At 40.8% G+C, this 72,089-nt stretch overlaps 1 protein-coding gene and 1 pseudogene across 3 annotated transcripts; one reads left to right on the forward strand and one right to left on the reverse strand.

Annotated features, from left to right (window-relative positions):
- The first annotated feature begins 3,918 nt into the window (after positions 1 to 3,918).
- Positions 3,919 to 34,307, forward strand: LOC118674048 (zinc finger protein 527-like). Of its 3 annotated transcripts, XM_036345226.1 has the most exons (6): positions 3,919 to 4,164; positions 6,640 to 6,712; positions 7,240 to 7,308; positions 12,241 to 12,367; positions 13,186 to 13,281; positions 32,651 to 34,307. In XM_036345226.1, exons 3-6 carry the CDS (start codon positions 7,282 to 7,284, stop codon positions 34,138 to 34,140), a joined length of 1,740 nt encoding a protein of 579 aa, XP_036201119.1. In that variant the 5' UTR covers positions 3,919 to 4,164; positions 6,640 to 6,712; positions 7,240 to 7,281; the 3' UTR covers positions 34,141 to 34,307. The 3 variants fall into 3 exon arrangements, with proteins under 3 accessions (XP_036201119.1, XP_036201121.1, XP_036201120.1); XM_036345228.1 differs by lacking the exon at positions 6,640 to 6,712 and having other exon boundaries at positions 3,919 to 4,122; XM_036345227.1 differs by lacking the exon at positions 6,640 to 6,712 and having other exon boundaries at positions 3,919 to 4,087.
- A 3,186-nt stretch (positions 34,308 to 37,493) lies between these two features.
- LOC118674731 lies at positions 37,494 to 53,989 on the reverse strand (annotated as a pseudogene).
- Positions 53,990 to 72,089: the final 18,100 nt, after the last annotated feature.

Consider the following 72,089-nt stretch of genomic DNA (forward strand, 5'->3'; position numbering starts at 1 on the left):
TAACGGATGACAATAATGAAGGCTCTCCGGAACCAGAGACAAATCTGTCCAGCCCTTCCCCTGGGGGTGCAAGGAGAGCACCTCGTAAAAATCCACCCAAAAGGTTGTCAGATGATATGAAGCAGCATGAACCTATGTGTATTCCAGTGAGTGGAAAGAAAAAATTTCCTACAATAGCCTGCAGAGTTTGTGCCGCCCATGGAAAAAGGAGCGAATCTAGATACTTATGTAAATTTTGTTTGGTCCCTCTTCATAGAGGAAAATGTTTTATGCAGTACCATACGTTAAAAAAGTACTAGGAACTTTAATTGTTTAATTGTTTTTGTAAATAAAAATGTTATAATTATTGAAAAACAACACCTTAAGTGCATTATGATCTGTAGTTATGTTGATTTAAATAATGTGCAGTTTGCCCAAAAACGTGCAGTCCCTGGTGTATGTCTTAGAGATTTCTATGCGGTACGCAATGTGATACCATCCTATATAACAAAAGCCTAATATGTGAATCGACCGAACTGCAGAATGACAGGAGATATGATCAGTCACTATGATGTGCACTGACCACCAGGGGGCAGACACTCAACGCAGGAGCTGCCCCCAGCCCGCAGACCCCAGGCCAGCCAAGGGGGTTGCCAGCGGGGGCCCCAATCGCCCCACTGGTCATCCTGCAGATTGGCCCTGATAGATGGCCAGGCCTAGAGACCTTACCCATGCATGAATTTCGTGCACCGGGCCTCTCGTTACTAAATATGAACCATTTTTTTTAAATCTAACATAGTGGTTCTCAACCTTCCTAATCCCGCGACCCTTTAATACAGTTCCTCATATTGTGGTGACCCCCAATTTCATTGTTACAAATTGAACATAATTAAAGCATAGTGATTAATCACAAAAACAATATGTAATTATATATGTGTTTTCTGATGGTCTCAGGCGACCCCTGTGAAAGGTTCATTCGACCCCCCAAAGGGGCCGTGACCCACAGGTTGAGAACCACTGATCTAATAGGATTATAATAACAAGTAACATTATTAAGAAAAGATTTGGGGAAGAAAAAACTTGGAAAAGTAGATGAATTAATTTACTTTCCAGCTAATTTAAAAAGGATTGTGTGCTGATTACTTCTCTGTCATTGTTTCAGCTCCAAGCATGCCTTTCTCTATTCTGTGATGCTGGAGCTGGGACTCTGATAAAGATATTTCCCAGTCTCTCTTGCTAATTGGCTTCCTGTTTTAGTATGCCCATGGAGACATTAAAGGGAAATTGGAAAGCAGAAAGGGAGGAGGAACTCACTTCCTATATTCCAGTTTCTCAGTATCCCTATAGCAGCAGAGGAGGGCTATACCTGGCCTGTAGATTCTTTCTGCTTTCGTTGCACTAGACTACCAAACTCAGTTAATGCCAGGCTGAGACCCCTCTTCAAAGACCTTAGGTTCTGGTAAATTCATCTCTTCCCCCTTTGGTACCCAAACCCTAGGGCATTAGTTGCTTCTTGAAGTTAAAATTCTATCCCCTCTTGTCTCTTTCAGTCCTTCAACCTTGTGTAAATAACTTTTTGTAATTAATCTCCTGTTTGAAATTCCCAGTGCAGTTTTGCTTTCGTGACTAGACTCTGATGGACAGGGTCCTATGACTATTTTTTTAAACAGTGTAACCACTTACTTAGTTGGCATACTTCAAGGACCACTGCCCTACTCTATTGGAGATGAATGGGGCCAGCCAGTGTTGGACTTGGAGGTTTGCAGTAAGAAAATAAAGGACAAAAAGTTTTCCTATGATCAATTACTGACATATGAAGAGATGGTCATACATACACAAAGTTTCTCTAAAGGTATACCTTTCCAGTCAAGAATGGAGTATCTTAAATTTCTAGCACTTTAGTATGAAATGTCCAAGATGATCTCTAACCTGCATGGTAATCAAGTCCAGGGAAGAGCTATTTGATGTACTTGCTAGTACCAAATCACAATTACCCAAAGAATACTTAACTAGTAAATTTCCTCATTAAAGCAACCAAACTCTTAAATATTTATAGAGCCTTTAAAAAGAACAATTGCTTGCTTTTTTTTTCTGAAAGTAACAATGCTCAATTTCATAAACAGCAAATCACTGCAGCCCTAGCAGTCAGAGTCCCTTTTTCCATGACTCTGGCCTTAGCCAGAGGGCTCTTTGTGGGGAGGGGATTAGAGAGATTATTCTCGAAGGATGGGTTCTCAAGAATTTACCCTTGCTTTCACATATCTCTACTTATCAGGATCTTGACTTAGGTGCACCTTCCAGATTGTCCAGGGCCTAGTGATAGGGCAGAATGTGGCTTTTTTTTTTTTTTAACTTTCACTGACAAAGACTCTCTCCTTGATCAGGCTCCTCTGAACACTCTTCTTCTCTTTTTTAAAAAATATGTTTTTATTGCTCTCAGAGAGGAAGGGCGAGGGAGAGATAGAAACATCAATGATGAGAGAGAATCATTGATTGGCTGCCTCCTGCATGGCCCCCATGGGGGATGCAACCCGTGCATTTGCCCTTAACTGGAATTGAACCCGGGACCCTCCAGTCCACAGGCCGACACTCTATCCACTGAGCTAAACCAGTTAGGGCTGAACACTCTTCTTACCCTGACTTCAATCTTTTCACTTCAGTTTGCCTTTGCACCACTCAGCTTTAGCAAGAATTCTGTCAGGTCGGTTTAGCCAGAGTTCTTGATATGTGATCACAATATCTAATTAAGTTCCTTATCCACCCAGGTGATAATTGATCACCCTGGCTTCCTCTCAGCAAGAATCTTTTTGGTCATTCTAGCAAGAATTCCTCCCTATCCTAAGTCTTCTCTCCGTAGTTTTCCATACACTGACCCCGCCCCCTTCCCCAACTTGCTCCTTGCCTATAAATCCCCACTTGTTCTTGCTGTATTTGAAACTGAGCTCAGTTTTATACTGGTCTCTATTCCTCTATTGAAATAGTTCCTGAATTTTTTTCTCCTCCCCCCCCCCCCCCCAAACTTCAACTACTGTTCAACTCTGTTTTTAACATCACTTCAGGGGCTCGAGTTTGTCCTCCTGACTGGGGGCACTTTCTTCTTTTGCGTGCGCGTGAAGGGGGGGGGGGCAGTTTCTTAAAGTTGGACACTAAAGTTGTAAAATGAAAAGGTGGAAGCAGTAACAGGAGAAACTCCAGAGCTACTGGCTACAACATAAATGGCTTTGGTGCAAATGAGCATCTTCCTACAAATGGAATCTACTTACTCTCTGTGCCCACATCACATCAGGTGCAAGTAGAAAAGGAATATAAAAATGCAGATAACAGTGACCCCGCCTATGGCTGGGGGTGAGGGATGGGGATGGAAGAACAGTTAGGTAGATCTGTAAACAGTTACACACTGAGACACATAAGGACTTCTTCCTGGGACTCAACCTTAAAGGCGAGACTAGAAACAAAGTTCCACCCCCTGTCGCGGGTAAACTGCGACCTCTAGAATAACAACACAGTTACAAAACCGGTCAACCCAAAGGCAGCCACAGTACTCTCACACAACCACAATTACTTACATTCTCCGCGCGACAGACCCGCAGTCTGTCACACAACGACTCCCAATCACAGGACGTGATTTAAAATTCAGAAGCTCTCAGCACCAACAGAACCCGTCGCCCCTGTGCGCAAGCACAAATTGTGCAGCGACAGACACATAAAACAACGGCCACACCTAAGCTTACAATCACACACACTCGCAGCATCACCGTTTCCTCACACGCAGTCGCTCAGCGTCGTTTGAGTGCCCAGTGTCGCCCTGAGAGGCACTCAGCTCTCCGGTACCGCATAGCGCGAAGTAGAGGCGGGCCTTGAGCCCTCTGGGAAATGTAGTTTAGCAAAGAACGTTGCTGCGCAAAGCCTTCTGGGGCTGGTGGTTCGCTGAGTGTCAAGGAAAAGCTGAGACAGTCTAAGCCCGTGCAGCTGCATGTTTCCCCAGCCGATTTCTGGGGTCCAGCGTGCCTCAGCCTCCGGCCCTTCTCCCCGCCGCTGGGGATTCTAGGAGACGACGTCGCGGGTCTCGGGTGGCTCGTCACGTTTCCAGAACCCGCGGTGCTGGGAGGTGAGCTGGGCCTGGCTTTGCGCGGGGAGCAAGAGGTGAGCTGGGGTGGACCGCCTGGGAGACGGGACGACGACCAGGTGGGTGTCATAGGGTGACCGTGTGACAGGCTACAGGTGTGATAGAATGTGATTTCTAAAAAAATATATTTTATTGCCCTAACCGGTTTGGCTCAGTGGATAGAGCATCGGCCTGTGGACTCAAGGGTCCCGGGTTCGATTCCGGTCAAGGGCATGTACCTTGGTTGCGGGCACATCCCCAGTGGGGAGTATGCCGGAGGCGGCTGATCGATGTTTCCCTCTCATTGATGTTTCTAACTCTCTATCCCTCTCCCTTCCTCTCTGTAAAAAAATCAATAAAATATATATTGATTTATGTATTTTATATACCGGTCAGGGCTAGAATGTGATTTTGTGTCACTGTGTGTGTGTGTATGTGTGTGTGTATGTGTGTGTGTGTGTGTGTCAGAGTAATTGTGTTATCACCATCTCTAACTTTGTGTTAATGTGACTATGTTTGTGTATGACATTATGGGTGTGACTAGATGAGAATTGGTGTGCATGTGTGATTCAGCTTGTGACTGTGAGTTACAGGAAGATTAAAATCACTTGCCCAGGTTCACACAGTTAATAATTGGCAAAACTGGGATTAGCTCTAGAGCAGGGGTGGGCCACCTTTTTGTGAGTGCGTGCCAAAACCAGCAAAATCTCTAACTCAAAATTCTTCTGCATGCCAACCCTAATTTTTTGAGAACATGTTACGCCTACTTGGTATCTCTTAAGGTGTACGTATGTGAAGAACCTTGAAAAAATAATAAAATTCATTCGAGCGACAAACACACAGTATATGATGATGAAAAATACATTTATTTTTTAATGTATATATGTACACTGATAGTCCGATAGAAAACTCTATGACTCCGTTTGATATTATCAGTGGGACTTCTGCTGCTGCATCACTAATGACAGATTTTACATCAGGTTTATATTTTTGTGACCTTCAGAGCGACAACTTTCATCTGTCAGGCTACTCCTATTACGAGACTTAACAAAATTCATCACTGAGAACAAAGATTCACCACTGTAAATGGAAGATTATAAGAGAGGGGTTTGCGTGCCAGCAAAAGTTACTGGCATACCATGTTTGGAACGAGTGCCAGGGGTTGCCCATCCCTGCTCTAGTCTTTGCTTTTAATCACTAAAGTAAAAAATAGAGGCCCTGGGTTCTAAGGGTATTAGAGAGTATTGTCGGTGGTCTTGGATTAGGAACCTCTGGAACATAAGAACTAAATCTGGTTCTCTTCCTTCAGTCCCTTTGTGAATCACAGAACCCAGTCTGAGGACCTTGTAGTGAGACCATCCTCAAACTGGCTGCCTGTGCAATGGGAAATCGAAACCTGAAAGCTCAGTCTTCCTCTCCTTTGGCCATGGAATTGGAGATTTTAACATTTTCCTCATCATACTCTTTCATGTTTGGCACTGAGAGAGGTTGATCCACAGCTCTTTTTCTGATGTACTAAGTGAGCTAAATTTTTGGTTCTGACTTTCTCAGTTAATAAATAAAAATATTCTCGTTTCCTTTCCAAATGTGTATGAGAATCTAAGTGGAAACAAGGATCACTTCTGTATGCCAAGAGTTGGGCTCATGCAATCTTGACAGTAAGGAAAAAAAGTTTCTGAGAAGTGGATTAAATTGTCCAAGGTCATATAGACAATGAGTGAAGGAGTAGAGAGTCTGGGAGCAGGTTGTGGGCTATATAATGCTCAAGTCTTTAATACAGCTTTTTTTTAGATGGCTCATCTCAAACTTGGAAAATATTACCCAAAGGATACACAGCTTTTTTGCAAATAAAAATTTAAAATACATTTCTTTTATGCAGATACTACTTAGGGCTCTCAGATGCTGAGAAGACTTTGATTTTCCTCTCAGATTACAAAGGCTTTTATGGACAATTTCAAGCTGCATTGCACTAAGGAAGTAACTTTGTTAGAGACTGAGTTGGCTAGTGCAGAGTAGCCCAGAATTAGGGTGTCATGTATCCTAAATTTTAGGTCAAGCATAACTATTCTCGTTTTCAGAATAGAGAAATGATGGCTCTGAGAGTACAAGGAACATATTTGAGGCTATGGAGTTTGTTATTGGTTTAGTGTTAAAATTTGGCAATGATTGCCTCAGGCTTCATTTCTGTAGAATAATAGAGGTAACATATACCATCCCGAAAGCTGCTTCTCTAAGAAATATATGGCATTGATTTCTCAGTTTATATTGAATATTTTCCATTCAAGCACTGTGGTCTCTTAAAAGAGAACCAGTGCTTGAGTCACACTATAGTCTGACTCTTATGACTTCAAGTTAGTTATTTAAGCTTTTTTGAACCTCAATTTCACTTGTTGGTAAAATGGTGATAATAACAACTATCTTTGCAGTTTTGTGAAGATTACATAAGTTAATGATAAATACAACATATTACATATTACAGGAGTCACAGTAAGATTTATTTATTCACTTACCAAATATTTTTTGAGAACTTAATAATGATTTTTGCATTATTGTAGCACTAGAGATATACCAGTGGACCCAACAAATCCTCGCTCTCTTAGATCTACACCATTGATTGGAAAGACAACTGTAAGTAGGGAAAAAATAAGTACTATGTTAGAGCGTGTTAAATGCTAAGAAGAAAAATAAATCAAAATAAGGAAAAAGTGACTGGAAGTCCCTCTGATATGGTGACAACTGAGCACAGAAATGAAGAGAGGGAGTGAGGCATGTCCAGGCAATAGGAAAAGCAAAAGCAACAGCAGCCTTGAAGAAAGACTGCACACAGTGTTTGAGGAACTGTAAGGAAACCTGTGTGCCTAGAGTGGAGTGAACAAGGGGACAATGAGGTCTAAGGGCCAACCATGACCAGATCATACTTCCTTGTTAGCCATAGGATGGATTTTAGATTTTGGTGAATTCAGGCTATATATTCTTCTTATTAGTCATAACTTCAGGGATTAATATCAGTTTTGGCCTTTTTCTCAGATCTTGAAAGTGAGTAGGGCTGAGGCTGTGGGGATCACAACATGGGCAATAGCTCTATCTTTGTAAGTCTAAGATCAGCAACATAGGGATGGTCTGCCATTTTTTCTTTCTTAACTGTCCCTTCTCAGGACTTTGTTCTCCAAAAGAGAAAATTGAAGAAGGAAGGAAGAATGGCTGTTGGACTGTGTGAATCCCAGGTAAGTTGAGGTTTTCACTTTGTTTCCAGAAATGCTACCTCATTTTTTAGGACTTTGGACTACAGAGAGAGTCACAGATAGCCCAGTGAGTCCTCTCTCCACTTCTCTTTCTCCACCATTTTCTATAATAATAAAAGCGTAATATGCTAATTAGACCAGATGTCCTTCTGGATGAAGCCGGGGCTGCAGGGGAAGCCTGGGTCCCGGGTGCCAGAGGGAAGCTGGTGCCGGCAGCTGGGAGAAGGAAGGCCTACTCTTGCACGGATTTCCTGCATCAGGCCTCTAGTTTGTTCATATAATCCTTCCATGAGACAGTTGGTATCTCTTTTACTCAGTGTTATGCTCAAGCATGTGATGAAACTTTTACATGAATGCTTATAGCAGTTTTATTCATATTTTTCCAAACTGGAAACAACCCAAATGTCCATCATGGTGAGTGGATAAACAGACTGGTTTATCTGTTCATTGGAATACTACTCAGCAAAAAGGAGTGACTACTGACTGATACATGCAACAATGTGGATGAATCATGCAGACATTACGGTGAAGGAAAGAAGACAGGAGGCATATACTATATTTGTCAGGTCCAATCAGGAGCCTGAAACCCACACAGTAGTTTGAAGAGAGAAGGCTAAATATACATTATGCATTATAGCAGGGGATTGGAGTAAGAGGGATTGGCTACTAAGAAATAAAGAGACTGCTGAAGAATATATAAACAGCAGATAGGAGGAGCAGTTGCTAACCCTAAGATCTAAGATAGAGAACTCGATGACATCCCAGGGACCCTGATCTCATGGGAAAACCCTTGGCCTTGACTCACTAAAGGGCAAAGGAGTCTCTATGGTGCTGCACTTGTGGAACCTGCTGGAATCCACCCTCTGGAACTTACCAGAAGTCAGTTCTCCAGGGTGCTAGAAAAAACAGTTTACAAAGAAGTGTCTCACCAGAGGCACTCGGCTAGGAAACTGCCTGAGGTGGGTGCCTGAGGAAGGTGCTGGCTGCCAGCCCCTGGAGAAGCAGGCACACAGTGGGATTGGGCTGGAGAAGCTGCCTGCCCTGGGGAACATGTCTGGAAGTTAGAAGCAAAGCACTTTCCTCTTGCAACATCTCCCTGGCTCCCTCTACTGGAAAAAGTTAACATTACGTCAGTCCGCAAAGGTAAAAAGATTAAAAGGGCCAAACTGCAGTTTTAGCAACTTGCAACTGTGAGGCCATAAATCAATAACTGGCACACCATCTGATTCCATTTATGTGAAATTCTAGAAAAGAAAATCGAATTTATAGTGACAGAAAGCAGATTGGTAGTTGCCTTGGAGTGGGGGTTGGAGTTGACGGTGAAGGGGCAACCCTTTTGGAGTGACAGAAATGTTTCTAGTCACATATGTATAAAGCTGTTAAAACTCAAATTTATACACTTGAAACGTGTGCATCTTACTGGATATAAATTATGCACCAATAATGGTAATTTCTTTTTTTAAGGTACCCATTCTGTAAAAAAAGAAAAAAAAGAATTGAGTTGTATATATTAAGTTTGAGAGACCTATTGGATATCCAAGAGGAATATTGATTATATATCTGGAGTTCAGAACTGGAGATGTGAGCTTGAGAGCCATTAGTGTATTTAAAGCCATACACAGGACAGGATGAGATTACCTTGAGGGTAGGACTGTGGTAAATGTAGTTAGGAAAGAGGTCAAGGACTGAATTTAGGGCATTCATCATTTAGAGGCTGACAACAAAAGGAAGAACCAGCAAAAAAGAGCAGGATTGATGTAGAAGGAGAACCAGAAAAGTATGGGTCCAGGAAGTCAAGAGTAGAAAATTTTCAAGGTGATAATCAACTGAGTTACATTATTCTGAGAGAGATTGAGGAAGATGAAGACTGAGAACTGACTGCTGGATTTAGTAACATGGAAGCTACTGATAGCCTTAAAAGAGCTACTTTATGGAGTGATTTGAATGAAAGCATCATTGCAATAGATTTAAAAGAGAATAGAGGGCTAAAAAAGTGAGGATAGAGACAGATCAAAAGAACTTTGGACACATAAGAAGTATAGGCAGGCTCTGGAAGTAGGCTTGAAGCCATTTGAGTGGGAAATTCTGGAAACTCAAATACCCAGAGCATGTTTATGAGCTCTGGACAGGCATGTCTAATAATGTACCCATTAGCTACATGTGACTACTCCAAATTGAGATGTGCCATATAAGTATAAAATACATACTGGATTTTGAAGATTCAGTAAAAAAGTAATGTAAAGCATTAATATTTTCATATTTATTACAGGTTGAAATAACATTTTAGATATATTGGGTTAAATAAAAATATTACTAAATTACTTATTGCATATACCTTTTTAATGTAGTTACTAAAAAAGTTTAAATTACATTTGTGGCTCATGTTATATTCTGTTGGACATCACTGATCCAAACAAGTCTTTGGAAGACTTATGTTATTTTTTAAATTTTTTATTGATTAAGGTATTACATATGTGTCCTTATCCCCCCATTGCCCCCCACCCCCTCCCACTCATGCCCTCACCCCCCTGATGTCTGTGTCCATTGGTTAGGCTTATATGCATGTATGCATGCATACAAGTCCTTTGGTTGATCTCTCCCCCTTACTCCCACCCTCCCTTCCCTTCCCTCTGAGGTTTGATGGTCTGATCGATGCTTTTCTGTCTCTGGATCTGTTTTTGTTCATCAGTTTATGTTGTTCATTATATTCCACAAATGAGTGAGATTATGTGATATTTATTTTTCTCTGACTGGCTTATTTCACTTAGCATAATGCTCTCCAGTTCCATCCATGCTGTTGCAAATGGTAAGAATTCCTTCTTTTTTTACCACAGCATAGTATTCCATTGTGTATATTACCACAGTTAAGACTTTTGTTATTAAAAAGAGTAGAGAAATGGGACAATAGCCAGAGTGAGATCATGGGAAGAAGTCTGTTTATCTATCTATTTGTAGATGGAAAATATTGCATCAGTTTGTATACTAATAGGAATAATTCAGTAAAGTGAGAAAATACTGGTAATACAAGGGAGGTTCTGATATCTCCATGATGTTTACAAGGAAGAAAGGAGACAATGTCCTTGTTTGTACAAGTGGAGGGATTGGTCTTAGATAGGAAGCCCAGAGTTTTATCTGTAGTAACAGAGGGAAGGCAGAATATATGAGTACAGATACAGGTCAGTAAACATATACGGTGGGCCAGCGGTCGCCAGCCGGTGGTCCGCGGACCAAGTGGTCTGCGAGATCTGAAAGGTTGGTGACCGCTGGGCTAGAGGATGAAGAAGTTCAGAGTGAGAACAGGATAGGACTTGGTGGTGGTTAGAGAGACAGCCAGTATGAAATAGTCGTTGGGGAGTGGAAGAGTGAATTTATTAAGGAAGCATAGTAGAGTTGCCTAGTGGTGTTTTTGTTGAATCTCTGGTCATATACTAGAAGTACATTGGATCAACATGTTAATCAGTCAGGGTTTTGGTAAGAAACTCAAAAGGGGACTATTTACAAGTATATAGAAAAACTACAAAGGATAGTGCTATACCTTGGGGTTTACTGAGTTTAGGCCTGAACCCAAAGAAAGAGATATCTGAGTTGGGGAGGTCCCTTGACAGCCACTGTGGCCTTTGATTGAAGGACAGAGATCACACAGGTGGTGTTATAAGGAGGGAGCCAGGAGAAAAAATGTTGAGCCCTGATCACCTCCCTCCCATATCTTGCGTGTGATTTTAACCCAACTAAAAATGAGGTAGGAAAAAGGAGTCTCTTGATGTCATCAGTATAGGTTAGCCTTCCGCAACGCAGAAGTGTAGAGGTGTACATGAAAGTTATGTAACACTATGTAGTTCTATGTTTTCTTTTCTCTAGCCACCTTTATTCATATCTTACTGTGTAGAATAACCATATTTGATATTTAATTATTTTTAATAAAAAATGAGACCATTCAATGCAAAATGGAACTGTCATTTTGAAGTATTGAGTACTTTTCCTTCATATGGATGTACATAAGGATCTTCACTAAGAAGCAAATATTTCTTGAGTATTTACAATGTGACAGGTTTTATAATAGACACTGGATATACATGAGCTTATAAAGCATGTATCCTTCCCCTCATACAGCTTGTTATATCAGTGGTATAGCTTAAACTCTAATTTTTGGACATGTAAGTTTTTTCCAAATTTTTAAATATAACCTTCCGATCTAAATCTCTTCACATATGCTTCATTATTTCTTCAAGATACACTCATGGAAGTTTCTCCTCACATATAAATTCTAAATTTCAGACCATACACTTTTGTTAAAACCAAATTCTAGACCTTCTTTCACTACTTTGAGCCAGGTGATATCTCAGTTTGGGGAATATAAAAGAATTCTCCCTGTAAGAATGTCTTGATACTTATATAGGTAACATAAAACATAAAACTTTGCCTTTATTCATATACTTTCATGTCATAAATTCATGTTTCATGCTATAAGCTAATATTTTCTGTGTATATTTCCTTTCTCTTTCACAAACATGTATAATTTTCAAGGGGTGAGTCTGTTTTTGATATGTCCCCCTTTTTCTTAAAATATTTGAAAAACCTGGGCATGTATTTGTTCCCCAATAATAATTTTCCTTGGACCAATTAGATCTTTGAACTCTGGCAGAACTCTTTTCTTCTTCCCCTTCCCCTTCCCCTTCCCCTTCCCCTTCCCCTTCCCCTTCCCCTTCCCCTTCCCCTTCCCCTTCCCCTTCCCCTTCCCCTTCCCCTTCCCCTTCCCCTTCCCCTTCCCCTTCCCTTCCCTTCCCCTTCCCCTTCTCCTCCTCCTCCTCCTCCTCCTCCTCCTCCTCCTCCTCCTCCTCCTCCTCCTCCTCCTCCTCCTTTTGGCTATGACTGTATGGGAGCACTTGACAAACAAGATTTTTTTTTTTATTTCAGGGGTTGGTAACCTTTAGGGATGTGGCTCTAGGTTTTTCCCAAGAAGAGTGGGAATGGCTGAGCCCATCTCAGAAGGCTTTATACAGAGATGTCATGTTGGAGAACTACGGGAATTTGGTATGGCTTGGTAAGGATGTCTCTTCCCCATAACTCAAAACCTTCCCTCTGGGGTGTTTTTGCTTCCTCCATTGGGAATATTTAGTGGTTAGCTGAATTTCTACTTCTATTCTCAGGGAATGATTTGAATTATATTTTTAGAGTTAGAAATGAGTAACACCCTTTGCTGTAGAATAATGGTTTGGAATAGCAGTATCAGTGTGCCATGGGAATATGTTAAATTGCAAATTATGGGGTCTCATTCTAGACCAGGGGTGGGCAAACTTTTTGACTCGAGGGCCACAATGGGTTCTTAAACTGGACCGGAGGGCCGGAACAAAAGCATGGATGGAGTGTTTGTGTGAACTAATATAAATTCAAAGTAAACATCATTACATAAAAGGGTATGGTCTTTTTTTTTTTTTTTTTTTTTTTTTTTAGTTTTATTCATTTCAAACGGGCCGAATCCGCCCCGCGGGCCGTAGTTTGCCCACGGCTATTCTAGACTATGGAATCAGAAACTCTGGGAATAGCCCAGTTGTCTGGGTTTTTATGAGCCCTCCAAATGATTCCAATGCCCATGAAAGTTTGAGAACTGTTAGGTTTTCTGATTCAATAAGTCTGGGTTAGGGACTGGGAATATATATTTCTGATGTTACTAGGTGATGGTTCTTTTGCTCTAGCACTTTGAGAACCACTGCTATGGAAGAAGTTTCATATTCTTCATCCTCCATTCTCTAGCCCTTCATCTAATGTCCTTTCTTGCCTAATGACCAAGAGATGTGAGTCCTGGAACAGCTATAGAATATTCTATCTGCCTCTCTCACTTTCATTTTTTTCTGTAAACAGGACTCTCCATTTCCAAGCCCAACATGATCTCCTTATTGGAGCAAGGGAAGGAACCTTGGGTAGTGGAGAGAGAGATGTCAGATGGCCAATATACAGGTGAGTGATGGGGAACTGGGTAGGGCAGGCTGTTGTAAGGTTTCAGTACAAGTGGTCATGAGCAGGCTTCCCTGGTTCCAGAAGAGAACTGAAATCTCTTTAGCATGAACTTCCCTGAAACCTCACCTACACCTTGGGTTTTTTCCTATATCTTTTATTTTTTAAAATATATTTCTTTATTGATTTCAGACAGAAAGAGAGAAGGAGAGAGAGTTAGAAACATCAATGAAGAGAGAGAATCATTGATTTGCTGCACACCCCCCCCCCCCCACTGGGGATCGAGCCGCAACCTAGGCATGTGCCCTTGGCCGGAATCGAACCCGGGACCCCTCAGTCCGCAGGCTGACGCTCTATCCACTGAGCCAAGCTGGCTAGGGCCTTCCTATATCTTTTAAATTATATTCTCTCTAATACTTCTACCTATACCCTGAATTCCAGTCTTTCCCAGCTCTTCTTTCCTATTTATAGTCAAAATTGTATACATTTATAGATTTATTTTAATGAAAGTTACTATCAAAGTTATATATGCACAGTGTTCAAAGTAAAGAGTCAAGTGGTTTTATAAGACTTATTCCTTTAAAAAAGACAGTCTCTTGCCCTGCTTCCCAGTTTCCCTCTCCCTAGAGGGATCTACTTTATTTTATTTTGCAGTTTCTTTTGGTGTTTCCTTCATGTCTCTAACAAATATATTTATGTTGCTATTTTGTAATTGTTTTTTTAAAGTTTAATCCTTATCAATATTTTCTCACCAAGAAAATAACAATTTAGTACTTTTTTTATCCCGAATCCAACACATATGCACATGCAAACACACACACATATCTCCTATGCCCCACTCTCACTCTCACCAAAATCATAATTTTGATTGAAATCAGTGTTTACATTATAATGAATTTTAAATTCTTGTCACGGCAGTGCTGTGCATATAAAGATTACTATTTTTTTGTAAAAAAAAAAATCATTTTTACTAGTTTTTTTGCATGACAGTTGACATACAATAATATATTAGTTTCAGGTGTACATTCCAGTGATTAGACATTATACAACTTACTACGTGTTCATCCCATTAAGTTTCATACCATCTGACAGCATACATAGTTATTAATATATTATTGATTATATTTCCTATGCTATACTTTACAACCCCACGACTATTCTGTAACTACCAATTTGTAGTTCTTAATCCCTTCACCTTTTTCACCCATTTCCCAAACCCCCTTTTATCTGGCAGAGGTTAATATGTTCTCTGTATCTATGAGTCTGTTTTTGTTCTTCTTGATTTTTTTAGATTCAATTATTGATAGATATGTATTTATTGCCATTTTATTGTTAATATTTTAAATCTCCTCTTTTTCTTCTTCTTCTCCTACTCCTTCAAAAAGATGCTCTAATATTTCATATAATACTGATTTGATGGTGATGAACTCTAGCTTTTTCTTGTTTAGAAAGCTCTTTATCTGTCCTTGATTATAAATGATAGTTCTGCTGGGTAATCTTGGTTGTAGGTCCTTGCTTTTCATCACATTGAATATTTCTTGCCAGTCTCTTCTAGCCTGCAAAGTTTTTTTTGAACAATAAGCTGACAGTCTTATGGGAGCTCCCTTATAGGTAACCAGTTGCTTTTGTCTTGCTGCTTTTATGATCCTTTTTGTCTTTAAGTTTTTGCATTTTAATTGAATGGATCTTGGTGAGGGCCTCTTTGGATTCATCTTGTTTTAGACTTTGCACATCCTGGACTTACTTGTATGTCTATTTCCTTTATCAGGTTAGGGAAGTTTTCTGTCATTTTTTCAAATAGGTTTTCAATTTCATGCTCTCTCTCCTTCCAGTGCCCCTATGATGTGAATGTTGGTATACTTGAAGTTATCCCAGAGGCTCCTTAAACTATCCTCATTTTTTTGGATTCTTTTTGCTTTTCTGATTGGGTGCTTTTTGCTTCCTTATATTTCAAATCAATCATTTGATTCCTGGGTTCATCTACTCTACAATTAATTCCCTATAAATTATTCTTAATTTCAGTTAGTGTATCCTTTATTTCTGAGTGTTTTTTTTTTTTATAGTTTCCATGTCCTATTTTATTCTAAATTCCTTCAACATCCTTATAGCCAGTGTTTTAAACTCTGCATCTGGTGGATTGCTTGTCTCTATTTTGTTTAGTTCTTCTTCTGGAGTTTTGTTCTTCAGAAAACATGTTTCTTTATCTCCTCATTTTGGCAGCCTTTCTTTGTTTCTATTTAGTATAGGTAGAGATGCTATATCTCCCAGGCTTGGTAGAGTGGCCTAGTGTAGTAGGTGTCCTGTAGGGTCCAGTGGCACAGCCTTTCCATTCACCTGAGGTGGGCATTCCAGGTACTTCCCCTCCCCTCTGTGTATACCCTCATGTTGTAGTTGAGCCTTGATTGCTTTTGGCATATGAATGGGAGGTATTTATCTGTAGGCCAGTTGGCTACAAGGACTGGCTTTGACTACCATGGAGAATCATCAGCTGTGCTAGGGCACATTCCATGGAGCAGGACTCATGTCAGTGGGACTGTTGTGCCTATTGAGTCCTCCCCTTGAGTGTGTCCCTTGTGGAAGAGATTGCATGGTGCTTCATTGTGGTCTAAACCTGTCCCCTGGGTGAACTGGCTCGGGCTCCCCAGGAGGTGCAGTCTGAGGTCACCTGCTGCCTGTGTTTTGAGCTACAAAGCTATCTTCAGATGGCTGCTACTTGTGCTGGGCTTGGAGATGTCCAGGAGAAGCCAAGCTCTGAACCAACACCAGCTGCCACTAATGCTGGATCTGGGGCCACTTAGTGAGCTGTATGGAGCATGATGAGGCCAGGTGCTGCTTGTTTGAGAGATTTTAGGAATGTCTGAAGCATGAGGCAAGAGAGGCCAGTTGTATGAAAAAGCCACTGGAAACATCTTGGATAGGCCTGCAAGTAGGGAGAGATGGGGTCTCAGGGAATCACCAGGGCAGGGCAAAAAGTGTGAGCCAGGGTGATGGAGATTCAGATATGGTTCAGCCTGTCAGCTCTGTCACAGGGAGGGCTCAGCAAAGGAACACTGGCCTCTCCACCAGCACTCCTGTTTGGGAGAAAGCTTCTCCTCTAGCTCTTGTCCTCATTCCAGACAAGTTAGTTCCTCCCTGAATGTCCCAGGTTCCTTTCAAGCTGCTGCCTCAATGCTGGAGCTCAGAGGGAGGGAGTCTTAAGTCCGGTGCATGGGCCCTTTAAGAGCTCTGCTTGCGCCCTGCTGGCATGGCTCAGTGGTTGAGGGTCGACCTATGAACCAGGAGGTCATGGTTCAACTCCCGGTCAGGGTACATGCCTGGATTATGGGCTCGATCCCCAGTAGGGGGCATGCAGGAGGCAGCTGATTGATGAGGCTGTTGTGAGGCAAGACCCTTCACTCCTCGGGTGAAACCTTCACAGCAAAAATATTCCTCCCAATTTTAAACCACCACACGTGGGTGTGGTACCAACCGGTTCCTCAATTCCACTCCACATCTCTGCCCTCTTACCAATCTTCATGTACTTCTTTAATTCCTTAGTTATAGGACTTCCATTCAGCTAGATTTCAAGTGGCTCTTTATGATGGTTGTTTTATATTTTTAGTTGTAAATTTGATGTGGTTGTGGGAGGCAGCAAGTACTGCATTTACCTATGCTGCTCTCTTGACTGAAAGTCAGACTTTCTCTATCCCATTGTATTATTGTTGCCTTCTTTGTCAGATATTAATTGAACATAATGGCATGGGTTTAATTCTGAGCTTTCTATTCTATTCCATTGATCTATATGTCTGTTTTTATGCCAGTACCATGCTGTTTTGATTGCTCTGGCCTTGTAGATATCGGGTAGCATGATACTTCCAAATCTGTTCTTCTTTCTCAAGATTATTCAGGTTCTTTTGTGGTTCCATGTAAATTTTGTGAGTATTTGTTCTAATTCTGTGAAGTAAGCACTTGGCATTTTGATAAGAGTTGCATTGAATCTGTAGATTGGTTTGGGTGGTATGGATTTTTAATCATGTTAATTCTTCCAATCCATTAGCACAGTATATGCTTCCTTTTATATGTAGCTTCAATTTCTTTTTTCAGTATCTATAATTTTCCAAGTTCAGGTTTTTTACCTCTTTGGTTAATCTTATTCTAAAGTACATTATTTTTTCTTGATGCAATTGTAAGTGGAATTGTTTTTTTAGTTTCTTTTTCTGATAGTTTATTACTGGTATATAAAATTTCAACTGTTTTTTTAATATTTATTTTGTATCCTCCTAATGTACTGAATTAATTTCTTAGTTTCAGTAGTTTTTGGTAGCATTTTTTGGGTTCTCTATGTACAGTATCATGTCATCTGCAAATAATGACAATTTTACTTCTTCCTTTCCAATTTGGATGCCTTTTATTTCTTCTGGTCTTACTGCTGTGGCTAGGACTTCCAGTACTATCCTATATAATAAAGAGGTAATATGCAAATTGACCATCACACCCACACACAAGATGGCCACCACCATGTGGGCACAAGATGGCTGCCAAAAGATGGTTGGCAGGGGAGGGCAGTTGTGGGCGAGCAGGCCAGCAGAGGAGGGCAGTTAGGGGTGACCAGGCCAGCACGGGAGTACAGTTGGGGCAACCAGGCCAGCAGGGGAAGGCAGTTGGGGGTGACCAGGTCAGCAGGGGAGGGCTGTTAGGGTGACTGTGCCAGCAGGAGAGGGCAGTTAGAGGGTACCAGGCTGGCAGGAGAGGGGAGTTGGGGCAACCAGGCCAGCAGGAGAGGGCAGTTGGGGGTGACCAGGCTGGCAGGGGAGGGCAGCTGGGGTGACCAGGCTGGCAGGGGAGGGCAGTTGGGGGTGACTGGGCCAGTAGAGAAGGGCAGTTAGGGGCAACCAGGCCAGCAAGGGAGAGCAGTTGGGGTGACCAGGCTGGCAGGAGTGGGCAGTTAGGGACTACAAGGCTGGCAGGGGAGGGAAGTTAGGGGCAACCAGGCCGGTAGGTGAAGGCAGTTGGGGTTGACTGGGCCAGCAGGGGAGGGCTGTTAGGGGTGACCACGCTGGCAGGGGAGTGCAGTTGGGTGGGGACCAGGCCCGCGGGAGAGGGAAGTTGGGGGTGACCAGGCCAGCAGGGGAGGTCAGTTAGGGGCAACCAGGCCGGCAGAGGAGGGCAGTTGGGGGGGACCAGGCCGTCATCTTGGTTGGGTTAATTTGCATATAGTCACTCTGATTGGCTGGTGGGCGTGGCTTGGGGCATAGCGGAGGTATGGTCAATTTGCATGTTTCTTTTTTATTAGATTAGATCATGTGATTGCTATCCTTCATTTTTTATATTTTTTTAATTAAATCTTTATTGTTCAGATTATTACAGTTGTTCCTCTTTTTCCCCCCATAGGTCCCCTCCACCCAGTTCCCACCTTACCCTCTACCGTCACCCCCGCCACCCACTGTTCTCATCCATAGGTGTAAAATTTTTGTCCAGTCTCTTCCCACACCCCCCACACCCTTTCCCCCCCGAGAATAGTCAGTCCACTCCCTTTCTATGCCCCTGATTCTATTATATTCACCAGTTTATTCTGTTCATCAGATTATTTATTCACTTGATTTTTAGATTCACTTGTTGATAGATGTGTATTTGTTGTTCATAATTTGTATCTTTACCTTTTTCTTCTTCTTCCTCTTCTTAAAGGATACCTTTCAGCATTTCATATAATACTGGTTTGGTGGTGATGAACTCCTTTAGCTTTTTCTTATCTGTGAAGCTCTTTACCTGACCTTCAATTCTGAATGACAGCTTAGCTGGGTAAAGTAATCTTGGTTGTAGGTTCTTGCTATTCATCACTTTCAATATTTCTTGCCACTCCCTTCTGGCCTGCAAAGTTTCTGTTGAGAAATCAGCTGACAGTCATACAGGTACTCCCTTGTAGGTAACTGATTGTTTTTCTCTGGCTGCTTTTAATATTTTCTCTTTGTCTTTTGCTCTTGGCATTTTAATTATGATGTGTCTTGGTGTGGTCCTCTTTGGATTACTTTTGTTTTGGGTTCTCTGCACTTCCTGGACTTGTAAGTCTATTTCTTTCACCATGTAGGTGAAGTTTTCTGTCATTATTTCTTCAAATAGGTTTCCAATATCTTGCACTCTCTCTTCTTCTGGCAACCCCATAATTTGGATATTGGTACACTTGAAGTTGTCCCAGAGGCTCCTTACACTATCTTCATAATTTTGGATTCTTTTTTCTTTTTGTTTTTCCAGTTGGGTGATTTTTGCTTCTTCGTATTTCAAATCTTTGACTTGATTCTTGGGATCCTCTAGTCTGCTGTTGGAACTCTGCATAATATCCTTTATTTCAGTCAGTGTATGCTTAATTTCTAGTTGGTCATTTTTCATAACTTCGAGGGTCTCACTAGATTTCTTGAGGGTCTCACTAAATTTATCGGCGGTTTCTAGAAAATTCTTGAAAAACCTTAAAAGTATGGTTTTGAACTCTATATCCAGTAGTTTGCTTTCCTCCATTTCTGTCATTTGTGACTTGTTTCTTTGTCTCCGCATTTTTTATGCTTCCCTGTGTTGATAGAGTGGCTTTCTGTGTTAGGTATCCTATAGGGCCCAGTGGCTCAGCCTCCCCAATTATCTGAGGTGGACACTCTTGGTGCACCTCTTTGTGAGCTTTGTGCACAGTCTTGTTGCAGTTAAGTCTTGATTATTGTAGGTATCACTGGGAGGAATTGACCTCCAGGCCAATTGGCTGTGAGAATCAGCTGTGTCTGCAGTGGGAGAACTTCTGAGCTGGAGACACTCTTCTGGGGCAAGACTTGCTTCAGTGGGGCTTTGTTACTCAGTGACTCTGCCCCCTGAGTGTGTCCCTTATGGATCTGAGGAGTTATAATCTGGATGGTCCCACTCTGACCACTGGGTACACTGGCTCTTGGATCTCTAAGGAGGTGCTAATTTAGCCTCTGCCTGAGGCTACCCAGCAGGAGCTATGGAGAGATTCCTCTTCTTTGTTTGGGGTTTGGAGGTGCCCAGATGAGACCCAGCTGTGAAGCAATGCAAGCTGCTGTGGGGCCTTGAACCTTCATTTGGAAGTTCTGAGTCTCTCTGATTCAGCTGCAGTGTGTTAGGTAATTTTCAGATTGCAAAGGGCTAGGCCTTTCATATGCAAAAGCCTCTGTGCACAGCTTGGGTGGGGCGGTATCTCAGGGGATCAACAGGGCGGAGCAAGCAGCTATGGCTGCTCCCCAGTCCTACCCTAAGAGGCCCTGTGTCTCAGTGTTTCTGTAATCGCTGCAAGCACCTCTGAGAGAAAGCCACCCTCAAGTTCTGCCTGATGCCAGACAGTCCAGTTTCCCCCCGTATGAGTCTGAGTCTCTAGAGATTCACCTGGAACTGGAGTTCAGAGCAGTCGGGAGCTTGAGACTCCCTCCTGATTGAAAAAGACAACCTCGTCCTCAGCCGCCAGCCCTCTACACGTGTGCCGTGTCCCCAGCTGCCAGCCCATCTGTCAGCCCTTTCCACATGCGCCGTGTCCTCAGCCGCCAGCCTTTTCCATGTGCGCCGCATCCTCAGCTGCCAGCCCTTTCAGCGTGCTCCTCCGTACCTCTGCACTTTACTTCCACACCTCCTCTGAGTCTCAGTGCTTTTCTCTTTCCTTCTAGTTGTAGAATTTCCACTCAGCCAGCCTTCCTGTGGTTCTGGATGATGTCCGTTTTGTCTTTTAGTTGTATTTTTGAAGTGGTTGTGTGAGGCAGCAATTTCCAGTGTTTACCTATGCCGCCATCTTGGTTTTTCCTCTATCTTTCATTTTTTTTTTTAATAATATATTTTATTGATTTTTTACAGAGAGGAAGGGAGAGAGATAGAGAGTTAGAAACATCGATGAGAGAGAAACATCGATCAGCTGCCTCCTGCACATCCCCTACTGGGGATGTGTCCGCAGCCCAGGTACATGCCCTTGACCAGAATCGATCCTGGGACCTTTCAGTCCACAAGCCGACACTCTATCCACTGAGCCAAACCGGTTTCAGCTATCCTTCATTTTTTTATGGAGTGTAATATGTTAAATGATTTGTGGATATTGTACCAATCTTGCATCCCAGGAAGAAATCCCACTTTATCATGGTGTATGATATTTTTAATCTATTGCTCGATCCAGTTTTTCAATATTTTGTTGAGGAGTTTAGCATCTATGTTCATCAGGGATATTGACCTATAATTTTATTGTTGTTATATCTTTATCTGGTTTTGGAATTAGAATAATGTTGGCCTCATGAAATCACCCAGGAGTTTTCCGTCCTAGAGTTTTTTGAAATAATTTAAGGATAGATATTGGTTCTTTTTTTTAATATTAAGTACAATTCACTTGTTAAGACATCCAGTCCAGGACTTTAGTTTGATGGAAAGGTGTGTGTGTTTTTTTTAAATTACTGCTTCAATTTCATTAGTTGTAATTGGTCTGTTCATATTTCCTTCTTTTCTTCTTGATTCCATTTATATTGGAAGATTGTATGTTTCAAGGAATTTATGCATTTCTACCAGGTTGTTCAATTTGTTGGCATATAGTTCATAGTATTTTCTTATTATTCTTTGTATTTCTGTGGTGTAAGTTGTTACTTCCCTTCCATTTCTGCTTTTATTTATTTGGCTCCTCTTTTTTTCTTGATCAGTCTAAAGGTTTACCAATCTTGTTATCTTTTCAAAGAACTAGCTCTTGGTTTCATTGTCTTTTGTATTGTTTGTGTGTGCAGTTTTTTTAGACTCTATTTCATGTAATTTCTCTCTGATCTTTAGTGTTTCCTTCCTTCTATTCACTTTGGCCTTTGCTTGTTGTTCTTTTTCTAATTCCTTTAGGTGTAATGTTAGAGTGTTTATTTGAGATTTTTCTTCATCTTGAGGTAGGCCTGTATTTTTTTGAGTTTCTCTCTTAGGACTGCTTTTGCTGTGTCCCATAGGTTTTGTGTAATTATGTTTTCATTTTCATTTCTTGAAAGGTAACTATTGATTTCTTTCTTGATTTCATTGTTATCCTGTTCATTTTTTAATAACATGTTATTTAGCCTCCATATGTTCTTCAGATTTTTTTCTTGCAATCGATTTCTAGTTTCAAACCATTCTGGTCATAGATGTTGCTTGATATGATTTCAGTCTTCTTGAATTTATTGAGACTTATTTTATGTTCTGACATGTTGTCTATATTAGTGTTTCATGTGCAAATGAAATAATGTATATTCTGTTGCTTTGGGGTGAAATGCTCTGAAAATAATATTTAAATCTCTCTGGTCTTGTGTGTAATTTAAGGTAGCTGTTTCCTTCTTGAATATCTATCTGGAAGATCTATCTGTTGATGTCATTTGGACTTTAAAATCTTCTACTATGATTATATTACTGTCTGTCTCTCCCTTTGTGTCCATCAAGATTTGCTTTATATATTTATTTGATCTTATGTTGGGTGTATAAGAGGTACAAGGTTTATATCCTCTTGTTGAATTGACCCTTTATCGTTATGTAGTGTCCTTCGTTGTCTCTTATAGCTTTGTTTTAAAGTCTCTTTTGTCTGATATAAGTATTACTACCCTGGCTTTTTAAATTTCCATTTGCATGAATTATCATTTTCCATCCGTTTATTTTAAGTCTGCATGTGTCTTTCCTTCTGAGGTGGGTTTCTTGCAGACAGCATATATTTTGGACCTTGTGTGCTTTGATTGGAGCATTTAAGCCATTTATATTTGAAGTGGTTATTTATAGGTACATATTTATTGTCATTTTATTCTTTATAACTTTGTTCCTCTTTTTCTTTTTTTTTTCTTCTTAAAGAAGACCCTTTAACATTTCTTGTAATGCTGGTTAATTGGTGATAAACTCATTTAGCTTCTTCTTGTCTGGTAAATTCTTCATTTCACTTTCAATTTTAAATGATAGCCTTGCTCGGTAGAATAGTTTTGGTTGTAGGCCTTTGCTTTTCATCACTTTCAATATTTTGTGCCAGTTCCTTCTGGCCTGAAGTGTTTCCAATGAGAATTAGCTGACAGTATAATGGAGCTCCTTTGTAGTAACTCTCTTTCTCTTGCTGCCTTTAATATTTTTTCTTTGCCTATCTATCATGTTGTGTCTTGGTGTGGGCCTTTTGGGGTTCATTTTGTTTGGGGCTCTCTGTGCTTCCTGGACATGTGTGTCTTTTTTCTTCAGCAGGTTAGGGAAGTTTTCAGCCATTATTTCTTCAAATAGGTTCTAAATCCCTTGCATTCTCTCTCTTTTCTTTCTAGTACTCCTATGATGCAGATGTTGTCATGCTTGATGTTCCAGAGGTCTCTTAGACTTTCTTCAATTCTTTAAATTATATTTTTATTTTTACTGCTCTACTTGGGTATTTTCTGTTACCTTGTCCTGTGAATGCTATGCAGTCTTCTGCTTTATTTAACCTACTGTTTCATTGTAATGCAGTCTTCATTTCAGATATTGTATTCTTCAGTACAAAACTGGGGTTTTTATGGTTTCTTTTTAAAAAAATATATTTTTATTGATTTCAGAGATGAAGGGAGAAGGAGAGAGGGATAGAAACATCAATGATGAGAGAGAATCATTGATTGGCTGCCTCCTGCATGCCCCCTCCTGGGATTGAACCCACAACACGGGCATGTGTCCTTGACCAGAATCGAACCCGGGACCTTTCAGTCCGCAGACCAACACTCTATTCACTGAGCCAAACTGGTAGGGGTTTTTTTATGGTTTCCATGTCCTCTTTTATGCTTTCTATTTCTTTGTTTAAGTTCTCACTGAGCTCATCCATTCTCCTAAGTTCTTTGAGCATCCTTACAACTACTGTTATGAACTCTGTATTTTGTAGATTGCTTGCCTCTATTTCATTTAGTTCTTTTTCTGGTGACTTCTCCTTTTCATTCAAGGGGCATATTTCTTTGTGTCCTTATTTTGATTGCCTCTCTGTATTTGTTTTTGTGTATTAGATAGATCTGCTATGTCTCCCAGTCTTTGTATGGTAGCCTTATGTAGTTTGTGTTGTGTAGGGCTCATTAGTGCAGTTTCCCTTATCACCCAAGCAAGGTACTCCAGGAATATCCTTTGTGTGGGTAATGTGATCCCTCCTGTTATAGTTGAGTGATTATTGGTCTTGGCCCCTTTGTGAAATGGTTCAACCCTCAGGTTGGCTGACTGTGAGGATAGACCCTGACCATAGTGTATGAGCTGCTGTGTGGGTGCTAAACACACAAAGCACAATTCACTCAAGCACTGTCTGGTGCTGCCAAGATTTCCCTTGGGATATGTCACTAGTGGAACTTATTGGGTTCTACTCTGATGTGGTGTGAAGTCCACTACCAGGTGTGTTGGTTCTGGGGCCTCTTGAGAGGGACTCTGGTGCAGGTCAATGTCAGATGCTGCCTGTAACCAATCCTGGGCTACCTGTCTGGAGTTACCAGGTGATCTGCAATTTGTGACTGTTTCTGCTGGGCCTGGCTTTGGGTTGGCAGGGTCAAGATGTGTACCAAGTTCAGCTTCTATCAGGTCATAGCCTAGGGGCTGGTCCAAAGCCTAAGCAAAAGGCCCACGCCACCCGATATCCGCCTCCACCTGTTGACTACTCTGCCATCACCTGAGGCTTCCTGGACTTCCTCCAGAGCCTTCTGATCAAAGTCTGTAGAGTATGCCCAGGCTGGCCACAGCCTACAGTCTACTCCACAATGTGCAAACTCAGCAGGGTGGAGCAACAGCAGATTCAGAGGATGGGGCTGGTAGATCTCCTCTTTGGGGATGGTACCAGTCAGGCACTTAAGGGCAGGAATAGTGGCCCCTACTCAAGAGCTATACCACTCAATCTCTGTCCTAGTCTGCAGCCTTAACTCTCCAAGAAAGAGTGCTGCACAGGTCCAGGCTGGGTACAGCCAGCAGACTTTTCTGCAGGGCATGAGCCACTGAGATTTGGGATGTTGGGGCTAATGGGTCTCCTGTTGGGGAATGGCACTCATTAGGCACTTGATGGGGGAATGGCCCCTGTTTCAGAGCCACACAATTCAGCATCTGTCCAAATCTCCAACAAGAGCTCTTCAGTAAAAAGTACACAAGTCCTGGCTGGGTGCAGCTAGCAGATGCCTCTGCAGGGCATGAGCTTGGTAGAGCAGGGCAATGAGTAGTTGGAAGGATCCGGGACTAGTGGGCCCCACTGGGATGTGCACCAGTGGCACACAGGGCAGAAAATGTCCCCCACTTTGGAGCCACACAACTCATTGTCTGAATCTCTGACAAGACCTCCACAAGGACAAAAGTGCACCAACGGGCATGAGCTCTGCAGGGTAGGACTATCAGGAATCAGAAGGACAGGGTTAGTGCATTCTCCCATGCTGGTGCTATATGGATATGAGTGCTTGACCCAGGGAAGATGGCATCTCAGTGTGGTGTGGGTTAAGGACTCAGCACACTTGGGGGCTGATACTCCAGATCTCTCTTTGGGGCCATGTAACCCAGTTCTCTGTATGACTCCAGTTTTCTCTGAATCACCTTCCCCAATCAGAGCTTTGGATGGGTGGCTGAGAATGAGATTTTGTGTACTGGCCTTTTAAGAAAGCACCTGGGATTTTAGCAGACTCCCATCTCTGCCTGGTGGGCAGAATCCCCACTGGTTTTCAGTCTGATGTTTAATATGCTCCTCTTCCTGGGTCTAGTGCTCCAGGCTAAGAAACATGGCATGGGGTTGAGACCCCACACTCCTCAGAGGGAAACTGGTATTGAGAGATCCCTTGGGATAATCAACCACCACATGTGGGTGCAGGGCCAGCCCTTTCAGCATTTCAGCCTTTCTTACCAGTCACTGTGTAGCTTCTTCTGTAAATCCTTGATTATAACACTTCTGTTCAGCTAGCCTTCAGTTGGTTATTCAGGTTGATTGATCTATAATTCAGTTGCAAATATGGTTTGGCCCTGGGAGGAGATGAGTATAGCTTCCACCTACACTGCAGTCATCCTGGATTCCCCTGCTTTATACACTTCTTAATTGCTTGACTATTTCATAAGAAATACCATACCTATTTAAAAGAGAAAAGAAAAAATGTTACAGAACTCAGCTGTAGCTCCCACACAGATCCAAATTGATATAAAAATCCTTCTATGTGTTTTTCCCAGTATATTCCCTTCAACCAGCTATGGTCTGGATGGGGGATTCATGCTCCTCTTTGCTGTGTTCTTCTCTGCATCCTATAAGTTTTCTTATTCTTCAAGTAATAGAGAATTTACAAATCACAGTAGTTCAGTTTTTTCACATGGATTTTAATGGGAGGAAAGTCTAAAATGCAAGACTTAGTTCATTTTATTAGTTTATTTTATGCAAGGTCTTAGAAACTTATATTATTTATCTTTTTTCCATGATTCCTTCAACATAATTTTATAAGTTCAGAAATAAAATCTTCATAGACTTCTGATTAAAATTGACTTAATGTAAATGAACTTGGGGTGAACAAGCATCCTATCTAATAAAAGAGAAACATGCAAATTGACCATAACCCCGACACCCTTCCCATTGGCTAATCATCAGGATATGCAAAGTAACTGCCAACCAAGATGGTGGCCGGCAGCCACACAGCTGAAGCGAACAGGAGGCTTGCTTGCTCCAGTGATGGAGGAAGCCAACGTTCACGGCCTGCTGCTGCTGGGCTCTGAGCTTGCACTCTAAGCAACTATGTTGCAATTATAGAAGCTAAACAAGCTCCAGAGACCTGCTTTCAGCCACCTTCGGCCTCAGAGCTTAGAGCTGCTGTGATGGCAACAGAGTTTCAATTATAGAATCTAAACAAACCTAGAAACCTGCTTTCAGCCCTCAGAGCTGGAGCCGGCTCTCAGCTCCAGTGACAGCTATAGAAGGTAAATAAATTCCAGAATAAAAAAAAAAAGAAAGAAAAAAGGAGAGGCTGGGAGCTTAAGTTGCCCTCCAGCCTGAAAATGGCTCTCAGGCCTTCACCCAGACTGGCCAGGCACCCCAGTGGGGACCCCCACCCTGAAGGGAGTGTGACCAGCTGCAAACAGCCTTCAGCCCTTCATCCATGCTGGCCAGGCACCCAAGCGGGACCCCCACCCTGATCCGGGACACTTTCAGGGCAAACCAGCCGGCCCCCACCCATGCACCAGGCCTCTATCCTATACTACAGGCAGGGAGGGACAACACGAGCTGCCATCCGGGCCCCATGTGCAGCCCTGGGCAGCGGGGCATAAGCCCGCCCCCAGCCAGGACCCCTGTGTGCCACCTGAGCTCCCAGCCGGGACCCCCATGCCGCCTAAGCCCCGCACTGCTAAGCCCCACCCCCAGCCGGGACCCTATGACTATTGGAGAGCAAGAAAGTGCCGCTGGGCCCTGGGTTGCTGTGGTGATCCAGCCATCAGTAAGTAGAAAAAGTGCAGCCTGTAGGCAGCCCCCAGCTGTGCCTTCTTCCTGGTCTCCATGAGGATCCGGGAGCAGGAAAGCAAGCCTGGCCTGCAGGCAGCCCCCAGCTGGCCCTGATCTGGGAGCAGGAAAGCAAGCCCAGCCTGTGGGCAGCCCCCAGCTGCGCCTTCTCCCTGGTCGCCATGAGGATCCGGAAGCAGGAAAGCAAGCCTGGCCTGTGGGCAGCCCCAAACTTTCCCTGCTCCCCGGTCGCCATGGTGATCTGGGAGCAGGAAAGCAAGCCTGGCCTGCAGGCAGCCCCAAGCTGGGCCTGGTACGGAGCAGGAAAGTCCAGCCTGCTTCCCGGTCGCCATGGAGACCTGGGAGTGGGAAAGCCCGGCCTGTGGGCAGCCCCCAGCTGGGCCTGCTCCCCGGTCGCCATGGCAATCCAGGAGCAGGAAAGCCCGGGTTGCAAGCAGCATCCCCGTCCTGGCCATAGCTCAAGGGAGAGTATAACATGCAGTGGAAGCCAAGAGCCTGAGAGATCAACACAGAGGGGCTCCTGCTCCAAGCCTCCATGGTGTGCAGGCCCCCAGCAGACACACACACACACACACACACACACACACACACACACACACACACAGTGCCTGCTCTGAGCCTCCAATGTGGCTGGGGACAGACCCTCAGTGGGGACACACACACACGGGATGCCTGCTCCAAGCCTCTGCTGCCAGACTGTGGCCATCAGTAGGATATCCACTGAGGGCTCCCAGACTGTGAGAGGGGCAGGCTGGGCTGAGGGAACCCCATCCCCCAGTGCATGAATTTCATGCACTGAGCCTCTAGTATATTTATATTTTTTCATTTGGTGCAGTTATATCTTATATTTTTATTTAAATCTCCTTTAAAATATTTTTATAGGAGCTTTTAAGAATTTCTATCTACCACATTCCCTCTCTCTTCCAATTAATTATATACCAATTGTAATCTTTATTCATTGTCTTCACTTCAAATTTTCTTCCATTGTCTTGCCACTTGCAATCTGACTTCTATAACCATTTAGTTTGCTAAATCCAGGTGCCTTTCTTCATTTTTATATTACCCAGCTTAATGAAATATATAAAATAGTTCTGCCCATGATTCTTATCCTCTGTCTAAATCTGTATTCGGTTTCTCTTTTCCTTTAAGTGGCTCCTGTTCCTAATTTTCCTGTCTTTTCTTCATTTAACTGTAAGATCTTTGTTATATTAATCTGGTTCTCTATCCAGTGCTGTCTAATAGAACATTCTGTGATGATGGAAGTGTGTTTCCCAACACACACCATGTTTGGCTATTGAACACTTAAAATATGGCTAGGTATGACTGAGAATCTGAATTTAAAATATTTTTAAATTAATTTAAATTGTCATATGTGGTTAGGGACTACCGTATTGGACAGCATAACTTTATCTAGTCTTTTACTGAAGGAGATCCCATCTGTAAGTCTGTGTGCCATTAGTCAGTTTATTCACTGGAACATATTTGGGCATTAGCAGCAAACTCCCTTCTTCTTAAGATTTCCCTATAAGGTACATGTCTCCAGAGTTTGTTTATTAAAATCTTTATTGTTGAAAGTATTACATATGTCCTCTTTTTCCCCCCTTTGACTCCTTATAGCCCACCCCTGTTCCCAACATAAGCCTCCTCCACCCTATTGTCTGTGTCCATGGGTTATGCATATATGCCTACAAGTTCTTTGGTTGATCTCTTCCCTTTCATTCTCCCACTCCCACCTTCCCTCTGAGATTCGACAGTCTGTTCCATGCTTCTATGACCCTGGCTCTATTTCGTTCAATATTTTATTTTGTTCATTAGATTCCACATATGAGTGTGATCATGTGATACTTGTCTTTTTCTGACTGGCTTATTTCACTTAGCATGATACTCTCCAGGTTCTTCCAGACTGACTCAAAGAGTAAGAGACTCTTCTTTTTTACTGCTGTATCACAGCTTTTTTAGTTACTCATCTACTGATGAGTACTTGGGCTGTTTCCAGGTCTTAGCTACTGTAAATTGGGATGCTATGAACATAGGGGTGCATATATTCTTTCTCATTGATGAATTGGGTCTCTTTGGGTAAATTCCTAGAAGTGGGATCACTGGATCAAATGGCAGTTCCATTTTTTTTTTGCAGGAAACTCCATGCTGTTTTTCCATAATGGCTGCACCAGTCTGCATTCCCACCAACAGTGTCCTATTTTCCTGTCTTTTCTTCATTCAACTGTAAGATCTTTGTTATATTAATCTGGTTCTCTATCCAGTGCTGTCTAATAGAAGATTCTGTGATGATGGAAGTGTGTTTCCCAACGCACTAGCCATGTTTGGCTTTTCTCCACATCCTCGCCAGCACTTGTCATTTGTTTTGTTGATGGTAGTCTTTCTAACGGTGTGAGATACCTCATTGTAATTTTAATTTGTATCTCTCTGATGATCAGTGACTTTGAGCATTTTTTCATATGTCTCTTGGCCATCTGTATGTCCGCTTTGGAGAAGTGTCTATTTAGGTCCTTTGCTCATTTTGTAATTGGATTGTTTGTCTTCCTTTTGTTAAGTTGTATGAATTCCTTATATGTTTTGGATATTAAACCTTTATCAGATGTTCCATTGCCAGATATGTTCTCCCATATAGTGGGCTCCCTTTTCATTTTGTTGATGGTTTCTTTTGCTGTGCAGAAGCTTTTTATTTTAATGTAGTCTAACTTGTTTATTTTCTCCTTAGTTTCCTTTGTTCTAGGAGATGCATCTGCAAACATATTGCTGCGAGAAACGTCTGAGATTTTGCTGCCTTTGGTTTATTCTAGGATTTTTATGGTTTCACGCCTTACATTTAAGTATTTTATCCATTTTGAGTTTATTATTGTGTATGTTGTGAATTGATGAACTAGTGTTTTTTGGGGTTTTTTTTTGCATATATCTGTCCAGTTTTCCCAGCACCAGTTATTAAAGGGACTGCCTTGACTCCATTGTATGTTCTTGCCTCCTTTGTCAAATATTAATTGAACATAATGGATTGGGTCAATTTCTGGAGTCTCTGTTCTGTTCCATTGATCTATATGCCAATAGAATCTCCTGGGTTTAAAACTAGATTCACGTCTAATACGACCTTTTCCTCTTCCAACAGTATACATAAGCCTACTTACTATGTAGTTCTGAATGGATTCCAATTTGATCATACCTTGAAATTTTTGCTACAGCATTTTGCTGCCTAAGTCAAGAATACTCTTTTTTTAAGAGGGTGGTTGGAGCTCCAGGAACCTCAGAATCTCCTATACCAGAAATGTCTGTAGTACCCTCCCATCAGGCTTCTTTTACTCAGCATTGTGAGGGAATGACACCTGTTTCAGAGCCACGTAATTCAGTGTTTGCCAAATCTCCAACTAGATATCTTTGGTAAAAAGCACACCACAAGTTTTGGTTGGGTGCAGCTAGCAGGGACTATTAGGTGTTGTATAAAGCTGCTATTTTTCTGGAGTAGAGATTTATTCTTAGTAAGAGGGACTGTAGTGTTCATGAGAGATAGATACAGGAGAAGAAGAGAATGGATGAGGAAACAGAAATAGTTGTACTTCAGTAGAAAGAAAGATCAACAGTGTGGACCTAACAGAGGATAAGTGAACAAAGCCCTCTCAGGCCTGGGTTGAGATAGGAGTCCAAGTAGGATAATATCCATGGCTGTACTTAGGAAGAACTAACTGGTGGCTCTGTTTGAAGAAGAGAGTATAAAGGTACAGATGAACAATATGTTCTTGCGTTCCAATTTTGTACTGACTTAGTATGGAGGCAGCTTTATTTTCAGCAGATGGTAAATAGTTAATGGAAAAGGCTGTATCTAATTAACCCCAAAATACTAACATGTGTAGTTCTAAAATGATCACTAAGTACTTCAAAACATGAAAATGACTCCATCATGGAAATAATTATTATATTTTGGAAACTTGATCAAAGCCTTGAAAATCATTTTGTTGATGGAGCTTGAATATGAAAATCAAGCTCATAATCCCTGGGAATTATGAGCTTTGATAGCTGTTTGCAGACTATACTTAACTAAGATAGAGAGTTTTGATCTCTGATTTTCTGACATGTATACTACTCATAATCAGTATCATTCTAACTAATTCTTTATGTGGCATATTGAATTTTTATGCACAGTATTTTATCTTTCTCAATAGAGTTTTTAAAAAGAAGGACCTGTGTCTCAGACTTTTTTCTCCTCTATTAGGTGCTCTAGTAGTAGATTCTAAATAGGTGAATATATCATTTGATTATTGTGGTGTATCAGTAAAAGGACTTTCTCATTTTACTCTTTTTGAGATCATTTTTTTAAATAATAGTTTTCTTTCTCTTTTATATCAACCAGTATCCTCTCCTGAAAATATCAAATATGTACTCTGAAGCATCATTTTCCCCTCAATATTGATAAATGCTGACTTCTAGATTCCTTCTAGACACTTAGGGGGAAAAAATTTCCCCCTCTGGTTTGATAAAATTTTAGAAGTTGTTGAGCATTTTGTCAGGATTCATAGACATTCATACCTGCCATTGCCCTAGGTACTGGATGCAACAGTAAGGAGAAAAAGAAGTAAACAATCCCTACCCTTGTGGATATTTTCATCTTATGAATAGGACTGGATAGTGCAGGATGGACTGGAGACTTTAAAGACTAGAGGCAGGGAAACTGTGATTATGATCTACACAGTTGTCTCCAAATATTTATCTTTTTGGCATTTAATTTTGTCTACTTCTTGATGTCCTGCATTTAACCTGTTTCCCCAGTCACCTCCTCCTCATTTCCAGCACATATACCTTCCTCTAGCAGCTCTCTTCATTCTTTGTTCTTTCTTTGTATTTTGTTTATATTACATAACCTAATTTGAGAGATGTCAGAACCATGTGCTTTCTTTCCTTATTCCTCCAATTAATTCTTCAATTTCTTCTATAATAGTTTACTTTCTCCTTGCAAAGGATAAAAGATAAATTTTCTTTCTTTATATTTTTCAGACTGGGAGTCTTGGTATGAAATTAAGGAATTATCTCCAAAATGGTACATTGATGATGAAGAGGAAATATCTCAGAGCATAGTAATGGAGAGACTTATAAGTCATGACATTGAATGCTTGGGTTTCAGAAAAACTTGGAAATATAAGTGTGAATTTGAGAAGCGGAATGGAAATCAGGAGAGGCATTTCAGGCAAGTGGCAAGTCTTAAGGAAATCTATGCTATGAAAAGAGACAATGACTATAATAATTCTGAAAGAAGTGTTATCTTGAAGTCAGTACTTTTAACGCAACAGAGGGTTCCCACAGTACAGCCAGTACATCAATTTGATATTTATGATCAAATGATCCCCCCAAATTCAGTCCCAGTGGAGCACAAAAGACGTGCTGAAAAGGAATCTTTAATAGGTAATGAATATGAAAAATTTAACCAGAGTTCATACCTTAGTAAAGCTAGAGGAATTCCTCCTGGGGAAAAACATTATGAAAGTAATGATTTTTCAAATCTCTTAAGTTTCCACTCATTATTTACTCAACGTCAAACAACACATTTTGGAAAATTACCCAATGAATGTGGCGATGCCTTTAGTTGTTACTCATTCTTTACTCAACCTCAGATAATTCACAGTGCAGAGAAACCTCATGCATGCAATGACTGTGGAAAAGCCTTTAACCATGACTTCTTTCTCAGTGAACATCAGAGAACTGATATTGGAGAGAAAACATATGAATGTAAGGAATGTAACAAAGCCTTTAGACAGAGTGCACATCTTGCTCAACATCAGAGAATCCACACTGGAGAAAAACCCTTTACATGCAATGAATGTGGAAAGGCCTTTAGTCGTTTTGCCTTCCTTGTTGAACATCAAAGAATTCACACAGGAGAGAAACCATATGAATGTAAGGAATGTAACAAAGCCTTCAGACAGAGTGCACATCTTAATCAACATCAGAGAATTCACACTGGAGAGAAACCCTATGAATGTAATCAGTGTGGAAAAGCCTTTAGCCGACGCATAGCCCTTACTCTGCATCAAAGAATTCATACAGGAGAGAAACCCTTTAAATGTAATGAATGTGGGAAGACCTTTGGCTATCGCTCACACCTTAATCAACATCATAGAATTCATACTGGAGAGAAGCCCTATGAGTGCATCAAATGTGGGAAGTTTTTTCGAACTGATTCACAACTTAATCGACATCATAGAATTCATACTGGAGAGAGACCTTTTGAATGCAGTAAATGTGGGAAAGCCTTTAGTGATGCTTTAGTTCTAATTCATCATAAGAGAAGTCATGCAGGAGAGAAACCCTATAAATGTAACAAATGTGGGAAGGCCTTCAGTTGTGGCTCATACCTTAATCAACATCAGAGAGTTCATACTGGGGAGAAACCCTATGAATGCAATGAATGTGGGAAAGCTTTCCATCAGATCTTGTCCCTTAGGCTACACCAGAGGATTCATGTTGGAGAAAAACCCTATAACTGTTAATGAATGTAGGAATGATTTTAGCTGTGCCTTAGCCCTTAGACAGCATCAGTAAATTCATAATTAAACTCTCTGATTATAACAAGGACTAGAGGTGTGGTGCATGAATTTGTGCACCAGCGGGTCCCTTGGCCTGGCCTACGGGATTGGGCTGAAACCAGCTCTCCGACACCCGCTGAGGGGTCCCGGATTGTGAGAGGGTTCAGGCCAAGCCAAGGGACCCCACCAGTGCATGATCAGGGCCAGGGAGGGATGCGGGAGTTTGGCCAGCCAGGGAGGGGCCGCGGGAGGGCTCCAGGGCATGTCTGGTCTGTCTCGTTCAGTCCCGATCAGATGGACCCCAGCAGCAAGCTAATCTGTGTGTCAGAGCGTCTGCCCCCTGGTGGTCAGTGAATGTCATAGCAAGTGATAGAGTGGCCTTAGCGTGTCATCAGCATATTATGCTTTGATTGATTGAACGGCCGATCATGGCCAGACATGTACCATATTAGGCTTTTATTATATAGGATAAGAAAGAGAACCTTTAGTCACCACTAAGTCCTTATTAAACAAATATCAGTAACTTATTTGGTTGGTAATTCTATGAATGTAGTACATATGGAAAAGTTTCAGCTCATGAGCATCCTTTATTTGAAATAGCCTGAGTAGTAGATAAGTTACTTTGTGATATATTACTATGCCTTGAGACTTTCCTCTCCATAAATGCATATGATTCTGGTGCCATTATTAATCAGTGAGAGCAGTGTATTGGTCATAGGCTGATCAGTTATTATTTTCCTCAACCTAGCAATTAAGGGATTGGCAAATAGCCCTGTCTAGATCAATACAGCCAGAGGGTAAGTATTATTATGGGTAGTAAAAGAAATTGCAAAGTTTCAAGGATTTAGTAAGGTTACAAACTCATCAGCAGTTTTCTTTGCCATTACATGAGAAAAGCTTTTCCAAGACAAACAACACAGAGGAAAGTGGAGCTGAGAGACAGAAATGTGATGACATTGTTTGATCTCTTGGATCCAGTCATGTCTGAAGTCTATGCCATCTTTCACTTTTTCATTTTTGTGATCCAATACATTTCTTTCCTTTTTTTTTTTTCTTTAGTTAATTTGAATTGGATTTTTGTCTTTTGGAATCAGAGTCCTGATGCATATATTGTATGTTTTCTACTTATGTAAGAAAGCCTTGATTTAAAAAATATATATATCTTTTTATTGATTTCAGAGAGAAAGGGAGAGGGGGAGAGAGAGATAGAAACATCAATGATGAGAGAGATTCATTGATCAGCTGCCTCCTGCACGCCCCCTACTGGGGATCAAGCCTGCAACCTGGGCATGTGCTCTGACTGGGAATCAAACTGTGAACTCCTGGTTCATAGATTGGTGCTCAACCACTGAGTCACACTGGCTGGGTTTGATTTTTTTATATTGCATAATTATTTATCCTAAGGAGAAACTCTGATATAACAAATATATCAAAGTGGAATACAAAGCAGTCATAAAATTGAGAGAATTACTTCATTTTATTAGTTGATAAAAATTAATTTTGTATTATTCTGTTTCACAATAGGGATGAATTTTTTTTTTTTACCAGTGCATTGTGTTTATTTTTATACTTACAGGCAAAGGACTATAACAGGATACTTCTTAGTTAAATGTACTTATAATATTGTAGAATTACTTTTCTTAAGGCAAAGCTGATGCAAGGAAACTATTTTTTTTTAAAATAAAGTAATACCATATCAATACACACAACAACATGGAAAATCTCATTATGCTAAATGAAAGAAGTCAAATACAAAGATTGCCTGCACTATGGTTTCATTTAGGGGAAATTATTGAAAAGGCAAAAAATTCACCTAGTGACACTCTTTATCAGGCTTTTGTATAAGGAATTAAAAACATTTGTGATAGTGACTCACCATGGGCCTTCAAAGAAAGAATGACTAGCTAAGAGAATAACGGATCCATTGGTTTAATGAATGACTCTTTTTTTTTTTTTTTTTTGAGGGGAAAAATACCAAAATTTATTTTCCAACAGTCAGCTTCAGCAGGTAAAACTACAAGGTTTTCTCCGTAGATCATACATTCACAAGGCATAACAGTGAGAAAGCCTCTGGCATGTCCTCTGTAACAATATCCACTTCACAGTGTAAACAGGTTCTAGTATTGTGTTCATTTACAATTTCAGAAGGAAAGGCACAACTTGGCAAAATAATATATATATCTTTTTTATCCTGAAGTCAGCTGCAATAACTCAGAGACCATCTTTTGATACACGTTTTGATGTACATTTCCACATTGAGGGGAAAGACTCAGAAACCAGGGTCTTTCCTTCTTCTTCCTCATTAAACCATCAGAGCAAAGTTTCAGCATTTGCTTATTATATATGCAAGAAAAGGATTAAAAAAATCACAAAACATCTTGAAGGTCCAGCCACTCCCACCAATACATCAACTCTTAGGCTTAAGACAGGGACTGGGAACACTTTCAGCGGTCATAAAATAGGAAAAGAGAAACTAAAGCTACAAAAATAAAAAATAAATGAGGTAGATAAATTAAAGCTTTCATACCCAGGACTCGCCTGTTCCAACTTTGTAACCTTCATGCAGTACTCACGGGGGAAAAGAATTTTCACAATTACTTGGTATAAGTCACATCAAAATTTTTATAAAAATTGGTATGTGAACCTCTTATCAGAAACATACCCTCCATGAGTTTCTTCAATAATGAAAGACTCATTTCTTCGCTAGAGTAGGCACTGGTGAACTAAATCAAGTCACCTGAGGTCCCCTGCTCAGGTGCCCACCTGTCCTGGTGTTCAGGAAGGCGGCATCTGGAAGCAGGGAAGACATTGGCACTCTTAGGGCTCCAACTGAACTGTATTTCAACAAACAGCAACACACACATTGACTCCCGAGGGACTAAGATCATCCATTGGAGGGCATCCTACTCACGGTCCCAAGGTTGAAGGAATTTTGTAATTCCACACCTTAGTTAATAATAAAAAGAAAGTACATTCAAAAAGGAAACAAAATAAAAGATGGGGGAAGGGTTGAGGGACATACAAAGCAGGCCACCAAGGATGACAGACTTGGTCCATTTACCCGCACACAGTCCCAGAAGTATGCAGCTCCCCCTCCCCAGTTAGGCTAAGCAGTTTCTTTCCCGTCATGGTTTAGTAAGTTCCAACTTGAAACAGGGGACAATCTTTGGACATAGTTCCTCTAGCTTGTACAAAGTCTTCATATATACAGTTTGTCTCAAGTAACAAAGCCACTTTGCAAGACCTGCTTCTTCCAAAATTAAAAAAAAAAAATACTAGTCTGTATTTGTTTTAGTATTTGTGTGGTTTTGTTTTTTAGCAAAGCAGCATAGCAACATCGTGATTGTTGGACGTGCCTGAGGTTGTGGTCACAACTGTAAACATTTGCACATCAGTAAAAAAACAAACAGGAGGAGATTGGTTTTTAAACAACAACAACGACAAAAACAAAAGATCCAGTTCAAGCGGTCACTCTGCATTTCTCCTTCACATGGGCTCTCCCGTCGCTTAGCTGACCGCAATCTTGTTTTCCTCCAGGAAGTGAGGGAACTGGTGTTTGGGGACGCTGTCAGCAGCACCCGGCTTTTCCAGGTCGCTGCTAACCGACTGGGAGCCATCGATCTTGGAGACGATGGTATTGCTGACAACGGAGCTGGCACCCAAGGACACCGGGAAAGTTCTGATGCCTCCGCTCTGGATCACTGAGATCTCATTGGTCTTCATGGCCAGACCACCGTTGAGCATGGTGGTGTACTGGTTCCACACAACAGGGTCCATGTTCACTGAAGGGGCCATGATTTCCTTGGGAAGCACCTCTGGGACCCTCTTTATGTCTGTTCTTAGAAGAGCCATGGTGTTCTCGATGGCCAGCTTCCTCCCGTGGCGCGCGGAGCTGTTATTGACACCATGCGTCATATAGTGAACCTTCAAGTTGCCTTTGGTGGTGAAAGCTCGCCCACATGTTACACAAGAAAGGCTTCTCCCCAGTGTGAGTCCGCTCATGAATCTGGACGGCGCTGGCTGACGAGAAGTTCTTCCCGCACTGCGTGCAGGCGTGTTGCTTGCCCTGGCGGCCTGGCTGGGCAGCCAGCAAAGGTGCCATGCCTGGGGACATGGTCGCGCGTCCAAATGCACCAGGAACTTCCACTTTGACATAGGTTGGCTGAGCTCAGACAAATGCTGCTCCAACACTTGTGCCTGTAGAGGGTGGCCTCGTCTTTGGGTTTGACATCCACCGGGGACACGTTGGGTGGCTTCCCTTTCCCTTTCTTAGACGGATCTAACGCCATCGTGGAGAAAGGGCTCTGGAAGAACACAGAGCTTGGGGTCGGGGGTAGCAAAGCACCGGGGATGCGGTTTGGGAGCACCCTTGTCCCATCCAGCCTCAGGGCGAAGGACAGCAGCCCCTGGGACACCAAGCTGGTGGTGGAAGGGATGCTGGTGTGAGGTAGCTTGGCTTGTTTCAAGGTGTCCAGGGACAGACCTTGGCTTCCGGTTTCTGGCTGAGCAAAGCCACGGCTGCAGAGACCTACTGGGACACGTGGCTGCCTAAGGTCTTCAGGGTGTCAGCTCCCGCTGCGCCGGAGTGGAGGGCATGGGCAGCCCACATGTTCACCTGGACTCGGATCTGCTCGGTGAGCTGGATCTGCTGTAGCTGCTGCTGCTGCAGACACAGGATCTGCTCCAGGACCCACGGGATGCTGTTAGCACCGGGCAGGGGGGCGGGCAGCGCAAACGCGCTCTGCTGATTCACTGCCACCTTGGTGCCCCGTAGTGCTCGAAGAGTGACGTTAGTGTTGGCCACTTTGCCTTTGGGTAAATAGCTTAAGGCCTGGGCTGTGGGTGGCAGGGCGGGCTCTGTCTTTAAGTACAGGACAGACTCCGCGCCTGGCTTCTCCTTCATGTCCCCTGAGCTGTTGCCATTCTCCCTGACTGTCCTTAATGCTTGGACTGCGTGGCTGGTGGCTCAGCCCAGCCCCGGAGACGTCTTCGGAAGGCATCGGCTCCTCACTGTTGTTCATGATGAGGGCAGGTGGGTGTTTAGTGCAATTTTTCTTAAGTTCTAAGAACTCAGAGACACTGAGAACTCTCCGCAGCATTTCTCACAGATGTGAGTCTTCTCCTGACGAGGCCTCTTTACTGCCGCTCGGTCCCCATTCATGTCATCACCAGTCCCGGGGTAGTTCACTGAAGCACCCAGCTCCCCCGACGCTGGTGCCCCTGTGGCCACGAACCCCGGGGCCGGCTGGGGTGGCGGCTGCGCGCCGTGGTCCTCGTGGTCCTTCTCCGGGTGGATGTGCTGGGGCTTCGCCTGCTTGCGCCTCGTCTTGGTGCGAGCATGGGGGTGCCAGCAGCGCCACGGCGACTCGCCTGCTCCACCGCCAGTTCCTCGTGTGGGGAAATTTACCCCCCTCTAATGAATGACTCTTCATCTTATAGGAATTATTTGATATTCTGCTCTCAGTGTGGGTTTAAACCTATTTTGTGATAGAATATAATAAGACAGAATTGCAAATGAAGTATTTTATGAGTGGGTTGTAAACTTCCTTTAAGAAATTTATAGAGTCCCAGCAATCGAAACCTGAGAAACACTACAGTACAGAAGACTGGGATCTTAAGCCAGCCAAAGGAACACTTCACTTTTTCATTTTTATTTTTTTATTACTTTATCTCTTTTTTTTTACTTTTTTCTTTGTTTTCCTGTTTTTGCTTGTTGCTTTATTTTCTTTCTTTTCACATTATTTTTCCATCACTCTATTTTATTTTTATTTGCTATTTTATATCATTTTTGAAATCAATTTTTTGTAAATTTATTATTATTTTTTTCTTGTTCTCTTTCCTCTTATCCACCCATCCCCTTTCTACTTCCTCTATACTGAACTGAGATCCTCCCATATTCATCCAACTCTTAACCTTATCTTCTATATATAAGCTCAGCATCTACAGATTCTGCCCCCAACCTCTTTGCTGGGGGTTTGGTGTTTGTATTTTATTTCTATTTCTATTTTATTTATTTATTTATTTGTATTGTTTGTTTGTTTGTTTTATTTGTTTGTTTATGTACTGGTTCTGTGGTGTTTCCAGCCCTTTATATATAATCTTCTTTTATCCCTTTTTCTTTTCTCTCTTATCTTCTTTGCTCTCTTCAATATCATTTATCCTCTCTTTTCTCACCCCTAAGTCTTTTTTCTCAGGTGGTCACTTATAGTGGGGTTATTATTGTCGTGAGTACATTTGTGCTTTGGTCCCTTTGTGTTGTGTCTTGTCAAGGTGAATTTTATCCTGTCTGGCCAGGTGCTAGAGAGTGAGCCTCATAACCAGACACCTGGAGAGTAAACTCCATCCACAAATGGGTCAATAACACCCCAGACCCAACTACAGAGGCAGGAAGAAGGCGGCAGTGAGGGAGAGAGCATGGGTCAGTGAGGGACCAAAAGAGGAGTGTGTGGTCATGTGGGATGTGTATGTGTGTATGTGAGTGAGGCACAGATAGATCCTGCTGGACCTTCGGGGTCAGGCTAAATGGGCTCGCCTAACTAGGCAGCCTCTGCTACCATGTAAGCAGTTCCAGGAGGTCAGCTCGTCCTCAGAAGCCTAGCGTTTTTGAGGGGAGAGCTGCTGTAACTGGGAGCCAGGCCTCACTCCCATCCAGAGTGCCCTCAGATAACACCTGGGACTCTACAGACACCCCTGCCAGGGACCTGCTACCTTGGCTGTGGTCCCATGGTCAACAAGTCTCCAGCCACCCTGGGCGCAGGCTCCTGTGAGTTCTGAAGCGTGTTCCCCTCTGACCAGCCCAACGCCTTAGCCTGGGGCACTGCAACCACGCAAGCAGCAGACACGTGAGCAGCCCTCTCCTGTCCAAGGAGGAGCAGCCCTGCAAGCAGCCTACCCCAGGCCTAAGAGCAGAAGCCTCACGTGGCCTGCCCCTGTCCAAGGAGCAACAGCTGTCAGCTGTGTGAGTGGCCCGCTCCCTTGTCCGAGGAGCAGCAACCACGTGAGCAGCCTGCCCCGTCTGAGGAGCAGCAGCCCCACACAGCCCACCCCCATCCAAGGAGAGCAGCTGCACAGCCCACACCCTCCTCCTGTCTGAGGAGCAGTAGGTGTGCGAGAAACCTGCCCCCATCCAAGGAGCAGCAGCTGCATGAGTAGCCTGCCCCCATACGAGGAGCAGCAGCGGTGTGAGCAGCCCATACCCATATGAGGAATAGCATCACCACAAGCAGCCGGCTCTCATTCAAGGATCAGTAGCCGCCCAAGCAGCCTCCTCCAGTCCGAGGAGCAGCAGCAACACAAGCAGAGCATCTATGTCTGAGGAGTGGCAGCCCTGCGCAGTCCACACTGGTCCGAGGAGCCACAGACACTCGCAGCCTGCACCGGTCTGATGAGCAGCAGCTGGGTGAGCGGCCTACACCCATCCGAGGAGCAGCAGACACACGTGCGGCTCATTCCCACCCAAAGAGAAGCAGCCATGCAAGCAGACAGCCACCGTACAAGGAGCAGCAGCCTCACGTGCAGCTCACTCCAGCCTGAGGAGTAGCAGCCCCCCCCCCCCCCCGAGCAGCTTGCCCCTGTCCGAGGAGTAGCAGCCACATGAACAGACAGACCAACCACATCTGAGGAGCAGCAGCCCTGCACCACCCACACTGGTCCAAGGAGCAGCAGCCACACGCAGTCTGCACCTGTCTGACGAGCAGCAGCCGGGTGAGCATCCTGCCCGAATCTGAGGAACAGCAGCTGCACAGGCAGCTCACTCTTGCCTGAGGAGCAGCAGCCACACAAGCAGCCCGCCCCCCCCCCCCATCTGAGGAGCAGCAGCTGCACGAACAGCCCACACCCATACGAGGAGCAGTAGCCATGTAAGCAACCTGCCCCTGTCCAAAGAGCGGCAGCCTCACGAGCAGCCCATCCCATCTGAGGAACAGCAGCAGTGTGCAGTCAGCCCTGATCCAAGGAGCAGCAACCATGTGAGCAGTCCACGCCCATCCGAGGAGCAGAAGCCACGTGAACAGCCCACCCCTGTCCAAGGAACAGCAGCTGTGCAAGCCGCCTCACCTACCAGCCAGAGGAGACACCACTGCTGTGAACAGCACCCACCAGAGGAGCTGCTGCCAACTGAGGAGCAGCCACTACTGCGACCACTTGAGGAGCAACTGCAGCCTGAGGAACCACTGCCACCCCAGGAGCAGCCTCTGCACGAATCAACATCTAGATCAGTTGGTGAGACCAAACATGGGTAGACAAAGAAACCCCCAAAGGAAAGAAAAAGAGGAGCGCCAGAAAAGCTGCTAAATGAAACAGAGGCATGCAATATGTTAGAAAAAGAATTCAGAATAAGGGTCCTAGAGTGCATTAACAGGATGGAGGAAAAAAAATCAACAACTTATGTTAGAATCAAGAAGAAATGGATGAAAAAATCAATAACTTATGTAAGAATCAAGAAGAAATGAAGAGTGACATAGCTGCAATAAAGAACACCATGGAAAGTTTCAATAGTAGACTAGGAGAAGCGGAGGACCGAATTAGCAAATTAGGAGACAGGGAAGCAAAACACACCCAAACTGAACTGCAATTGGAGAAAAAAATTAAAAGACAGGAGTAGACCTAAGGGAGCTATGGGACAACATGAAACGAAACAACATACGAATAATAGAGGAGCCAGAACAACAGGAAGAGGAACAAGGGTTAGAAAATCTATTTGAAGAAATAATGTCAGAAAACTTCCCTGCAGTGGGGATGAAAAAAGTCACACAAGCACAGAGAGTCCCAAACAAGATGAAACCCAAAAACCCACACCAAAACACATCATAATTACCATGGCAAATGTTCAGGACAAAGAGAGAATCTTAAAGGCTGCAAGAGAGAAACGAAAAGTTATATACAAGGGATCTCGCATTAGATTATCAAATGATTTCTCAACAGAAACACATCAGGCCAGAAAAGAATGGACAGAAATTTACAAAGTGATGCAAAGCAAGAGACTAAATCTAAGAATACTCTATCCAGCAAGGCTATCATTCAAAATTGAAGGGGAAATAAGAAGCCTCACAGACAAAAAAAAAAAAAAAAAAAAAAAAAAAAAAAAAAAAAAAAAAGGCTAAGGGAGTTTATCACCACCAAGCCAGCATTGCAAGAAATGCTAAAGGGACTGGTGTAAAAAGAAGAACTAAAAAGTCCAGAAAGAAAACAGCCAAAAAAAAAATAGAAATGGCTACAAACAAGTACCTTTCAATAATAACATTAAATGTAAATGGACTAAATGCTCCAATCAAAAGACATTGAGTGCCTGAATGGATAAAAACATGACCCATGTTTTGCTGTCTACAAGAGACCCACGTCAGAATAAGGGACTCACACAGATTGAAAGTGAAGGGATGGAAAAATATCTTTCAGGCAAATGGAAATGAAAAAAAAATATGGGGTAGTAATACTTATATCTGATAAAATAGACCTCAAAGTGAAGGCCATAACAAGAGATAGGGAAGGCCACTTCATCATACTAAAGAATCGATACAACAAGAGGATATAACCCTGATAAACATATATGCACCCAATGCAGGAGCACCCAAATACATAAAAATACACCTGGAAGACATCAAGGGAGATATATACAACAATACAATCATAGTAGGGACTTTAATACACCACTGACATCGCTGCATAAATCCTCTAGACAAAATCAGCAAAGAAATAGCAATCCTAAAAGACTCACTAGATCAGATGGACTAATTGACATCTTCAGAACATTTCACCCCAGGGCACAGATTATATGTTCTTCTCAAGTGCACATGGGACATTTTCAAAATTGACCACATATTGGGTCACAAGCAAAGTCTCCCCAAATTCAAGAAGATTGAAATCATACGAAGTATCTTCTCAGACCACAATGGCATAATATTAGAAATAAACTACAATAAAAACAATCCCAAACACTCAAACACTTGGAACCTGAGGAGCATGTTATTAAATATTGATTGGGTTACCAATGACATCAAAGGAGAAATTTTAAAAATCCTGGAAACTAATGACAATGAAAACACAACAATCCAAAACCTATGGAACACAATGAAAGCAGTCCTGAGAGGGAAGTTTATGGCTCTACAGGCCTACCTCGAAAAACAAGAAAAAATGGTACTAAATCATCTAACTCTACAACTCAAAGAATTAGAAAGAAAGCAATGAGAAAATCCCAGAGTGAGAAGAAGAAAGGAGATAATAAAGATCAGAGCAGAAATAAATGACATAGAGACCAAAAAAAAAACACCCCAACAAACAATACATAAGATCAATGAAACCAAGAGCTGGTTCTTTGCAAGGATAACAAGATTGATAAACCTCTAGCCAGGCTCACCAAGAAGCAAAGAGAGAGGACCCAAATAAGCAAAATTAGAAATGATAGAGGCAAAATAACAACAGACCCCACAGAAATACAAATGATTGTTAAAAAATACTATGAACAACTCTACTCCAACAAACTAGACAACCTGGAGTGAATGGACATAATCCTAGAAAAATACAACATTCCAAAACTCAATCAGGAAGAATCTAAAAATCTCAATTGGCCAATAACTATGGAAGAAATTCAAGCAGTCATCAAAAAGCTCCCAGCAAACAAAAGCCCAGGGCCAGATGGCTTCACAGGGTAGTTTTACCAAACATTCAAGGAAGAAATAAAACCTATCCTCCTCAGACTATTCCAAAAAATTCAGGAGGAATGAATACTTCTAAGCTCATTCTATGAAGCCAGCATCACCCTAATACCAAAATCAGATAAAGACAACACAATGAAAGAGAATTACAGGCCAAAATCTATCCCAAATGAACATAGATGCCAAAATCCTCAAGAAAATCTTAGCAAATACGATCCGGCACTATATCAGAAAGATCATACACCATGACCAAGTAGGATTTATCCCAGGGATGCAAGGATGGTATAATATCCGCAAATCAATAAACGTGATACATCACATAAACAAATTGAGAGTAAAAAACACATAGTCATATCAATTGATGAAAAAAAAGTATTTGACAAAATCCAACACCCATTTTTGATAAAAACTCCCAGCAAGGTGGGAATAGAAGGATCATACCTCAACATAATAAAATCCATATATGACAAACCCACAGCCAACATCATACTCAATGGGCAAAAACTAAAACCATTTCCGTTAAGAACAGGGACAAGACAGGGATGTCCCCTTTCACCACTCCTGTTCAACATAGTACTGGAAGTATTAGCCATTGCGATTAGACAAGAAGAAGAAATAAAAGGCATCCAAATTGGAAAAGAAGAAGTAAAACTGTCCTTATTTGCAGATGAGATGATATTGTACATAAAAAACCCTAAAGACTCCATCAAAAAACTATTAGACTTAACAAATGAATTCGGCAATGTAACAAGATATAAAATTAATGCCAAGAAACTATGGCATTTCTATACACCAATAGTGCACTTACAGAAAGAGAGACTAAAAAAGCAATCCCATTTACTATCACACCAAAAATATTAATATACCTAGGAATAAACTTAACTAAAAAGGTAAAAGACCTCTAGTCAGAAAACTACAGGAAATTGAAAAAAGAGATAGAGGAAGATATAAAGAGATGGAAGAACATAGCATGTTCTTGGATTGGTAGAATCAACATCATTAAAATGTCCATACTACCCAAAGCAATCTATAAATTCAATGCACTTCCCATTAAAGTACCAATAGCACAGACCTAGAACGAACTCTCCAAAAATTCATCTGGAATAAATAAAGACCCCGAATAGCTGCAGCAATCCTGAGAAAGAAGACCAAAGTAGGTGGGATCTCAATACCAGATATCAAGCTGTATTACAAAGCCACTGTTCTCAAAACTGCCCTCTCCTGGCACAAGAACAGACATATAGATCAATGGAATAGAATAGAGAACCCAGAAATCGATCCAAACCAATATGCTCAATTAATATTTGACAAAGCAGGCAAGAACATACAATGGAGTCAAAACAGTTTCTTCAATAAATGGTGTTGGGAAAATTGGACAGATACATGCAAAACAATGAGATTAGACCACCAACTTACACCATACACAAAAATAAACTGAAAATGGATAAAGGACTTAAATGTACAACGGGAAACCATAAAAATAGTAGAGGAATCCTAAGGCAAAAAATCTCAGACATATGTCGGAGCAATTTCTTCACTGATCCAGCTCCTAGGGCAGCCGTGGGCAAACTACGGCCCACGGGTTGGATCCGGCCCGTTTGAAATGAATAAAACTAAAAAATAAAAAAAGACCGTACCCTTTTATGTAATGATGTTTACTTTGAATTTATATTAGTTCACACAAACACTCCATCCATGCTTTTGTTCCGGCCCTCCAGTCCAGTTTAAGAACCCATTGTGGCCCTCGAGTCAAAAAGTTTGCCCACCCCTGTGGGGCATTGGAAAGTAAAGAGAAAATAAACAAATGGGACTACATCACGATAAAAAGCTTCTGCACGGCAAAAGAAACCATCAACAAAACAACAAGAAAGCCCACTGCATGAGAGAACATATTTGCCAATGTTATCACTGATAAGGGTTTAATCTCCAACATTTACAGAGAACTCATACAACTTAACAAAAGGAAGACAAACAATCCAATCAAAAAATGGGCAAAGGACCTAAATAGACACTTTTCAAAAGAGGACATTCAGAAAGCCAAGACACATACGAAAACATGATCAAAGTCACTAATCATCGGAGAGATGCAAATCAAAACAACAATGAGGTACCATCTCACACCTGTCAGAATGGCTATCATCAACAAATCAACAAATGACAAGTGCTGGAGAGGATGCAGAGAAAAGGGAACACTCGTGCACTGCTGGTGGGAATCCAGACTGGTGCAGCCACTATGGAAGACAGTATGGAGTTTCCTCTAAAAGTTAAGAATGGAACTCCTATTTGACCCAGTGATCCCACTTCTAGGAATATATCCCAAGAAAACAGAAACACCAATCAGAAAAAATATATGCATCCTTATGTTCATAGCAGCACAATTTACCATAGCTAAGATTTGGAAACAGAATGATGAAAGAGAGAGAAAACCAAGATGGCGGCATAGGTAAACACCAGAGTTAGCTGCCTCGAACAACCACTTCACAAATACAACTAAAAGACGGAACAGTCATCGCCCAGAACCACAGGAAGACTGGCTGAGGGGAAATTCTTCAACTAGAAGGAAAGAGAACAGCATAGGAGACTCAGAGGAGGCGCAGTTCGGAAAATATAAAGGTGCGGAGGTACGCTCGGAGTGGGCTGGTAGCTGAGGGTGCAGTTGTCGTTTTCAATCGGGAGGGAGTCTCAGATTCTGAGCTCCAGTTCTGGGCGAGTCTCTAGGGACCCAGACTCAAACGGGGGAAGCGGGACTGTCTGGCATCGGTCGGAACGCGAGGGCAGCTTTCTCTCCGAGGTTTGCAGCGGTTGCTGGGACTCTGAGAGGCAGAGCCTCTGGGGACGGGACTGAGAGCAGCCATAACTGCTCCCTCCACCTGCTCTGTTGATCCCGTGCAACCCGGCCTGCCCAAGCCCTGTGCAGAGCCATTTGCCAGATAGCCTCAGACAAAGGCTAGATTAGCACCTCCCTAGAGGACAGAAGTTTTCCTACTGCAGACACAGCTGATTCTCACAGCCAGTTGGCCTGGAGGTCAAATCCTCCTAGTATTAACTACAACAATCAAGGCTTAACTACAACAAGACTGTGCACAAAGACCACTAGGGGGTGCACCAAGAAAGCATAAAAAATGCGGAGACAAAGAAACAGGACAAAACTGTCAATGGAGGATATTGAGTTCAGAACCACACTTTTAAGGTCTCTCAAGAACTGTCTAGAAGCTGCCGATAAAGTTATTGAGATCCTCAAGAAATCTAATGAGACCCTCGATGTTGTGATAAAGAACCAACTAGAAATTAAACATACACGGACTGAAATAACGAATATTATACAGACTCCCAACAGCAGACCAGAGGAGCGCAAGAATCAAGGCAAAGATTTGAAATGCGAAGAAGCAAAAAACACCCAACCAGAAAAGCAAAATGAAAAAAGAATCCGAAAATACGAAGATAATGTAAGGAGCCTCTGGGACAGCTTCAAGCGTACCAACATCAGAATTATAGGGGTGCCAGAAGATGAGAGAGACCAAGATATTGCAAACCTATTTGAAGAAATAATGACAGAAAACTTCCCCTACCTGGTGAAAGAAATAGACTTACAAGTCCAGGAAGTGCAGAGAATCCCATACAAAAGGAATCCAAAGAGGACCACACCAAGACACATCATAATTAAAATGCCAAGAGCAAAAGACAGAGAATCTTAAAAGCAGCAAGAGAAAGAAACTCAGTTACCTACAAGGGAATACCCATACGACTGTCAGCTGATTTCTCAACAGAAACTTTGCAGGCCAGAAGGGAGTGGCAAGAAATATTCAAAGTGATGAATGCCAAGAACCTACAACCAAGATTACTTTATCCAGCAAAGCTATCATTCAGAATTGAAGGTCAGATAAAGAGCTTCACAGATAAGGAAAAGCTAAAGGAGTTCATCACCACCAAACCAGTATTATATGAAATGCTGAAAGGTATCCTTTAAGAAGAGGAAGAAGAAGAAAAAGGTAAAGATACAAATTATGAACAACAAATACACATCTATCAACAAGTGAATCTAAGAATCAAGTGAATAAATAATCTGATGAACAGAATGAACTGTTGATTATAATAGAATCAGGGACATAGAAAGGGAATGGATTTACTATTCTTGGTGGGGAAAGGGGTGTGGGAGATGCGGGAAGAGACTGGACAAAAATTGTGCACCTAGGGATGAGGACGGGGGAGGGGGGAGGTAAGGGCAGAGGGTGGGGTGGGAACTGGGTGGAGGGGAGCTATGGGTGGAAAAAAGAGGAACAAATGTAATAATCTGAACAATAAAGATTTACTAAAAAAAAAAAAAAAGAGAGAGAGAGATTTGGAAACAGCCCAAGTGCCCATCAGCAGTTGAATGGATTAGAAAACTGTGGTACATCTACACGATGGAATACTATGCTGCTGTAAAAAAGAAGGAATTCTTACCATTTGCAACAGCATGGATGGAACTGGAGAGCATTATGCTAAGTGAAATAAGCCAGTGAATGAAAGAAAAATACCGCATGATCTCACTCATTTATGGATAATAAAGACCATTATAAATTGATGAACAAAAATAGATACAGAGGCAGAGCAGCATTGAACAGACTGTCAAACTACAGCAGGAAGGCCAGGGAGGGTAGCGGGGCAGGTGGGAGGAGGGTAAGAGATAAATCGAAGGACTTGTATGTATGCATATAAGCATAACCAATGGACACAAGACACTGGTGGGTAGGGGAGGCCAGGGGCATGTCAAGGGGGAAAAAAAGAGACATATATAATACTCTTTGTAATACTTTAAGCAATAAAACAAAATTTTAAAAACGAATCCCCCTCCCCCCATAAAATCAATCATCAATCGGATGCCTCCTGCACACCCCCTATATAACCCAGGCATGTTCCCTGACTTGGAATCAAACCATGACCTCCTGGTTCACAGGTCGAAGCTCAAAAAAAGAAATTATACATAACTTCTTTGGAACTCAAGATATCAGATAAAGACATTGCTAGCAGACAGAATTAGCCATTTTCAAATAATGGTAAAAATAAAGAAGTTGGAGGTAAAATATTTAGGGAATAAATCATTACCATTCTTCAGGGTAATGAGGAACATGAGAGTGTGAGGCAGCATGTTCCTATTTTATGAGTGGATGTAGAGAGGTAAACCTTGAACAGTTAGAACTGGTTAGAATCTTGGGCATTTTCTGGAGATCACCTTTAAAAACAAATCAAAACAAATGAGTTAGGAAAGAGTGAAGGATTTACATGTGTGCATGGAGCAAAACAATGGCCACTACTTTCACAATTTCTTTAATAGTCAATTTATAGTTATATATATCTAACAACAATCTAAAAAATGTTTTTGCAAGTATTAAGACGAATTCCCTTTAAACTACAGATTTAGAATAATTGAATACTTCAGACCTTGAACAGAAACAAATATACTGGTAATAAAGCACTGTTGAACTACATTATATCAAATAAAAAACATAAGCTAAATTCATGTCAACATTTCTTTATTGCTTCTTATATTTTCTGGAGATACAGAAATACTTATTTCAATACTTTCTAAGGATAGAGTAGTAAGTTATCATTTTGGAAAGCTCCCAAAGGTTACAGTAACCTTACCAGGCCTGAAGGAAAACAAACAAACAAAAAAGACTCAGACAATTGGAGAGCCTGAGTTACTCACTAATTGATTCTTGATCTAAGTATGGTAACTGATTTCTTCCTCCATGGTACCCAAACCACTGATTGATTGATTCTTTGTTTTTATAGTTCAACTTCATTTGTAATGTTGATAAAATCTTTATGTCCATGCTTTTAGTGAAGGTGTTTATAATCTAGTGATTCTCCTCACAACAAGGTACTAAATTTTGTTTATTTGTAACTATACAACCCATTGTCTTGTTGTGATGTATTCACTTGACTATTTAGCATTATTAAAAACTTGTGCTACAGCCCTAGCTGGTTTGGCTCAGTAAATAATGTCAGCCTGTGGACTGAAGGGTCCTGGGTTCAACTCTGGTCAAGGGCACATGCCTGGTTTGCAGGCTCAATCCCCAGTGTGGGGACATGCAGGAGGCAGCCAATCAATGATTCTCTCTCATCATTGATGTTTCTTTCTCTCTCTCTCCCTCTCTCTCCCTCAACCTTCCTCTCTGAAATACACACACACACACACACACACACACACACACACACACACACAAACTCATGCTTCTTTAGTAGCTTACAGATATTACCCTATCTGTTCAGTTAATTTAGAACATGCTGGTGAAACCCTTCTAATGTTGAGTGTGATCAATAGTGATGAACCATTAGATTTCTTTTTTTAATTTGGTTATGTTGGCATATCTTTCTGCCTTGTTACAATTTATATAACTTTTGCTTGTCATATTTAAGAGTTTCATTAAGAAGAAAGTTTGTATTCGTGTATGTGTGTTTTATTTAAAAATTTTGTATTGAGTGCCTACTGTGTGCCAAGCTTTGTTCTAATCTGAGCATTGGAAATAAAAATGGTGAATTAAACAGAAAAAAACCTCCTAAAATTCAGAGTTGATTTCTGAGGAGGCAGACAGGATATAAAGATAGATAATAGATAGGTAGATGATAGATAGAATCTTAGATAGATAGATAGATAGATAGATAGATAGATAGATAGATAATAGATGGCGAACCTTTTGAGCTTGGCATGTCAAAATTTTGAAAAGCCCTAACTTAACTCTGGTGCTGTGTCACATATAGAAATATTTATATATTTTTTTGATATTTGCAGCCATAGTAAAAAAAAGATTTATATTTTTGATATTTATTTCATATATTTAAATGCCATTTAACAAAGAAAAATCAACCAAAAATATGTATAAAATGAACAAAAACAGAAAACAATGTACATTTAGGAGAAAGTAATAATAAAAACAATGATAATCAAATGGTACGAAAACTAGAAATTAGTGACATTTTTGGTGCTGAAGTTTGTCTGCTAATTCTCGATTGCGGGTTCATACTTGGTGCACTTCAAGGCCAAGCAAGCACCACTAACTTCGTCTGTTAGCCGGTTTCTTTTGTTCGTTTTAATATTATTTAATGCTGAGGACAAAGTCTCACAAAAATATGTTGATGAAAAAATTATTAGCAAAGCCATCGCTAGATTTTTTATGTCGCTAAAAGTGTCAGGTACTCCGTTCTAAGCACTCAAAATTTCTTGTTCAAATGATTTCATTCCAGATTTTCAAATTTCGACCTTAAGTCAACAAACACATGAGACCAAATGCTACCTTGAAAATCTGCAAGTTGCAACTCTAAATCATCAATTTTCATCCATTGGAAATCCTTTAATTCCAAAGTACTTTAAACAACCACATCCGGATACTTAATTATTTTAATGGTCTGTTCTAGGCTTCTAAATTGGTTGAATCTTTCGCTGAACTGTTCAAATAACGAGTTTACTATATTCTGGTACATAAGTATGGACTCCATTACACTCGTTGTAGTGGCCTTCTTGAAATACTTTTTTATCCGAGGAAAATATTTATAAGTTTTAGTTTCAATATCTCGCTTGAAAATTTTAAGTTTGCTTTTAAAAGATTTGATGTATCCAAACATAACGTCAATACTTTTGCCAAAACCTTGTAATTTTAAATTCAGTTTATTCATATGAACGGAGAGATCTGTAAAAAACATCAAATTGCTGACCCACTTATGATCATTGATCTGAGGAAAGTTTGCCAGATCCTTATTCTCAATAAATACTGTAATTTCTTCAAAGCACTCCACAAATTGCTCAAGTACTTTACCTCGACTCAGGAATCTCACATTATTGAACATCAGTAGTCCACTGTAGGTTGAATCAACTTCCTGTAAAAGTGCAGAAAATTCTCGCTGTGAAGGGGTCAAGAAGCTATAAAATTCACAATTTTTGTTACAACTGACATTAAATCATTCAATTCTGAGAATCCTGATTTGGCACACAACACCTCCTGATGGATAATGCAATGAAAAGGTACAAGTGGATGTCTAATAGCTTCCATAAACAATTTCAGGAATCCCACACTTTTCCCCACCATATTTGGTGCCCCATCTGTTGTGACTGACACAATTTTAGAGATATCAATGTTTAGGTCACTGAATGTTTTTATAACAACCTTACATATTTTGTTTCCTGATGTACTTATTGGCACTGATTCTAACTTTATCAACTCTTCTCTCATTGTGAGACCATCAGAATACCTAGCAATAATGGGCAACCGAGCATTTGATGTGACATCAGTAGTTTCATCAAGAGAAATCAAAAAATATTTACAACTATTTAAGTCTTTTTTAAATTGATGTTGTACATTTTATTAAGATCTATTATTCTGTCTTTGATAGTATTTCTACTAAGTGGTAACTCAGAAATTCCTTTAATAATATCATCTTTATTTTTCATATCGTGAAATAGAGCTGGTGCACATCTTCGAAATGTTTCCTTAATAAATTCTCCGTCACTGAGGGCTTTTCCATGATGAGCTATGGAGTGAGCAATACAGTAACTTGCTGATGTTAAATTTGTAGAGCATCTTACAAATTTAATGATGGAATTTGATTGACTTGTATAGAGGTGTAGCTGCCTAGAAATGTATTCCTTCCTTTCATCGATACTTTTTTTCAAGAGCTGACAATGATTAGTTTCAAAATGTCTCTTTAATTCCACGTTCTGCTTACTACCGTTTCATTACACAGTATGCACAATGATCTGTTGTTTCTGTCAACAATCCCTTACATCTAGGTCCATATGTCTTGAAAGGGTTGGCTACTGCTACTTCCACTTACTTTATCATTCAATCTTGCTTTTTTATTTTTTTGATTCTCCATGACAAGGCTGCAAAAATAAATAAATATAAATCACGGCGTTTTTTATAAAAGGTTGATAGATTTCTTACCTATTAACTTCTTGCAGTGTTGTTGCACTGACTCTTGGTGCAAAACAATTCAAAGATGTTTAACCAACAAATATACGGTGCTGTAATCAATTATCTGACACGCAGAATGTCTCGCCGATCACTGTTGCACTGTATATCTTTTTCTTCTAACCCTCCCACTCCTGTCTCCTAACGAACATGGCGATCAAGTGCATCCGTTTGCTGAATGCATGCGAACACACAGGAAGCTTACCTGAGGCACATGTTGACAATAATGAGGCCGTTTCCAGAATTGGGCATTTTGTCACTCAAGTAAAAATAAAATGTCATGAGTAAAGATTAATCTCTTTATAGTGCAATTCTTAACCTTTTTATATTAATGTCAATATTGGAACAATGTATCTTGGATGTTTTCACTATGTATCTTTGCTACGCAACACTGATGTACATGTTTACATCCGGTTTTAGAATTGCATTACTGATCATGAGTAACGTGAGTAATAATATTATTCGAGTGATGCCCAACTCTGGCCATTGCGAGAGACAAATATTTGAATTATGCAATTTTTTGTCTCTGTCGATGCGTGTCATCCAAAATGAGTTCGCGTGTCATCTCTGACACGCGTGTCATAGGTTCGCCATCACTGTAATAGATAGAATGTATACTTTGTAAAAGAATAAATTCTAAGAAAGATAAAGGAAGAGGTGGGGAACCAGGTTGATATTTTAGATTGTGTGGCCATGGAAAGCCTCTTATATTTGACGTTTGATTAAAGACATGAGAAAGAAAAGAGATCTATCTATTAACACTACACACGTACACATACACATTTATATGCCTTATATACCTAATGGATAAGAAATCCATGTATGTGTATTTAAACTTTGTACTTACTAAATCCATTCTTATATTATTATGCCTATCTATTTGTATATTGCATTTTTAACATTTTTCTTTTTAATCTTATGAATTCATGGGCTTTTACAATTTGCACTCAAATAGTCACAACTTAGCCACTGGTGGCCACTTTAAGCTCCCTTCAGCACTGCTCTGACAACACCTTTGCAAGCATCCGTACTTTCTGGCAATAGTAGGATGTTCCAGACCCATCCTCAGTGTTTCCTGCCCAAAGTCATGAAGTTAGTTACCTTCAAAGGAATTTGGGAAAGGAGAAAACAAGCATATATATTTGAAAGAGGATATGAGACCAGAAATAGAAGTTTCCATTTAAAATTTTTCTCAGTAAAAGGTCTTGCTGGCTAGATTTGGGAGCCTAACACAGACACTAAAGTAAAATTGGATTTTCCTTATATACCATATTTTCTATTTTGTATTGTTCCTACTGCCCAAGAAGAAAAGGATGGCATAACTTCACAGGAGAGCACACTTTAATAAGAAGTATATATTAATTACCTTTTATAAAGTTGTTTCAGGACTTGTGGAACATTATTTCAATAACTGGTGTTTTAAAATGACCATTTGAAAATTAATTTAAAATTACATCAATTGATGTAAATGAGTCAAAAGAAACTGTGGCTATGCTCCAGATGCTTTACAATTCCAATTCTCTTTTCCCTATAGAAGAGTGGTTCTCAACCTTCTGGCCCTTTAAATACAGTTCCTCATGTTGTGACCCAACCATAAAATTATTTTCATTGCTACTTCATAACTATAATGTTGCTACTGTTATGAATCATAATGTAAATATCTGATATGCAAGATGGTCTTAGGCGACCCCTATGAAAGGGTTGTTTGACTGCCAAAGGGGCAGCGACCCATAGGTTGAGAACCGCTGCTATAGAAGGTTTTCTTTATTTTTAAAAGTATTTCAGATAGATGGCTGAGCAAACATTGCAAAACTTTGTGTGATATGTAATGAAATTTTCCACTGAGTCATGTACCCTTTTAGCAGTAGTGTCTTTGAATTTTGGACTGCATATGAATTTTGGGCAAAGTTGCTACCATTATGATTAGGCCCCATTTGGAGACTGCTCGAAAAAGATATTTCTTGTTAGAACATGATTTCACATTGATATCTAGTTTCTACTTAACATATCAATTTGCTGTATCCTACTAAGATTTTCTACTTTATTTACAAACCTCAAGACAGAAACAATAGATTGTATAGTGGAGAAAAGCAGATTCCTTGAAGCCATGATGTGAAGGTACTTTAGTGACAGGGGAATGAGTCACCTTCCTGGTCAGCTCTCTTAAAGGTGTCTGTGTGGTAATTATTAACATATCTTCCAGTAAGAGTAGTGAAAGTATCTATTCTTTTGATTATTGGCATAACTATAGGCATGAGTGTTAGATCTTCATGTAGACATCAGCTCTTTAAGTTGGGAAAACTGGAAAAGGTGGTTATATTTCTTACAGGCTAAGTTTAATTATCTGTAAAAATGAAATAATTTTAGCCTCTCGTTTTTGTGAGAATTACTTGAGAAAATGTTAATATGACAGCTAATGATGAAATAAAACAAGAAGTTGAATTGCATACCTGAGAGTAAGCTGTTCATGTGAGACAGAATTGCAAATTTTTTCCTGTGTTTTGCCTCCCAATATAGAGAGCCCCAAACAGCAATACTCCAAGCCCTTCTCTCTGATCCAGAATCTCTCAGAGCTCCCTCTTTTTGGATATTTGAGGTTGTTAGAACTCTGCTTTCTAATAACATAGAGGCTAGGAAGGGTATAGCTCTTGGTTTTTTAGATTTGCCATTTATATTTTTGGACCTCAATTCATAGTACAGTATCAAAATAGTTTAATCCAACATTCACTTTTTAGTTCTTTCCCCAATCATTCCCAATTTATATTCCCCAGAGGCATGCACACAGTTCTGTTTAAATATGTATATCTATTCTTTATCAAATTAGTCATGTTTTATGTTTAAAATTTACATTAATGGTATTTTGCTATATAAAAGTGCCATTTTTGTCTACTCAGCACCATGTTTTTAGGTTTGTCATGTTCCTCTGTGCACAGAACTGTAATGCTATGTATTGTTTCTAACATTTGTGTAGTAATTCATAGTATATATTTACTTCTTTTTGCTTATTCATTCCTATAATGATGGATACAACTCCTGGCTTCCACAAAGAACATCGTAGTATGTGTCTTCTTGTAGGTCTGAACTAGATTAGAGTACCCTGGAATATTGTGCAAAGGGTTTTTTGGTTTTTTTCCCACTGTTTCACTAGGTACAACGAGATTACTTTCTAGAATGCTTGCAACTGGTTACATTCACACCAGCAGCACCTCTTTCTATGATATTTTCCTTGGATGGTTTAGTTTTCATTATTATTGTTGACTATTATTGGTGAGTTGAAGCATATTTCCATATACAACTCAGTCATTTGGAATCTCTTTCAAATGTTTCTTCTTACCCTGTTCATCTCTTATTAAATATGTCTTCAAATCCATTCATAAAAGTTTAGTTAAAATATACTTGTAAATTCGTCCTGGTTTTAGCTTTTTCTTCTTTTGAGGGAATATTTCTATACCATTTCAACTAATCAGGTTTATCATATTTTATATTTCTTGTGTCAATTTTGGTATCTATATATATAAAAGTCAAACGACCAGAATGACCAGTTGCTATGATGCGCACTGTGACTGGCCAACTGGCATGATCGGGGGCGGCCCCTCCCCACCCCTGGCTGGCCCCAGCCGGATCAGGGGCAGAGCCAGCTGGCCAACCACCTGCGGCCCCTCCTCCAAGCTGGCCCCACCCCGACTTCCCACCCCCACCTCGGCTGGCCAACTGCTTGCAGCCCCTTGCCCCCACCAGCCTGGCCTGATTGGCCGCCACAGGGGTGGACTACTGGACCCCAACCATGCACAAATTCGTGCACCAGGCCTCTAGTTTTATTTATTTTTTAGAAATGTGTTCATTTTGTTTAGGTTGTCAATTTTGTTTGCAATACTCATTCATAATATTTTTATTATTCTTGTAATTTTATTTCATTTCCTATTCATTTTCATATTTGCTTTTTAAAAAAATGTTTTTATTGATTTTACAGAGAGGAAGTGAGAGGGAGAGAAACAGTAATTAGTTGCTTCCCACATGTGTCCTGACTGGGAATTGCACCTGTGACCTTTTGGTGCACTGGATGATGCTCAACCAACTGAGCCATACCAGTCAGGACTCAAATTTGCTCTTTTGTATCTGCTTTGTCAGAGGTTTATATAACTTACTGAATGTCGATCGTTTTAAATAATCTCTTTCTTAGTATTGTTACCCTTTTCTCTTATTTCTCCTAATTCTCTTGGTTTCCACTTTTGATGTTTATAATTTATTTTTGTTAAAGTGTGCTGTGTCCCCCTTTTGAATTGAGAATCTAGTTTTTATTGTTATTCATTTCTACATGTGTTATAATTTAGGTGTTCTTTAAGTCAAAGGTCTTATCTTTTTGTTATTGTTTCTAAAGCTATCACATTGTAGTCAGACATTTATAAGAAACTTCCAAACTGTTTTCCAAAGTGGCTGTTCCATTTTGCATTCCCACTAGCAATGTATGAGAGCTCCTGTTGGTCCACATTCTCTCCAGTACTTGCTGGTGTCAGTGTTTTGGATTTCAGCCATTTTAATAGTTGTGCAGTGATATCTCATTGTTTTAATTTGCATTATCTGACAATGTATGATGTGGAGCATATTTTTTTTATGGGCACCCTGTGTTCTTGTGATCTCCCAGGACAGAAATCAAAGGAAATCACCAGACCCCAAAACAGGCAAAGGAAAAATATTTCTGAGAATTAATTATTGGTGTTTAAAAAACAATTGACTTTTGGATATTGATTTTGTATTGTGCTACATTAAATCTAGTAGATTTTTGGTGGAGCCTTTACAGATTTCTATGTACAACATCATGTTGTCTGCGAATAATGAGAGTTTTACTTCCTCCTTTCCCCTTTGGATGCCTTTTATTTCTTCTGCTTATCTGATCACTGAGGCTAGGACTTCCAGTACTATGTTGAATAAAAGTGGTGAAAGCGGACATCCCTGTCTTGTTTCTGTTCTTAGGAGAAATGGTTTTAGTTTTTGCCCATTGAGTATGATGTTGTCTGTAGGTTTGTCAAGTATGACTTCTTTATGTTGCGATATTATCTCTCTATTCCAACATTGCTGAAAGTTTTTATCAAGAAAGGGTGTTGGGTATTGTTGAATGCTTTTTCTGCATCAATTGATATGATCATGCGATTTTGGCCTTGCACTCTGTTTATGTGATGTTTCACATTTATTGATTTGCTAATATTATACCAGATTTGTATCTGCAGTATAAATCCCACTTGGTCATGGTTTATGATCTTTTCAGTGTGTTGCTGGATCCGATTTGCTAATATTTTGTTGAAGATATTAGCATCTATATTCATCAGGGATGTTGGCCAGTAATTCTCTTTCTTTGTAATGTCTTTATCTGGTTTGGAGGTTATGAGAGCTGACCTCATAAATAAAAGTTTGCAAGTGTCCTTTCTCTTGAATTTTTTTGCAATAGTTTGAGGAATATAGGTGCTAGTTCTTCTATGATTGTTTGGTAAAACTCCCTTGTGAAGCCATCCAGACCAGGGCTTTTGTTTGCTGGGAGTTTTTTTTATTTTATTTTATTTTTTTTTATTACTGCTTCTATTTCATCAGTTGTTATTGACCAATTCAATCAGGTTTTCAGATTCTTCTGATTCAGTTTTGGGAGATTGTATTTTTTTAGGAAGTTGTTCATTTCATCCACATTGTCCAGCTTGTTGGCATATAGTTGTTCATATAATTTTCTTATAATCCTTTGTATTTCTGTGGTCAGTGGTTACTTTTCTACTTTTGTTCCTGATTTTATTTATTTGGGACTTCTATGTTTCTTAATGAGTGAGCCTTATGGTTATTCAATCTTGTTTATCTTTTCAAAGAACCAGGTCATAGTTTCATTGATTTTTGTATTGTATTTTTTTATTCTGTATGTCACTTATTTCTGCTCTAACATTTATTACTAGAAGCCCAGTGCACAAATTCGTGCATGGGTAGGATCCAGCCAGCCCACCCCAATGGGGGCCGATCAGTGGGTGGGAGGTTGCAGGCAGGGGGCATCAGGGCTCCTATCAGGCTGGTTGGCCAGTTGGCCACTGCAGTGAGCATCATAATGACCTTGTTCCATCATTCCGGTCACTTGGCATATATATATATGTATATATATATACACACATATATACACATATATACATATTTCCTTCCTTCTACTTTCTCTGGACTTTTCTTGTTTTTCTCTTTCTAATTCTTTAAGTTGTAGGGTTAAATATTATTAATTTTTAAATTAATTTTTCTTGTTTTTTGAGGTAGGTGTGTATTGCTATGAACTTCCCTCTTTGGACTGCTTTCACTGTGTCTCAGAGATTTGGGGTTGTTGTGTGTTCATTTTCATTTGTTTCCAGGAAATTTTTTATTTCTTTCTTGATCTCACTGGTGAACCATTCATTGTTTAATAATATGCTATTTATTCTTCATGTGCTTGAATGTTTTTTTTAGTGTTTTTACTGTTTTTCTCTTGCTGCCTTTTTTGTCTTTAATTTCATTCCATTGTGATCTGAGAAGATGCTTGATATAATTTCAGTCTTCTTGAACATGTAGAGACTTGTTTTGTGTCCTAACATGTGGCCTATCTTCATGAATGATCCATGTGCACTTGAGAAGAATGTATATTCTGCAGCTATGGGGGGAAATGTTCTATAAATATCAATTAAATCCAACTGATACTCTGTTTCCTTGTGTATATTTTGTCTGAAGATCTATCCAGTGAAGTCAGTAGGGTGATAATGTCCCCTACTATGACTGTATTGCTGTTGATCTCTCCCTTAAAGTACTCTAGAAATATATGTATATATATATATAATATATATAATATATTATATATATAAATATATATATATATATATATATATATAATATATATATATATATATATATATATATATATATATATATATATATATTTTAAGGGCTCCTATATTGGATGCATACATGTTTACCTCTTGTTGGGTCAATCCCTTTAGTATTATTTAGTGACCTTTGTTGTCTCTTGTGATGGCCTTCAATTTGAAGTCTATTTTGTCAGATATGAGTATTGCTATCCCAGCTTTTTTTTTTCATTCCCATTGTTTAGGAAGTTTCTCTATCCCTTCATTCCCATCCTGTTTGTAACTTTTGTTCTGAGGTGGGTCTCTTACAGACATCATATATTTGGGTCATGTTTTTATATCCTTCAGCTACCCTACTTTTGACTGGGGCATTTATTCCATTTATATTTTTCTTATTGATGGGTACTTATTTATTGCCATTTAAATTCTGCACACCTATATTTCTCTTGCTATTTTTTCTCATTACAGCAGTCCGTTTAGCATTTCTTGTAGTGTGGGTTTGATGATGATAAACTCCTTTAGTCTTTTTTGTGTCTGGGAAGCTCTTTATTTCACCATCTCTTTTGAATCATAGCCTTGCGGTATATAGAAATCTTGGTTTCAGATCCTTGCTTTTCATTACCTTGAGTACTTCATGCCATTCTTTTCTGGTCAGTTGACAGCCTTGTGGGATATCCTTTGTAGGTAACAAATTGCTTTTCTCTTGCTGCCTTTAAGATTCTCTTTTTATCTTTAATTTTTGACATTTTAATTATGATGTGTTTGGGCATGGGCCTGTTTGGGTTCTTCTTGTGTGGGACTCTCTGTGCCTCCTGTAATTGTGTGCCTTTTTCCTTCACCAGGTTTGGGAAGTTTTCTGCCACTGGGAATCGAGCCCACAACTTAGGCATGTACCCTTGACAAGAATCAAACCCAGGACCCTTCAGTCTGCAGGCCAATGCTCTATCCACTGAGCCAAACTAGCTAGGGTCCTATCTTCTAATTTACTGACCCAATTCTCAGCTTCCTCTAATCTACTGTGTATTTCTTTCATTGTGTTCTTTATTAGTGCTATGTCATTCTTCATAGTTATTATATCTTTTCTCATGCTGTTGAGCGTTTTTGCTGTCATTATTCTGAACTCTATGTCTGATAAATTTCTTATCTCGATTTCACTTAGCTCTTCTTCTGGAGAATTCTCTTGTTCTTTCATTTTGGGGTTGTTTTTTTGTCTCCCCATTTTGGCTTCCTGTTTGGTTTTGTGACTATGTATTGTGTAGATATGTTACACCTCCCAAACTCTAGCTCAGGACAGTGTCAAATGCTACTTCTATTTAGATTAGGCGAAGACCCAGAGAAAACAAATCCTCCTTTGAGGTATTTCAGGTGTCCTTTGGAACAACCCAGAGCCATTTCCAGGTTAAGTCTCCTTTAAAAATTTAAACCCTGGGAAGTCTGTCAAACACCCTTGAAAAAAGAGATCATATATTACTATGAAACAATAATTACCTATTTACCCATAGTGACAATAAAAGATATCAAATAGCCTGTCTGGCAAGGGTCAGTGGTTGAGCATCAACCTATGAATTGGGAGGTCATAATTCTATTCCAGGTCAGAGCACATGCCCAGGTTGCAGGCTCGATCCCCAGTGGGGGGCCTGCAGGAGGCAGTTGATCAATGATTCTCATCATTGATATTTCTCTCTCTCTCTCCCTCTCCCTTCCTCTCTGAAATCAATAGAATATATTTTTAAAAGATAACAAATTAAAATGTGCTTTAGAAAACTTTGGTTCTTAGCATTCAGAAGATTGTTTTCTTAAGTAATCAAGAGTCTAATTAAAACAATATGACTATCTTAGAACTATTTTAACAAAAATTGAATCTGTGCTTTTAGGCAGAATTCTTTTTGTAATCCTATTTGGAGTAGAACAATAAATACAGGAAAAACTAACTGAGCGAAAAAGAACCAAACTTTCTTTTTTTTCCTTTTTTTAAAAAAAATAAATCTTTATTGTTCAGTTTATTACAGTTGTTCCCCCATTTTTCACCCCATAGCTCCCCTCCACCCAGTTCCCACCCTACCCTCTGCCCATTACCCCCCCCCCCACTGTCCTCATCCATAAGTGAACGCTTTTTGTTGCCAGGTAAAAGGTCAGACACATGGAAAATGTAGCTATTTCCATCCGCAACGTGTCCCTGTGTTCGGAAAGATCTCTCACGACTTGTTCACGCTCTACTCAGAAAGGGTATGGAGCCATGTAACGGCTTTTTAAAATAATGTGTCCTCTTATGTTTAAAATGAGGATTTCGCTACCAAAAGTGAGGAGAAAGCAACACTACAGCTGCTCTCGCCCCTCTCACCCTTCAGGTGATAGTTGCGCATGGGGCTGCGAGCTAGTTCGCGGGCCATCAACGAAGCCATCTGGGCAGCTCACAGGGTTCTGCTGGCTTCCCAGGGGCTGTTGCAGCCTCGCAGGGGCCGTTGCAGCCTCATAGGGGCTGTTGTAGCCTCACAGGGGCCGTCGCAACCTCGCAGGGATAACCAAACTTTCATTCTACGTTAGCTTACATGTGATATTTAAATTTATTGACTTAATTAAAGTTCAGTCTATTCAACTTAGCCATATGTAAAATTTCCTCAAGATTTTTCTTAAAATACCTACAATTTTATAATTTTCTTAGTCTCTCTTAGTTTGTCTCTTCTTATTTATTTAGAAAAAACAAACTTATTTTAAGACAAACCTTGTTCTTTTGATTCTTTCAAAAATGTACTTTCAGACCTGATGCCTTCTACTACTAAAACCTACAGTTTCTTTCCATCTTAATTAGGATTCTTAACATTTAGAAGCCCTAATTTGAGTGACACCCAAAAGTAAATAATTAGTGCTCCTTAGATTGGCAATTCATGAACACAATTTATAACCCCTACAAACAAAGGTTCCCTGATTGGCAAAAACATTCATATTTCCCAGAAATATTCATTTTCTAATATAGCACAGGATAGTTTTATTAAAAGACCCCACATCTCTAGTCTCCACCAAAAGCCAAAAAATAAGAAAACAAATTTATGCAGCAATTAATGCTTCAGCATTTACTTCATTATAACAGAGATAACATGAATTTATTTTTCCAAACATAAATAAAGCAAAATATGTACTAAATTTTAATAAATTTTGTAATTTCAGAGAAATAATGGCATGAGGTTTCCCCTTGATCTCTCCCCTTAAATTTTCTTTTCTTTTTTTTTCTTTTTTTTTTCTTTTTTTATTTTTATTGCTTAAAGTATTACAAAGGGTATTACATATGTGTCCATTTTATCCCCCCGCCCTAGACAGTCCCCTAGCCTCCCCTATCCCCCAATGTCTTATGTCCACTGGTTATGCTTATATGCATGCATACAAGTCCTTTAGTTGATCTCTTACCCCCCTACCTACTGCCCCCCAACCCTCCCCGGCCTTCCTGCTGCAGTTTGACAATCTGTTTGAGGCAGCTCTGCCTCTGTATCTATTATTGTTCAAAAGTTTATAATGGTCTCTATTATCCATGAATGAGTGAGATCATGTGGTATTTTTCCTTCATTGACTGGCTTATTTCACTTAGCATAATGCTCTCCAGTTCCATCCATGACGTTGCAAATGGTAAGATTTCCTTCCTTTTTAGAGCAGCATAGTATTCCATCGTGTAGATGTACCACAGTTTTCTAATCCATTCATCTACTGATGGGCACTTAGGCTGTTTCCAGATCTTAGCTATGATGAATTGTGCTGCTATGAACATGGGGGTGCATATATCCTTTCTGATTGGTGTTTCTGGTTTCTTGGGATGTATTCCTAGAAGTGGGATCACAGGGTCAAATGGGAGTTCCATTTTCAGTTTTTTAAGGAAACTCCATACTGTCTTCCATAGTGGCTGCACCAGTCTGCATTCCCACCAGCAGTGCACAAGTGTTCCTTTTTCTCCACATCCTCTCCAGCACTTGTCGTTTGTTGATTTGTTGATGATAGCCAGTCTGACAGGTGTGAGATGGTACCTCATTGTTGTTTTGATTTGCATCTCTCGGATGATTAGTGACTTTGAGCATGTTTTCATATGTCTCTTGGCTTTCTGAATGTCCACTTTTGAAAGGTGTCTATTTAGGTCCTTTGCCCATTTTTTTATTGGATTGTTTATCTTCCTTTTGTTAAGTTGTATGAGTTCCCTATAAATTTTGGAGATTAGGCCCTTATCAGATATGACATTGGCAAATATGTTTTCCCACACAGTGGGTTTTCTCGTTGTTTTGTTGATGGTTTCTTTTGCTGTGCAGAAGCTTTTTATTTTGATGTAGTCCCATTTGTTCATTTTCTCTTTAGTTTCAAGTGCCCTAGGAGCTGTATCAGTGAAGAAATTGCTTCGGCATATGTCTGAGATTTTGTTGCCTTTGGATTCTTCTAAAATTTTTATGGTTTCCTGTCGTACGTTTAAGTCCTTTATCCATTTTGAGTTTATTTTTGTGTATGGTGTAAGTTGGTGGTCTAGTTTCATTTTATTGCATATATCTGTCCAATTTTCCCAACACCACTTATTGAAGAGACTATCTTGGCTCCATTGTATGTTCTTGCCTCCTTTGTCAAATATTAATTGAGCATATTGGTTCGGGCCGATTTCTGGGCTCTCTATTCTATTCCATTGATCTATATGCCTATTCTTGTGCCAGTAACCGGCAGTTTTGAGAACAGTGGCTTTGTAATACAACTTGATATCTGGTATTGAGATCCCACCTACTTTGGTCTTTTTCAGGATTGCTGCAGCTATTCGGGGTCTTTTTTTATTCCAGATGAATTTTTGGAGAGTTCGTTCTAGATTTCTGAAGTATGCCGTTGGTATTTTAATGGGAAGTGCGTTGAATTTATAGATTACTTTGGGTAGTATGGACATTTTAATGATGTTGATTCTACCAATCCATGAACACGGTATGTTCTTCCATCTGTTTATGTCTTCCTCTATATCTTTTTTCAACGTCCTGTAGTTTTCTGAGTAGAGGTCTTTTACCTCTTTAGTTAAGTTTATTCCTAGGTAGCTTAATTTTTTTGGTGCGATGGTAAACGGGATTGTTTTTATAATCTCTCTTTCTGAAAGTTCACTATTGGTGTATAGAAATGCCTCGGATTTCTTGGGGTTAATTTTGTATCCTGCTACATTGCCAAATTCATGTATTAAGTCCAGTAGCTTTTTGATGGAGTCTCTAGGGTTTTGTATGTATAATATCATGTCGTCTGCAAATAAGGACAGTTTTACTTCCTCTTTTCCAATTTGGATGCCTTTTATTTCTTCTTCTTGCCGAATTGCAATGGCTAAACTTCCAGTACTATGTTGAACAGGAGTGGTGAGAGGGGGCATCCCTGTCTTGTTCCTGTTCTTAGGGGAAATGGTGTTAGTTTTTGTCCATTGAGTATGATGTTGGCTGTGGACCTGTCATATATGGCTTTTATTATGTTGAGGTATGATCCTTCTACTCCCACCTTGCTGAGAGCTTTTATCAAAAATGGGTGTTGAATTTTGTCAAATGCTTTTTCTGCATCAATTGATATGACCATGTGGTTTTTTTCTTTCAATTTGTTTATGTGATGTATCACGTTTATTGATTTGCGGATATTGTACCATCCTTGCATCCCTGGGATAAATCCTACTTGGTCATGGTGTATGATCTTTCTGATGTACTGCTGGATCCGATTTGCTAAGATTTTGTTGAGGATTTTGGCATCTATGTTCATGAGGGATATTGGCTTGTAATTCTCTTTCATTGTGTTGTCTTTACCTGGTTTTGGTATTAGGGTGATGCTGGCTTCATAGAATGAGCTTGGAAGTGTTCCTTCCTCTTGGATTTTTTGTAGTAGTCTGAGGAGGATAGGTTTTAGTTCTTCCTTGAATGTTTGGTAAAACTACCCTGTGAAGCTGTCTGGTCCTGGGCTTTTGTTTGCTGGAAGCTTTTTGATGACTGCTTCAATTTCTTCCATAGTTATTGGCCTGTTGAGATTTTTAGATTCTTCCTGATTGAGTTTTGGAATGTTGTATTTTTCTAGGAATTTGTCCATTTCCTCCAGGTTGTCTAGTTTGCTGGAGTAGAGCTGTCCATAGTATTTTTTAACAATCATTTGTATTTCTGTGGGGTCTGTTGTTATTTCGCCTCTATCGTTTCTGATTTTGTTTATTTGGGTCCTCTCTCTTTGCTTCTTGGTGAGTCTGGCTAGAGATTTGTCAATCTTGTTTATCCTTTCAAAGAACCAGCTCTTGGTTTCATTGATTTTCTGTATTGTTTTTTTGGTCTCTATGTCATTTATTTCTGCTCTAATCTTTATTATCTCCTTCCTTCTGCTCACTCTGGGGTTTTCTTGTTGCTCTCTTTCTAATTCTTTGAGTTGTAGAGTTAGATGATTTACTACCATTTTTTCTTGTTTTTTGAGATAGGCCTGTAGAGCTATAAACTTCCCTCTCAGGACTGCTTTCATTGTGTCCCATAGGTTTTGGATTGTTGTGTTTTCATTGTCATTAGTTTCCAGGATGTTTTGAATTTCTTCTTTGATTTCATTGGTAACCCAATCAATATTTAATAGCATGCTATTCAGCTTCCAGGTGTTTGAGTATTTTGGGTTGTTTTTATTGTAGTTTATTTCTAATATTATGCCATCGTGGTCTGCGAAGACGCTTTTTATGATTTCAATCTTCTTGAATTTGGGGATACTTTGCTTGTGACCCAATATATGGTCTATTTTTGAATATGTCCCATTAGCACTTGAGAAGAACGTATATTCCCTGGCTTTGGGGTGAAGTGTTCTGAAGATGTCTATTAAGTCCATCTGATCTAGTGAGTCATTTAGGATTGCTGTATCTTTGCTGATTGTTTGTCTATAGGACTTATCCAGTGCTGTTAGTGGTGTATTAAAGTCCCCTACTATGATTGTATTGTTGTCGATCTCTCCTTTGATATCTTCCAGGAGTTTTTTTATGAATTTGGGTGCTCCTGCATTGGGTGCATATATGTTTACCAGGGTTATATCTTCTTGTTGTATTTATCCCTTTAGTATTATGAAGTGGCCTTCCTTATCTCTTGTTATGGCCTTCACTTTGAGTTCTATTTTGTCCGATATAAGTATTGCTACCCCAGCTTTCTTTTCCTTTCCATTTGCCTGAAAGATATTTTTCCATCCTTTCACTTTCAGTCTGTGTGAGTCCCTTCTAATGAGGTGGGTTTCTTGTAGACAGCAGATGTATGGGTCATGTTTTTTTATCCATTCAGCCACTCGATGTCTTTTGTTTGGAGCATTTAGTCCGTTTACGTTTAAAGTTATTATTGAAAGGTACTTGTTTGTAGCCATTTCTGTTTTTGTGTGGCTGTTTTCTTTCTGAGCTTTTTATTTCTTATTTTTATAGCAGTCCCTTTAGCATTCTTTGCATTGCTGGCTTGGTGGTGATAAACTCCCTTAGCCTTTTTTTGTCTGTGAAGCTTCTTATTTCCCCTTCAAGTTTGAATGATAGCCTTGCTGGATAGAGTATTCTTGGATTCAGTCCTTTGCTTTGCATCACTTTGTAAATTTCTGTCCATTCTTTTCTGGCCTGATGTGTTTCTGTTGAGAAATCATTTGACAATCTAATGGGAGATCCCTTGTATGTAACTTTCCGTCTCTCTCTTGCAGCCTGTAAGATTCTCTCTTCGTCATGAACATTTGCCATGGTAATTATGATGTGTCTTGGTGTGGGTCTTTTTGGGTTCACCTTGTTTGGGACTCTCTGGGCTTGTGTGACTTTTTTCTTCCCCACCTCAGGGAAGTTTTCTGATATTATTTCTTCTAATAGGTTTTCTAATCCTTGTTCATCCTTCTGTTGATCTGGTACCCCTATTATTCGTATGTTGTTTCGTTTCATGTTGTCCCAAAGCTCCCTTAGGCTCTCCTCCTGTCTTTTCATTTTTTTCTCCAATTGCAGTACAATTTGGGTGTGTTTTGCTTCCTTGTCTTCTAATTCACTAATTCGGTCCTCTGCTTCACCCAGTCTACTGTTGATACTTTCAATGGAGTTTTTCATTGCAGCTATATCACTCTTCATTTCTTCTTGGGTCTTACTTAAGTTGTTGATTTTTTCATCTGTTTCTTCTAGCTTCTTCCATATGTTATCCATTTTTTCATCTGTTTCGTCTTGCTTCTTGCAGAGGTTGTGGATTTTTTCCTCCATCCGGTTTATGCACTCTAGGACCCTTATTCTGAATTCTTTATCTGTCATGTTGCATGCCTCTGTATTACTTAGCTGCTTTTCTGGAGAGTCCTCCTTCTCTTTCCTTTGGTGGTTTCTTTGTCTACCCATGTTTGATCTCACTGACATATCTAGACGTTGAGTCGTTCAGTGGCTGCTCCCTTGGTGGCAGTGACTCCTTGGTCTGTGGTTGCTCTTCGGGCGGTTGCGGTAGCAGCTGCTCTTCAGTTGGCAGCAGCTCCTCTGGTGGGTGCTGTTCACAGCTGTGGTGGCTCTTCTGGCTGGTGGGGCGAGGTTTCACGTACAGCTGCTGTTCCTCAGCAGAGGGTGTGGTGCTCAGGAGGTTGCTGTTGCTTGGATCTGCTGCGTTGATTTAAAGGCACAAAATACAACACAACAAGGCACCACGTACCAGGCACTATACACAAATATATTCACGATATTAATAACCCCAAATAAAGGTGACCACCTGAATTAAGAGAATTAGGGGATAAGGAAGAAGGAAGAGAAAAAGATAAAAGAGAAAAAAGAAAAGAAAAGTAGGGACCCAAAAAAGGAGTGCAAAAATGAAATTGGGAAAAAGGAGGGGGGAAAATAAAAGCGAGATAAGAAAAGAAAAGAAAAAAAAAGAGCGAAAAGAGAGAATGAAGTGGAAGAGGGGAAGAGACTTTTTTATATGAGGAGAATACTCCTATAGAACAGCCATTAATCCTAACAAATTCCAGCAACAGCTCCCTGGAGATGAATGCAAACTAGAAACAACCAATAATATAACTATGAAAATAGAATGGAGAACACTAATCCCAAAATAAAATAAAGAGAAAATAAAATGGCACTTTAAAAAAAAAATGGTAAAATGGTAGCAGTAATAATACTGGTTAAAAATAAGAAGGTAGTAATTAAAAGGGTAAAATTAGGTGATGGAAAAAAGAAGAGAAAAAAAAAAGAAGAAAAGAAAAAAAATTGGTTTCTTAGTTAAAAGGTGAAAAAAGAAAAGAAAAAAAAATATTGCAGTAGTGAAGGTCCTTCGGTTCTTCTATTCTTCAGTGTGGCTCGCCTTAGACCTGCCAGGTATTCAGGAGAGTGCTGAGTTTCCCTGCGATACACTGTTCCTCTGTGTTGTAAACCACAGTCCTTATTTTAAAGCAAGCCGCATTTGTTTCCCAGACTGCCTTATTTTGTGTTTAGCAAAGAGTCAGTTTGTGGGTCAGCCTCTGGGTGGCAGTGTTCTGGGGTTGGCCTCTGAGGCTATAGGACCTCTCTGTCCAGTGGGAGTTCACTGCCCAGAGTTGGCTGCGTAATAGTTACCAGTGCTGTGTTGTTGCTGGGATTGAAAATCCCTCTATAGGCCAGACCCTGTTAACTCCCAGGGACTGATCAGGTTATTTTAATCCTTGATCTCCTACAGGGTGGAATCTGGGTGTGGCTGTGCTCCTTGCCTGGGGGCTGGGGGGAGGAGTCTCACTCTCCGGAGAGAATGGCTGCCCTAGACCTGGGCTCAGGGGTGTCTCAGCACTCAATTCGTTGCCACCTCTCCCGGCCCCCCTTCTCTCCTCAGACTCTCCCCAGATTCCACTCCTCCGCACCCTCTTCCTCTCTTCAGCACAGGTGAGTGTCTGTATCTGAAATGTCCCATGAACAGGATTCAGTGAAAACAAACAGACAAACGCCGGCCGGGGAAACGGGGAAGGCTTGGTTTCTGTAAGCTTCTTCTCTTACCCGGACTGCATGGTCTGGTCAGCTCTTCAGGCTGCCCCCTTTAGGCTCAGTCCTCCGTGATCACAGACCGAGCTCTCAATTCCCCCGGCAGCGCCAGGAATCCCTCGGTTCTCCTTTCCCCCGTCAGGGGCTGTGCCTGTCCCAAGGGACGCGGCTGTCTGCCACGCGGTCTCCCTCTGACTCTCTGGGCTCAGAGGTCTGGGAACCTTTCCTGCCCAAATCCCTGGTTTTTTTACCTTTCCAGGGGAGTTCTGCTCTTCCCGGCTGCAAACCGTCTCACCCTTAAATTTTCAACAGTTTGAACAACAATAATTCAAAAAAGGATTCCCTGTTCAAGACAGAAACACAACTGAGAGATCTGTGCATTGAAACATCTGAAGGTGGACAAGTGGGAGCAAACCAGGGAGGAGAGTAGCGAGAAGACCTGAGACACTGCCAGGGACACAACTCCTAAGGTCACAGCCCAAAGCTCACTAGGGATCTCAACCTGGAGAGGGGAGCAATCAGGTTGCTGCTGTTGTTCCCTTCAGCCAGGAGGAGCACAGAGATACAGTGAGCATTCCCATGGGAGTGGTCAATACACTCTCAGGCTGAACCTAGTGACTTTGGAAGGGACAAAGCACCGAGGTGTGGCCAAAGTTGTGTGACAATCACCATACCAGACAGAAAAACAGAGCCACAGAGCCTGGCCACTTCCCCTTAAAGTGGGCCCCAGAAGAATCTGTAATAGTGAGTGTCAAGTTACAGAGCACATTATTTGCAGACCTGTTAACTGGTACTACAGGATCATTTATTCCTGAGCAACAGGCACTTTGCAACTAATCTCAGGGTCAGGTAGAGATACAGAGGGGAGGCTGCTGAGGTCTGCCTATCACTGTTATTGGGAGAACAAAACAACAAAGGCATCAGCCAGCCTCCCCCAGCACACCCTACACCCCATTATGGCTGCACTTCTGGCACATTCTGGCTACAGGGGGACAGCACTGGGGTTTCACAGATTTGGAACCCCATTATCCCCTGCAGGTTAGTCCCTTGACACCTAGGCAACCTGAATGCCAAAGGAAATGCCCATTTTTTCCTCAGAACACAGAACATCTTACACCACCCTACAGAAATCTGAAAAGTTAGAGCAGTGCAAAGAACTAAAAAAGTGTATGCCTCAGCACTACATAGTAGGAAACAATAGAAAGACTTTTTATCAAGCTACTAGAGAAATGCTAGTCATACATAAATGCCTAGACCAGAGGTTCTCAACCTGTGGGTCGCGACCCCTTTGGGGGTCCAGCGACCCTTTCACAGGGATCGCCTAAGACAGCCGTGGACAAACTACGGCCTGCGGGCCGGATCTGGCCCGTTTGGCTGTTCTATCTGGCCCGCGGAGCTGAAAGAGCGGGGGGTTCTCTTGCTCTCCCCTCCACTCCTTCACCAGCAGCAGTGTTAACATGTATTAGTTCACACAAACACTCCATCCATGCTTTTGTTCTGGCCCTCCAGTCCAGTTTAAGAACCCATTGTGGCCCTTGAGTCAAAAAGTTTGCCCACC

The sequence above is a fragment of the Myotis myotis genome, unplaced genomic scaffold (assembly GCF_014108235.1).
Source record: "Myotis myotis isolate mMyoMyo1 unplaced genomic scaffold, mMyoMyo1.p scaffold_m19_p_19, whole genome shotgun sequence".
Lineage (NCBI taxonomy): Eukaryota > Metazoa > Chordata > Mammalia > Chiroptera > Vespertilionidae > Myotis > Myotis myotis.

Coding starts and splice junctions, on each gene's coding strand:
- LOC118674048 (XM_036345226.1), top strand. CDS start 7,282: ATGGCTGTTGGACTGTGTGAATCCCAG. Junction 7,309..12,240: donor TTGGACTGTGTGAATCCCAG/GTAAGTTGAGGT, acceptor TTTTTATTTCAG/GGGTTGGTAACCTTTAGGGA. Junction 13,282..32,650: donor GTCAGATGGCCAATATACAG/GTGAGTGATGGG, acceptor TATATTTTTCAG/ACTGGGAGTCTTGGTATGAA.